Raw genomic sequence first — 54,854 nt, 5'->3', positions numbered from 1 at the left:
GTTTATACCCTTCCGTGAATGTATATTTATATGGGCCTTGTACCTAATGATAATCGATGATTCCATTATCTATTTCTCTAGATCTGTCAACTTTGCCCGTGGCAAACTCGAAGCTCATAATCAGCGTCGAATCCGGGAGCAAGATGCATTCGGATAGAGCCATTTTTCCAAGTTCTTGCAGTTGTAGGTGGGCAAGCAATGTTTCCTTCTTCAGCACCATTGCTGGGTGTGAATTTAACGAACTTCTCGATGCCTTGCTTGTACCCATAATTTTTGAAACTTTCGTTGTAGTTACTTTTTCTCGCCTCGAGTTTTTAAAACTCTTGTTGATCAAATTCTTTGAAATCCACACCAGAGTGATCACCAGTTGATTTGATAAATTCAGGCTTATACTAAAGTTAGAAATCCTAGACGACACTAGGAAGTCTGACTAGAGCTTGAGTATTTTACATTTTAAGACGAGGTTATAAAATACAAATACGACGATTAACAAAATGGCAAATACAAAATAAATTGCCTACAAAATTGGACGGAGCAAAATGGTTGGCTTTCACAGGGACTAGCATTTGAAGTGGTTCATGACTTTTTCGGGAAAAAAAATGTCGTCGAAAATCTTAAACTTACGTACGAAATGCAATTGAGTTCAGCACCTTTCAATCGAGACCATCAAATTCTAATATTTCGAAAGAGTGATCAGCCAAACGATGAATATTAAAATTTGCATATAGCGTAAGAGTAAGAATGTTTCCTTGCTTTGATGTGTGATGAGATACGCGAGTGGCCTTCCAAATAGCCAAGTATAACAACTTAACGGAGCTGCGGGTACGAAGCGAAGTTGGGATCGCTAACCCCGCCCTAATGCCATATCTTACAATGCACGGTGCTGAGAACCAGCGGCTACAACGCTTCGGATATGGTGCGGTAGACTGGTTGGCAAGCAACGGGATGGTGGGGCCGTCGCCGCCGCAGGGAAGAAGAGGATACGCCGAGTGAAAAAAGGAGAAAAGTTTGGGATGGTCGATCGCTTCGCACAGTGTCTTTGAATCGGGGGTGCGTTGCCGACAAGTCGGTTCAAAGATAGTGTGCAAAGCACAGGTCGACGACATAGGAGCTGAAACTCCGATGATTCACCCCTAGCATGGGTTGCTACTATACGACCTTATCAAGCGGTAACCATTCGAAAATGACGTGGAGTCTACTTTTCCCACCATCATCCCTCTAAGATGAGAGAAAATATTTTTATTTCCTTCATCTCAGGGAATACACTCGAGTTTTACGTATTGGAGTTCGGACGAAGCGGTTTAAGGACTTTACTCGGGTCTATCGGACAAATATATTAAAGGTCCTAAATATTTCTTATAGGATAAAGACTTTGCCGTTAAAGAAAAAGTTCAAAAACAAAGAGTGTCAATTGAGCACATTAGCACCAATTTTATGATTGCGGATCCGTTAACTAAAGGGTTGCCACCAAAGATATTTAGTGAACATGTTGAAAGAATGGGCATTATTGAAAAATCATTATTGACATTATGTTAAAGTTTTATACTCTTTATGTACTTGACACTCCAATATCATTTATGTATTGTTTTTGTTACACTTATGCATTCCGTCTCATTATGTTGGTATGTACATGAATGAATTACGTGAATATTAACATTATTGTTGGACCATTATTGATCATGTTAAGTACAGGATTGATACTGTGATACATGGAAGGGACTATGTCGAACTAATGACATACAACCGCCACAATCCTTATAAGTTCTTACTTAATGATGATTTGAGATATGGTTAATTTGAAAAAGGATTTAGCATATACTTGTGCATTATGTTTTATTGTTAAACTTTGAAGTTAAATAATATCACATGAGCCAAGTGAGACAATGTTAGATTTTGTTGTGGCCCACATGATTAATGGCCCATATGTGGTTTAGGTTTAATAATTATTAGACACTAAACTCCTATTCCTATTGGTCAATAGAGAGGTGTATTTTAATTACTGTGCACCATGACGGATGGTGTGACTATAAAGGTCATGATTATAAGTCGGTCCTCTCTAAATCCTAGAAAAAATAAACGATAGTTTTCTCTCCATCAAGAACGTCAGAAAGCCAAAATGGGTCAAGAGAGAAACCTATTTCTTTGAAAGATTTCTCATCTACAATTGATTTATTCACAAGAAATCATCACGGATCTCGTCGATTACGATATTGTGAAAATCGTCTCGTTCTAAGTTCCTTGGGTATCATGTTTTATGCAAATATTAAGGTTTGATTTGCATAGGATTAATTGGTGTTACAGGGAACTCAATCGTGTAATTTGAAAAGGGAACTCGCAGGAGAGAACTCAAACGGAAGATGATGGAAGGGGACTCGAGGGAAAGAGAAAAAGGGGATGTTCGAGGAAGGAGGATGCCCCGAGCCCAGAAAAGAACACAAGCATTGGGAGGAGAGAGTGAAACGGTATACAGTCCCAAAGTACAGAGAAACCCAAAAACCCGAACCGAGTCCAACCATGTTTCAGGTTTGGGTATCTGCAATACCCGAACGATTGACAGCCCTAATAGGTAGGCAAATTACATACATTTGTGAGGATTAATTGACTTGAAGAAATTATTATTATTATTTTTTTATAACCGAAGTGTCCGGGTAAGCTTGCACACACCTCGACTATTCCTCAGGAAAGACTAGCACAGCAACTCACTGCCATATCTTCCCACTAAAATGACAAGTGCTTAGCCGGGGAATCGAATCTCGGACCAAGACGCTTAACCACACAATCTCAAGTGCGCCCTAACCAACCGAGCCACCCATGGGTGGGTTGAAGAAATTATTATTGATGTACAATATTCTCAAAAATATAGCAATGCAAATTGCACATGTTCCAAAAGTTCAAGGACTAAGATATTATTTTTGATGTGCAATATATCAATATAGTCCTTCCGTTGAATTAAGTTTAGGGACTAAGTTGAACATCCAAAAATTCAAGGACCATATTGGTCAAATTAAAAATTCAAGAAATACATTACATATTGAGTTAAAATCCATGGATCAAGTTGAATATGTTCCAAAAGTTCAAGTACCATATTGGTCAAATTAAAAGTTCGGGGACCACATTGAATATTGGGTTAAAATTCACGGATTATATTGGTCAAATTAAAAATTCATGGACTACATTGCACATTGAGTCAAAGTTTGAGGACTATTTGTGTCATTATCCGACTGAAAAATAGAACCTAAGCAGAGCAACACTTGAGACGTCTCGAGAGAAGTGGACGAACCTTAAAGAAATTATGGAAAATCATGAGAAACAATAGATTCCATCGAAGCCAAGCGAATTCCTAATCTCTAGTAGATTATTAATTTCTCTAATTAGTCTATATCCATGCATGATCGAATTGGGGGTAAAGGATGGGTTTTCGACTTAAAGTGCAGCTTTTTATGCAGATGACCCTAATCTAACATGATCGTGGGGTAAACGTAGGGAAATAATCGAGTCTTGCCCCAAAATGTAATCTCGCAAACAAAGGTTTAATCTTGAACATTCAAGATATTAACCATGGGTCAAGTTTAACCTGTTCGGATAAAAAGTTATACCTTCAATAGGAGGACGCCGGAGGATTGGACAAAGAGGGTGTGCCGCGGACAAGAACATCGGAGAGTTGGTGGGCGGGACTGAGGTTCGTGCATAGTTTCCTTCGGTGATGGAGATACCGATAGTGGCGCTGCACCGAGAACTGCCGACGAAGAGGAGCGAGGAATGGAAAAGGAGGCATCGGTACGAGATGGGGTATCGGTGATGGGGAGCTCCGTCTGGTCGCCGAAGACCGGTCACGCGACGAAGGAACACCAGAGGGAGGACGTTGCTGAGAATCCGCAATGGATGAGGAGCCGCGACGGTGAAATTCGGCAGCGATCTTGTCTCGGTAGGGTCTGGTCACGCCTCGGTAGGCTGGCGCAATGCCGCGAAGGATCAGCGGCAGGATGAGGATGAGTTGCTTATGCTCATAGTCCGCTGGGAGCTACGGGTGAGGACGAGAGGGAGAGATGGGAGAGACGTCCGCGTGAGAGAGTGCTTCTAGTTTGTATACTCTTTTTCCATTGCCTTCATTATATTCTTGTTGCGAAAATTACCAAAAAGCCCTAAAACCTATCGTAATATGTAATTGAACCAATTCAACCGTGAAATTTTTTTTTTTTCAATAAAGTCCAAAACATTTTCATATTTTCCCCAGTTGAGTTTGTCCGACTAATTTTGATCGAAAAATTGTGACGTGTGGACAAGGTTTTTATAATATTTTAGTAATATTTGAATTATCCTATAATTCTTCTAATTTTCATTTCATTTTCTTTACTTTTTTTCATTTTTTTCCCTGGCTTAGGATCGACCAGATGTGAGGGCCCCTCACCTGTGGCCATCAACCCTCGCTGGACCTAAGTACAGAGAAAGAAAAAAAATATATAAACATATAAAAAATTCAAAATATTAAAAATATTATTAAAAAAATTTCACGTTAGCACTGATAGTGTTACATCGGATAGTTGGTATCCATATCGATGATTTTTGGCCAAAAATGATTGGATGGATTAAATTAGCACATAGGCGAAATGTTTAACAATTTAGAAGTTTTTTTTTGTAATTCTCCCTATTCTTCTTCATTCCCTGTTGTGACCGAATTCTCAAGATCTCTATTGCTCTCTGAGTTTTGTCGAAAGTCCAGTTTCCTAATTCAGAACTCTGATCCGACCAACAAAAAAGTAGAACTTGGGTCCGGCCCCCACAAAAAAAAAAAAAAAAAGAAAACAGACTCGGGGCAGTCGGCGGATGCAAGGGAAGCAATGGACTCGGCGGAGATTAAATGGGCTTGATCTTGAAGGTTCCAATAAGTTTAGGGCCTGGCCTCTCTCTTAAGTTCAAGTTAATTTGGCTTATTGGATCAATTTCGATTTAACTTATGAAATTTACGTACATGGACATGTTATTACTAAATGAAAATTTTTCCTAATGCTTAGATGTAATGTGAATGCCGAATTATGCTACATTGATATCTTGGTTTAGGGGTCCAAATCAATCCGTAATTTCTTATGCGTTGGAAGACCAGATTAAAAATCGAAAAATTCGGGTGCCAAAGCTGAAAAAATTAATAGATCAAAGCAATGGGTAGAAAATGCACTAGATCGGATTGAGACTCCATATCAATTGGTGAACGAGGCTTATCGTGTTTAATAAAAAAAAAAATTTCATAATGGACAAATGTATTTACCACTTTAGAAACACGCAATTTCCTCGTGTCTTATAATTGATCCGAAACTGAATTGCTATTGAACCAAACTTGCAATCGAAGAGTGCGGAGGAGAGGTAAAAAGGAGATGAAAAAGAAAAGGAAGAGGAAGGCTGCCCTTGTGAAACTGACTCCTCAAGAACATGGCTTTAGTACAACACTCCTTTTTTTCCCTTCTTCTTTTGACTTTATTTTATAAAAGCTGAGCTTGAACACATCACATGGATACACACATGAGATTAAAGGCTTTGCAATTGGGCCTACAAGAGGCTAATGCAAATCTCAGGAGGCTTTCTTTCCCTTTGATGATTCTACTATATTGGGCCCACAACTGTTGTTGGGGCCACCTACTTGTCCCCGACACTTGTCGTTTGCGCATTCGTTGTCCTCGGCCCAATCCTCTCTCACTAGATTCTGTTGATAATATCTGAAGGCCACATACAGCATGAACACTGAAACCCAAAAAAGAAAGGAAAACAAAGGGATATAAACAATCAAAATAACAATAAGGAAATTTTGCAGAAAATTTAAAAGAAAAAGTTTATAATTTCCTTCTTCCTTTCAAGGCATTGTGTTTACCTGCCCAAATTCTTGCGACAACCGAACATAAGTTCCACACGAGAGTGAAGATGCCTGCCGCCACGGCTTTCTTGTGAGAACATGAGTTCCAAGCATCTCGGAAACGTCGTATCCAAAATTTACCTTGGCACCGAGAAAAAAAAAAAAGGGACCATCACATATTACTAGATTTATGATAAATTCATGAACTTCAAAGTAAAGTTTCGTCGACCAATTTGCCAGTATATCGACTCGATTCGGCTCGATTAAGTAACTCGCATGAAATCAGATAATATGGCAAGGAAAATTGCAGTTGGCAGGAGAGAGCAATAATTGCTGGGCCTAACCAATCCCAATGAGATCTGCTGACCACATGACCTGTTAAATGTGCCCCTCATAGAATGACCCAAAGAGAAAGGGCTCAAGATGGTCCAGCGAGAACTACGAAAAAAAGAACTGTACAGTCCTTTTTTTTTTTTTGGTAAAGACTGTACCTGTCCTGTTCATTCTTTATGGTTCCAAGATTTTTCTTAAAGAAAGCATCATATTAGGTTAGAGGTAAATTATAATGATATGGTTTTTATGGTGATGTGTTCGGATCCTAAGAAGACCCATTTGACATTTTCTATTTGAAGGACCCACCAGAACCCATTTCCCACAAGCAAAGCATCATCAAAGAAAAGAGTCGTTGGATAACAGAGACAACATGGGACCAAACCTTTCAATTCTTTCCACCAAAAGGTCCAAAAGATGGAGGGCCCATGTCCCATCAACGGCCACTAGCATGGATCACACCCCGTCACTCCTTGTCCCAATCCATTAATTGATGTTTTGAGGACAATCCATTAATTGATGTTTTAAGTTAAGGCGAGTGCTTGAGAGATCCTATCCTATATCGATAAACTACCTTTTCGATAGGGAAATTCCCAATTCCGAATGACGCATTCCTCGATGTTTTAGGGCCGTGTTGATGGAAAATTTTTTTAAACCGTACTGAAGCGTGAACTGGGTTTGGGCAAAGAGCTGGGGAGGAGGCCGAACCGGCCGGTTGATTTTTAAGCAGCAGATCAAGAGGACAGAAGGGTTAACTAATACAACCTACTGTATTAGCCTCTAGTATCTTGTTTACTCAGAAAACATAAAAGGAGGGAAGGACAAGAAAGAAAAACTTGCCGTTCTGAGAATGCATGCATGTACAAGAAGTACTGACATTTTCATGTTAATGACTGCACAATGTGATGACGCTCCAATGATGGGAAAGAAGAGGCACTTGAATTCAAGGCAGAGGGTTTTTACCGTATGCAGTGATCTGGCTGGAATATGAAGAGCAGACTTTTGGTACGGTGAATACTCCAAAAAAGCCTGTTTTTGCCCAGTGTGTGTGTGTGTGTGAGCACACCCAAACGTCAGTCGACAGGAGAAAATGAAAAGAAGACGGTGGACAGAATATCAGTATTTAACAGTTGCTTGCTGTTTGTCTGCAGTTGCACTGCACAGTAATAATGAAAAATAAAAGAGAGAAAAGACAAATTCCACCACCCAAAATGACGGTATGCTTAATTGAGAAAGAGTTTTTAGAGGGTGTTGTTTACTAAGTAAAAAGGTGATATTTTTTCTACTTTCTGGTTAAAATCTGAAATGGAGTCTAAGTTTCAAAAGATTATGAAAAAATACATGTGAATCTATATATCACCACTCGTATATTGTAAAAATTTCGCGTGTTTTAGGTTAAGAAAAATCGAAATGAGGGCGTGATATGATTTAACTTTTTTTTTTTTTTTGTCAAATATGATTTAACTTAAATAAGTAAAAGTACATAATAATTAACTGTTCCGAAAAATGAAAAATTGTTTGTGGACTTACCAAATTTTGCCATCTTCCAGATCGTGATGGAGCTCCCACACCTGGCCAAAACAAAGAGCAGCACTGCCAACTGCCATTGTCGAACACCATCCATCAAATTCACAACGATTTTCCCTTTTTCTCTCTCTCCCCTTCACTAAATTTTTCTGAAAAAAAAAAAGTAATTTGCATAAATTTAATCGAATTTAACCTTCATTGTGGTTCCTGGATCTCCAGAAAAAAGAGCCTTGAGCTTCAACAGGAACTCATTCAAGTAAGGGAGCACCAATTTCAATAACCAGATTGCCTCTGCCTCTCCCAAAACACAGCTGCTACCATCTGTTTCTACATAGCCTCTGAAATAAATTGCATAAATCCAACATAACTCGATTGATCAATGACTAAGTCATAACATGATGTTAAGGAGGGACCTGAAAAGTTACCTGCAAATAATGGATCTGTACAGGAAAATCGCAGCAAGATAGAACAAACCCAGATAAGAAACTACAGTGATGAAGCTGCAGAAGGGAAAAACCAAAAGAGAATTTTCAGCTTCATCCTCCTGTTCTGAGAAATGGGTGTCGGTGAAATCATCAATTTGGTGGCATTCTTGTACCTGAAACTTATGTCCTTTGTGTAGGAGGATGAGATCGTAACAAACGTTCCCAATCCGAAGATGAATGCTGATTTTGATACATCTCTCCACATAACCAGATCCACTGACAAGTAAATGAAAGAAATTTAGCCATCCGAAGAAAAGAAAAGCTTCAAAGAACCATAATAACTCAAGAGGCAGAGAGTGGAATTGACCTAAACTCTGCAACTTGTTCTGTCTCTCTGGAAAACTCTGGTATTTATCTGAAACTGCAGGGAGAGGAAAAGAAAGAAAAAAAGAAAGAACCTGGTTAAAAATAGAGAAAATGCAAGAAAATGGGGGCAAAACACAAGATCCCAGACATGAAAATTCTCAGACATTTCTATGCAGAAGGAAAACCAAAACGAGGGACTCACATGAATTGGTCTTGGTGGCGAAATTCCGGTGAAGTGAGGAACGTCTTGTGATGGGAGGAGGCTGTTTATGGACATTGGTGGAGGAGGAGGAGGAGGTGAATGTCTTGCTTAGAGTTGGATTCGCAATGTTTCTGAGTAGTCTCGTTTGCTTCACCGCAGGAGGAGGAGGAGGCTGTTTCTTCACAATAGAAATGGATTTGGGTTTTTCAATGACTTGGTCAGGCTTCGTCTCTTCCTCCTTCACAACAACTTCGCTGGCCTTTTGCTCTGTTACTACGATTTCTTTGATCTCCAAGGTCTTGTTCTCAGGCTCAGTCTCTGTATCTTCGTCGAACTCTGCTTCTCCTTCATCTTCCTCTGGTTCTTCAGGGAATTCCTCTTCTTCTTCTTCGACCAAATCGTTGGTTGCAGTATCATTGCCATTGTTATCATCTTCACGAGGTTCTTCTTTCGGAGCAGGCTTGACCAGACTCACATTGCTCGAAATGACCTCCTTGCGGATTTCATCCGGTTTGCTCTCGCCAACTGGGTCTTCCTCGTATCCATCAGCAGACCCATCAATGGCTTCCTTCTCCTCGGCTTCCTTCTCCTCCTCCTCCTCCTCCTCCTCCTCCTGGCACTCCTCCTGGCACGATCCATCAAGAAGACTGGGTGGCTCCGAGTTCCCCGTACTCAACCGAACTGCATTCTCTTCATTTTTACCATCATCGCCATCCCTTTGTGGTTGATCCAAAATCTTCACACAATCAGATTTAACTTTCCTCAATTCAACTGAACTCTTCTCGACCGACCCCCTAACAGCTCCGGATCTTGATCTTCTCACCTGAACTGGGCTTCTCTGAATCGCTTGATCAGCACCGGACGCAGCATCCCTTTTGCCCCTCTTCGCCACAGCCGGGCTCTTCTTGATGGGCCCATCAGCCGAAACACTCACTTCCTTCACCATCTCATCACCGCTCTTGCTCAATTCCGCTTTTCCCCTCGCGCTCGATATCGGAAGGCTCGGACCATCGCCGGCCTCGGGTTTCCACGTCTTCCTCTTCCCACCGACAGGCCCAGTCCGCTTGGTTCTGCTGGCATTGTTGTTGTTGTTTTCGATGGGCTCCTCCGTCTTGTCGTCGCCATTGAAGACCTTGACACCGCCCCTGACGTCGTCGCTCCTCATCCTGCTCTCCCACACCGACCCCGCAACTACCCCTGTTTTGACGCCTGCTCTTCGTCGGCTCCCGTCCACTTTCTCCATCTTATAATGTCACCCTCTCCAGTTTCTGGGTAGCCAATGAGTACAACACTTGCTGGGACCTGGTGGTTAGCTGGATAAGAAGCGTAAAGCTAAAGAAAGGGAGAGAGAGATGGTGCTGGTGGTGGGGGTAGAAAAAAAAGATGACACAGCCATGATTCCCATGGCAAAGGGATAGAAGAAGTTGTACCAAAGAGAGAGAGAGAGAGAGAGAGAGAGAGGGAGAGAGAGAGATTTTGTTGCAAGCAAGTGTAATATTTTTCCAAATCCTTCTAATAATTGGACTATCCTACGGAAATTCATATTAACCCGTCGTCCGCATGCATCGAAAGATTACTCTGAATGGAACGTCGCTTTGCAATACTTCCAACTTCTTTCGATTGCTGCATTTTCAGCTTCTTCTTCTTCTTTCTTTTCTTTTCTTTTTTTTTCCATTCTTCCCCGCTTTCGACCACGGTGAAGACCGCAAAGATCTGCCTCGTGAATTCGATTTATCAAGTGGCGTGACAGACGCTCGTTCGAGCTACGACCATACAATCAACTCATGTAATGTGCCCATCTTTAGTTTGTCATTAAGGCTTATCGATTTAGTTCGCCGGTTTTGGTTAATCTGTGTTTTTGTACGTTCTTAACGTTACACTTTTCGCTCTTTGTGCCTCTGGATTTGGAGGGGGGCGCGGGGCCAAATGATGGGAGGCGCTGAGGATGTGATACGAACCTTCGCTTTTTGTTGGGTAAAGTCTAAAGATCGAGATTAAAATTAGATTAATTACGCTTTAACCTTTTTTTTTTTTTAAGTTGGGGCAGCAAAGGGATTATATTCCTGAAGAGGCGCTGTGAACGAGGAGGGGCAACCAAAAAAGTCATTTTGAGGTCACATGCAAGCAGGAGAGGATGCTGTTAACTGCTTTTGTCCTGAGGCTGAGGCGGACTAGTGTGCACCTAGAGACAGAGAGTAAGAAATTTCTTCTCCTTTAAACAAAAAAAAAAAAAAAAAAAAGGAAAGCGCCGCTTGAATTGCTTTCAGAGCAGAAATACGTTTGATTGGACAACTTCAATTTTTTCTACTTCTGGAGAAATAGTTCTGGAGCTACTTGAAGAAATACAAAAAGAAAAAAATTTACTTCTATTCGGAAATAGAAAAATCAACTTCTGATCGGAAGTTGATTTCCAAAGCAGAAGTGTCGCCATGCGCGCCCCCGTTTGATTACAATAATGGGATAGCATGGCAATGTAATAATTACGAGAGCTGCAATAACTATTACATGTTCGGGTGTTATGAATTTACATGTAATAGAAGGAGATATTATCAGAATTCTCAAAATACCTGTAAATCCAAAAAATTATAGGGGATACATGAATTATCGCTTTAATAGTCAATAATGATTTATGAGCTTAATAGATAGAGAGAGAGAGAGAGAGAGAGAGAGAGAGAGAGAGAGAGAGAGAGAGAGAGAGAGAGAGAGAGAGAGGTTTCGGCCAATAGCTTATAACATTCAATTAAATGAAAATGTTCTTTTTCTGGGCCAATTAAATCTCCCCTTTAAACAAAAGGGAAATTCTTAATGGAGACAAGAATCCATTAGAATAATCTTTGGTCACTTATGTATATTAAATAAAGGAAGAACATAAACAAATTGGAAAAATCCATTTGCTTGATTGTTTAGTGATAGATCCGACCCTATAGACCCTTAAAATTGTTAATATATATGTAGTAGGATAAACAAGTTATTATTTCACCAAGCATCATTTGAGCTAGACTATGGGTACACCACATTGATGTTTGGTCAATGAAGAAACAGATTTATTGACCTCAAGGTCTTAAACAAAAAAAAAAATCACATCCAATAATCATTTCGAGATAAACAAAAAAAAAAGGACGAAGAAATTAGAGTAACCTATATAATGAAAAAGATTAGTGAATAAATTCTAGAGTCATGAGGCTACATGGGTAACCCGCTGAAAGTTGGTTAGGCTTAGTGAAGCAGAAGCAACATTGTGGCTACTATCTTGGATGTGTAAATCCACGAGGCTCGGTTTGCGGTTTTTCTTTCCTTAAGCTCGTTATTTTCCACTCTCTAAATTGCTAGGTTCACATGTGATAAATTTCCGGGTGGACCGGCTCCCACCCTACAATTGAGAACCGGACTAGAAGGACCAGTTTCCGGTTTATGTAACCGGGAATCAACCAGATGGTCCTGGACCTACCCAGAAACCGGCCGTACACCGGGAGTGGGAAATGTTTCGTCACGGAAATTGTATAGGAAATGAGAAGTGAACGTGCATGCAACAGTCTCCCAAAATTAGAGGGCAATTCACAACTCCTGTGATCGAGGAGGTAGTGCTGGTGAACTTGTGGTTGCTCTGCTAGTCCTTGTGGGGAAGATATGAACCACAAACAACAACCACAACAACACGCACATGAGAATTAATATGTATATCGGAGCAGAGAGCGAGCTGCGAGAGAGAGAGGCATGAGACTCGAGTGAAGAAACTAGAAAGGGTCAAATGGCAATTGGAGTTTCGAACTCGATCTTCTTGCATGACCAAGAGGAGAGTGGAATGAATTAGGATACTCTAATTAGTGAACTGAATTAGGGAAAACTGGTAGTTAATACTTCTATCTGTATAATATAAGAATTAATATGTATATCGGTCCAATCTGAGTGGGTGGGTCCCCCGCCTGAAACTTGGAATCGGAAGGATATTAACTGGTTTCAAGTTTTGGGAATTGAAAGGATATCAACCAGTTTCAATTTTGGGGAATCGGGAATTCCCCAGAGTCGGTCGGTTCAGTCCGATTTGTGCGTAGAAGCGTTATTTTAATTGGAATTGGTTCCACAAAAGTTAGTTTGCACTCTCTTGAAAAATCGGTTCAGTCCCTCCCTCTTGGTTGCTTATTTGGATCCAATGGCGTGCTAAGTTAATAGGTCATGCGACCAAGCGCCAGAGTGAGGGTATAGAATATCGAGTTGCACTTCTAACCTCGAAGAATCCATTGAATATGCCAACAAAATCTTTGTCAATGTAGCTTACTCCAAAATTTACCCTCTCCACATTATCAAAGCTGGAAATTAGAATAGTAGCTAGTCTTTATTCAAGGACTAAACTGTAAAATTTCTTACTTTATCAAGAGCAGATGACAATCTTTCTACCTTGCTCTTCCGAATTTTGGCGGGATCGAACCGAATGTACAATCAATGGTGCAATGCGTTCCTTGTCGGGGAAGAAACAAAATGAAATCTGAATCGAATGCACAAGTTTGGATTTGGTATTGTACTCAAATTTGTTAATCACGGATGTATCGGTTTGGAATTTTTTTATAGTCAAAAAATAATTTGGAATAAATTTATCACATGTGTACTAATTTAGATTTTTTTTTAATCAAAAAAATAGTTTGGGGTAAATTTGTAGCGTACAAATTTGAGATTTTTCGTGATATTAACTGCTATTAATAGCACAACATATTACCGAAATGAAGATCTTTAAATGGCTGATATTACGCTCAATCATAACCATTAGAACAATAACAACAATAGCGACTGTAGTTCTAATTATGATAACAATGATCTGCTATACGTTGTCATGATCATGTTTAAGAGGCAAATCATCTCCAACTTTCCGTGGTCTGAAGAAAGTAATATTTGATTTGATTTGATCACATGGTGGTGGGGAAGAGGGCCGATGGAATCAAAACATCGCCAAGAAATTGTTCACGTACAAAGTTATAAAAGCCTTTTGGAGACTGAGAGAGCATGTGAGGCCAAATCGTACGTTGGTAGAGAGAGCTCCGGCTGGATCGGACGGCGACGAAGCACTTGTCCCTTTTTTTTTTAACGCTTCACCGACACAAGCCGATGATGTAACAACGTAATTTCTCGATCCAAATCTCAAAAGAGGACTAAAAAAGTTGCAAAAAAAAAAAAAAATGTAGCGGATATTTGCGAATAATGATAGGTTTTCTTACAAATTATGCTAACGAGTGTCCTCAAATCACTTAAAACGAGCAATTAATCAATATAAAAACTTTCAATCTTTTTGAAGAACATGACAATTAATACATTGAATTTCGCTAACAACTTGTTAAGCAATCAATTCAAGCTACATAATTAGTGTTATGCGCAAGCAATCAGTACATCGAGATCCAAATATTAGTGTGGTTAGTATGATTTTTGTCGAGCGTGGTTCTTGTATATTTACATCTACACGATTTTCTTTACGGTGAATTGCTTAATTTTGAAGAAATCCATGTGGTAAATCCTACCATTAATAAGAGACGGTCCGGAATTGGCACTCTGACGCAGAACTCCACTGAAAGTCCGAAACGCAGCAAGGGAAAAGAAACCCTAAATTGGGAAAATTCATGTTGTGGGGGGGAGATTCTCGGAATTCGCGCGGGGAACATTGGGATCGTTCTCGTGGGGGCAGTAATCAGGTGCGCCGCCTGTCCACGGCATCGGCGGTGTGATCTCCTGAGCAGACTGGACCCCACGCTCTGTGATTCCGGTTGGAAGGCACGTGATGGGATGCGACGGAGAGATTTATTTGTTTATTTATTTTATTTCCAGAGCAGTGCATGGCATTCAACGCTGTTGAATTGAAGGCAAAGAACATTTACAGATCTCACGTTCGTCGATGATTTTTTTAGGTTTGGTTGGTCACCTGCTTTCTTTTTTTCATTTATTTTTGTTTTTTTACCACCACCACATTTAATAGACGCGTTAATACAAAGAACCTTGGAAGTTGGAAACTGCTGTCCGATCTTCGAGCATTTTCAGTAAACGCGACTCCGCGATTTTAACCAAATAAAAAAATAAAAATTGGGGGAAATCGCGTTGACCCTTCTGGAGTCCAATTACGTGCTTGTTTTCACGACTGAAGAGATTTGTCTTATAAGATTTTCCTCAGATTAATTGGAAATGAACTAGAAATGATTCGATTCGCCAACAAAGCGCTCTCTTACAATGTATTCCTACTAACTCCCAAGACTTATCGGCCGCGAAGCGCTGTTCACCTCGACCAACATCTACGCCATGATTTTTTTGGTACATAAAGCAAATCGAAGCAGGTTGGGGTCATCAGACCAGTCCAATGCCAGTCAGCCGATGCCGTTGCTCTGCTTCTCACCAGAAAAAACGACTCTCTATACCGACTCTATGCCGATTGGGCACTAGGCAAGCAAGTAGCAAACTATTCACTCCCTGGAAGAAAAAGAATGTCTGTCCAGTGAAATGATCTGCAGCAATTCGACAGGCAAAGTTAACTTCCACCTCTGAAAGCGAATTTCATCCGTGAGCTCAAACGACATGAACGATTGTCACGTTAGCTGCCGTAGTATTCTAGGCTAGTAATTCTTATACCTACTATTTGAACAAGAACTGGTATAATGGGATTTTTAGAAGCCCCCGGGATTCTTTCCGGTGCTATGCCAAACTAGAGTGCAAGTTCGAAAATCAAGAGGGATAAATACTAAATGGAACAAGAGTGATAACAGAAAATACAATGATGTTCTCCAGAAAGAACAAGTTCATCAAATAATACCTGCGCTACAACACGAGTTGATTTTGTACACAAGGAAATTATTATGTTTGAGGTCATCCAAATCAGGTAATTCACCACTTCTACAAAATGTTGAAAAAAAGGACGCAGAGGCAGGTGTTAGAAAATTCCTACCCTGAAATCAGGTCCCTAGAAATTAATTATAACTAGCTTCTCATCTGGATCTTTTACAGTTGCCAATCAGATGATTTATTCCGCACCGGCTAACTGACCTTTCTACTTCAAACGAACAGGTGTGCTTATAATGGAAATATTTCTGCGGAGAGAGAAATGTGAAGATTCATGTTAAATAAAAGAAGGCGTGTATCAAGGCATGCTGTTCAATTAGATGGAGAAAACTTACCAAGCAGCAAGTTGCGTCACTGTACAGCTGGACCTAATTGCGCTGCTGGTCAATATGTACACTCTAGTCACTACCTGCTAAACTATCTGATTTGCCATTGTCGTCTTTGTAAGCAGAAGGTTGAGCTGAACATCTCCTTTCTTGACCTACATGGAAGCATGATCATAGAACATTACTCGTCAAAAGCGATGTCTGTAGTTGATGATCAGCCTTCTTATGAGAATCGCTTAGCTTCGACTTGTCAGTTTCGGCTGCTTTTTTCATCTCAAGTTCATTCTGCTTGCAGTTCTCCTCATGGGCTTTGTTAAACATTCTCACAAAGTTGAGAAGAGTCGAGACAACTGCAATAGTATAAGAGGAAAATTAGCTTCACATAATTGCTGTGAAAAGACACCGTGCATCAACAACCCCTACACTAAGTGCCATCAAATACTTTTATCCTGTGGCTGCGGCCCCTTGCCTTAACTATGACCTAAGTATCTTCTCGTAGCGGCATTTCAATTTCTCACAACCCATCAATTGTGGCTTTAAAGCTGAGGGTGTATTGAACTAATTGACCATTACCCACTATATGCATATACTTCAAGAAAGTACGGTCAAAATACCCTATTCACCAGCATAAAAGACGCTCAATTTGCTTTGTCAATCTTTTAAGATGTCTGTTCATTGTTTAGTCATTCACTTTTTGAATAACTACTTGTGATCAGGATAACCAAATACTGCTAATTCGACTGTCAAATATCATACAGAACTTCGTCCCGAAAAAAACCAGAATTTCAATATTGTGTAGCAACAGTACCTTGCTCAAAGGGGCAGCGAGATGGATCTTCTCCAAAGTAGAGAATCAATGAATCCGCATTTCTACCCTGCAATAATTCTTAGTTATTATCATTACATACTGATACAGAGAAAAGTACAAGCTCAGTTCAATTGTTCGTGCAAATTATGAGACATACCACCCCAGAGTAGAGTAAAGCTAAAGACCTCACTTCAGCTTCAGCAGAGCGAAGGAACTCCTTCAAGGTCTGCAGAAATAAGCTAAAACATCAGTTTCCGCAAGTTATTGTTTCTAGGATCCAACACATGCCACATTTTCACAAGCGCCATTATGACATCTAAACCAAACAAAAAGTTAGGATACATATTCAGTCATACTGTCCCTCAACACAATACAAAATAAACAATTTTCCTATTTTCCCCCTTCATTTGATAGTGGAAATGGCAGTTATTACCTTGTTAAGCTAACAATATTCTTTGAAAATTCCGTTCACAGATCCCGCTAACTAACCACTGTTACCCTCCTCTAGACTTCACTAAATCTATTTAAATCCTAAACATTTGAACTCATTGAGAATTTGGGTGAAGCTGCAGGGAGCCCCCCAATGTTCTCATGACCTGGCCCCTCAATTACCACCACCAATAGTAATTATCATACTAAAAGGCATTCAACAGTCACTCATTGACAGGCAGATTTGAGGATAGAATCATTGGAGATAGTATTGATGGGCTTGACAAACCTTGCAAAAAGTTTCTGAAACAGGACCATCATTTTCAGACACAGACAATTCCTGCATAACCTTTTCCAACCCTTTGCTTATTGCTTGCATTTCCTCTGCCAAGAATTTCAGCTGTATCTGAAAAGAAATGACATATTTGTCAGGATGGCTAAGTAGGGTCTGCTTGGAGACTGTTGATTTTTAATGCTGAACACTGGAAACTTTCACAAATACAAATGTTGACATGTAGAGTCATCTTCTCATTTTTTCATCATTTTCTAAAGCTCGAACATTTTTTTTTTCCTTCAGTTTTAAAATGTTGGAACGAGAGTAAGAAGTACTTCTTTTGGGACAGGGCAAGCGGATCTAAATTACCTACGTCATGAATGTTACAGAAAGTACCTTGGATGCTGGTTCTAAATGCGCCAGGTCCTTTGAGAAATCTAGAACTTCTGGTAGTTTATCATCTAGTACCTAAAGCTCATCAAGCGAAAAAAAGAAAAAGCACGTCAGAGAAACTTCCTCTTCGACCAAAAAAAAAAATTTGTCAGAGAAACACACTGGAGTTGCTGAGAATAAAAATGGATGTATACATCGTCATTTGGATGAAATGAAGAAGTAAAATACAAACCAGAATAAACAAACACACGGCACATAAACCATGTCACCAAGGCAAAGGCCCAAGAAGGATTAATAAATAGAGTGATAATGACCTTCACAAATTCCTTTCCACGAAAACAGTCATATTCATACATCTGTCATTAAACTGTATCCAGCAGTTCTTAAAAGTTCATATCAACATCAAACTTTAGTTTTTGACAACTCGTGCTAATTATCGTCTGCAGATCATTTAATCCACATGCCACAGTGCTGTGGTAGTTCACAAGTAACCGGAGGAGGAGAACACCTTGTGTCAGTTTATTTCATTCTGATGAATAAAAGGAATAACATAAACTAAACTGACAGAAGGTCTATGTAAGATCAGATATTAACAAGGCACTAGCTCAAGAGCATATTTTATAAATCCATAAAAGAAAATGACTATACAGACCAACTTCAGGATAAAAATCAGGAAAGAGAACCATATTTCATCATCAAATTTCTAAAGCCATATTCAAATTTCAGGGGACCTCTAGCCTCATTTTCCTTCATCTTATGTTGTCCTTCTCAAGCCACAATTTATTTGTCACTACTCTGCACAAATCCAAACTCTTAACATTCATATATTGAGCAGTTTTCAGTCATCGGAATATGAGTTTTAAGCCTGGCATGACCTCACTTATATGTAATGAAGATGATTAAGTTACTAAAGACTTCATGAGGAGAATAAGTGCCTATTCAATATATGCCTGATGATTAAGTTTCAGATAAATAGTGCAAAACTTTTGTCGTCAGCCTCTGGCCAGAGCTAGCAATCATCACCTTACAGAGATAATGCATGAGAGTCATCTTATTGTTCCGAGCACGCATGTCAGTTAGCTTGAGCAAGCTATCCAACTGAAAGCCAATAGCAGAACCTGGACCCAAAAAAGAAGTAATATAAGATTTTTTTCCCCCATTACAAACAGGTGAAGTTACTACCACAAAATAAGGCTTACAACATAAAGTCATCATCACCAAGCATAAGATACTTCAAATGGGTCAGTCGGCATCCATGTATTAAAAAAAATAGAAGAACGTGGTCGTAGCTCGAATCCAAAACCACAAAATCCAACCCTAAAATAAAATAAAATAAAAGAGAGAGAGAGAGCAACAGTATGAAACACCGGTGTTATATACACAGCCATTAATGAAATAATATAGACTAGAAGAATTATCTAATCTAACGCATAACATTGGAAGATTGTCCACTCCCAGTTCATTCCTTTAGCCACCGGTTTGTTTCAGCTTTTTAAAGCAAAATCACTACTGCATTTGCTGCCAGGAAAAACAAATATTTCAAGGTAATATATATTTTAATTTGAATTTTGAAAGGCGTCTGTATAATTTTAAAGGATCTTAACTGTTTTAATTTCTATCTAAAGATCCAGGAGGTTTAATATTACATGAAATGCAGAAGCAAAAAATTGAAGCAAAAGTAGTTCCAATAGGGTTTGAATTATTGCTTACAATAGGTACAACAAATTTTGAGAAATTAACCTAAGTATAGAGAATACACCATAATCCATGAACTAGGGGCCCAAAATAAACATTGAAACTCACCCCTGGCGGTCCCCTGGTTCAAGGCATTCCCAAGTGAGAGTATCGTCTGCATAATCCTCTTCAGTTTTGCAGAATTCTTGATCTGATAAGGACGATAAAGAATAAAGTCACATAAGTTTTGGGTTAGGTTAGCCTGCAGCTGGTTGCAAAATTGATGCTACAATCTGCTGATATGGACTCTCCCTCCCTCCCTTTCTATATGCATGCACAAACATGTGTTCGATCAAAAACTCACAACCAGGTGCCATTATCACATTTGTTACTTTGGGCATCTCCAACCCAAAACCTCAGCTCAATATTCAAAAGACCTTACCAGCTGATTCAGCACTCTCTTGTGTGACTAAAGAACACCATAAATCCCTTCCCCTCTCGAAACCCTGGCAATTTCATGTCCTCCTCCTTTCGTTCGCCACTGAACCTTCTACATTCTCTATCTCTACCTTTCTCTCTCATCAACCTATAGCTACAATGACCTGGAGGTCTTTCAATTCATAGGCAATGTAATAATGCAGCTTGTAGCAGCTTAATTCAGCTCAAAGTTCTCTCAGCTCTAGTGTCAATATGCTAGTCATAAAGGACAAAACATGTTACCTCTTCAGCAGAAGAGTTCACTATATTCAAGTTGTTTCTGAGGTCAGCAACCTGAGGGAAAAAAGGAAATCAACGCCGAGAATAATGCCGATCAATTTGCAAGAAGATCAAGAAGACAAACTATTCTCACCTGGGTTGAAAACTGTATCTTAAATGAAAAAACTCTTAGTTTGGATTCAACTCGGGGAACTTGCATCAATTCTAAAAAGAACTGCAATAGATCAGAGTATATTTCATCAGATGGCACGTCAAAGGCATCATATATAATTAAGAATCTGCGATACTTCTCCAAGGTGGTCACCACCGAGGGTTTTAAAGAGACTCCATCAACTTAGTAAGATTGGAAACTCTACTTAATCAACTGTTACTCTCTGTTGTATTATTTAATACACAGTATAATCACAAGGGGAAAAGTACACAACTAGACCATGCAAAGTAGAAAAAAAGGTTGGGCATAGACTGCAACTCCAGAAACTGCATCACATCTATCAGAGGAAGATATAATCACAATTCTGATTTACAAAATAACTCTAATACTTCTGCACCTCTCCCTCTTCTTTCACAAGCTCATAATTGGGAAAAATTATAAAACCAAGCGGATGGCACGTCTGATCCAGACAGGCCTATAATTACCATAACATCTTTTAACTTTTATATCATGGGCAACTTATTAAAAGGAAAAAATGGGCACGTCTTGCTCATATAAATCTCTGTCTAGTGGCACCAAAGCTCAAAACACAACAAATAATATGAGTTTATGGTTGTTTAAGCTTTACTACATGTGACTTCTATCACTACTAATTGACAGAAATGTAACATTTCAATATCATTAGGCATCCAAGTACAAAAGACTGTCCATCTAGTCGAAAGCATGCACAGTCTAAGCATCCAGACAGTGGAGAACATTACTGTCAAGTAGAAATATGTGCTCAGCCCCAAAAAAAAAAAAAAAGTAGTCATTAAAATATATATGAAATGAAAGAATAGGCTTACACAAACCTGTTCGCATCTTCCTAATTTTTCTTTCTCTCCTTTGTAGCCCTGATATTGGAGCACTCAAGAAATCAATCTTCAAACGAAAGGCAACAGCAGTCTCTTGAGCTATAGATATATAACTGCAGGACTTAATCAGTTGACAAGAAGAATACTCTACCTTAAGTAATTCCATCTCCTCTTTTGTTGGGCAAAACTTTATGAGGTTTTCCACCTGGTCAACATCCAATGCAGAATCTTCTAGAGCAAGTACTGAGTTCTGTCATATAAATCCAGATATATTAAGGTGCTCTAAGAAATATTAAACACAATGTTACCTTCGAACAAGGGGCCCAGAAAAAAGAAAAGTTACGTAGTCTAGCATGCTTGCTCAAATAATACCGACCAAACAAATAATGATGAAAACCACAATCTAGCAGTACAAACATCCAGGATGAGAAAGAAAAACAACTAGATGCAAAGTTTTCAATTGTTACTGATGGTCATTGTAGAAACATTAAGGGCTGGGAAACAATGTTTGCTGTCATAACAGCTGTATCACGTACAGGCATTACAGATATTTGCTGATTTCAAACATGTACGTCTGAATTGCTCCACATCTTTGTAGCATGAACCTAAACCGTTTATCAAGCACATACAAAAATACGATGCATAGAACATGCTTAACCAAACAGCTTTTCATATTAAGCAGGTGAAGATTTACGTAAAAATGTACGAGAACCATCCAGGAAGTGTCCTGATGGCAGAAATAACTAGCGAACCAGCTTAATCTGTGTTTAAAAGTATTAAAGAGGGTCAACAAAGTAGAAGATGAACTTTTTCTTTTTCACGTGACAAATGGGATCACTTGTTTAACACAAGCACATGTAACCAGGTCTCGACTGATGACTATATTTCTTATAGTTGATCTTTGTAGAATTAGTGACATTGTTCACTTTTTAGTGAGGATGACCTGTTAAAGTTGATCCTTGACTCAAATATAAGACCTAATAGGACTAGGATTACTCTGCTGATTAATAAGTAACTAAGATTTACTGACATTTCAATAATATCCACTGCAACTCGAAGTATCATCCTAGGTTTCTTATTTCAAATCGGTGTACCATATGGTGGATACTAATCGAGCAGGAGAGTCGATTCTCTTGGACTTTAAAGTATCGTTTTCTTTGAATCATGTGATGCAAATTGCGGAGAAAAAGAAAGAATCAACATCTAGGTACCAGCCCTGTCTCTCAAGTATGATTCTTATAAATAAATAAATAAACACTGCTTGCAATGCTTCAGAAACTTTACGTGATGCCTAAAGAAATGTAATCCACTCGACTTGTCCTTTGCTGCAAGTTCCCTCCAAACATTCAATTAAAATAAGGTTCATTCATTGTCCTAAATCATGTTATGCAATATGATTGGCACAAATTGTCAACCGTAGGAAAATCGAAGATGCACCACTGATGTTTGTGAGCTCCAAGGACTTATCGATCAAGGAGACATGAAATAAGCTGCATGATGTATGAGCAGCTGTGGCCATCCTGTCATTCACGTGCTTTAAAATCCACCAAAATAGTAGACGAAAAGATTCTAGAAAAGCATCGAGATGAAAATACCAAAGAGAATACAAAACAAAGATCAGCTAGCAACCAAAGAGAACACAGAGGTCAAGCAGACCATACATTACAAGCCATAAATGCAGTAATTTTTCTAGTTGAGACTAAGCGTTGTCAGTCATAAAATCAACTTATCCAACCACGGAGGTGTCATTGAAATCCCACTTAATAAGGACGGAAATGAAAACAAGAAAAGATTATTGAGAATGCACTGAAGTGCAATTAAATTAGAGAGACCACGTTACATGCGTATGCAGCTCTTATCAACTTATCCTATATAAAGCAAGCAATAGGAGAACAAGACGACAGGTTACAGTGCTTAGTTAAAAAGCATACATCAGCATTTAATGCAAAACATAGTAGCATCAAGCTTACCATTAATTCATGCAATGGTACTTTGACCTTTGAAAGCATAATCTCACAGTTGTATGCTCGCCTGTGGTCAATCTGCAAACACCAATCTGCTAAATGCAAATATAATGACAATAAAACATCGTGGAACAAAAGAAAGAAAAGAAATGTTTAAACCACATGACCTAATTTGACAGCCCATACTCCAGCTCCAAATTACATTGTCATTTATTAAACCTGGAGTTCAAAAGTTCCTACATTATCTTTGAAAATTTGTGTCATAGCTTCACTCTTTATATACAGCAGAGACACAATAAGATACCTCGACTTAATGATTTTAGTCCGACAAACCATGTACATGAAAAACAAGCTCAACTATGGAAGAGGAAAACCGTAAGTTAACTTACTGGCTTCGCTCTGACAATATGCAAATTAAGCAACAGTATATGTCAAGAATAATAACACTATTGAAGAAAAGCATCGAGAGGAGAGGCAAAAATTCTCAAAACGACTCATTTACATGGATTTTTTTTTTTTTTTGTTGGACATTTACATGGATTTACTATAAGACGTTTACTGCAAAGTACAAAGATTTCCTACCCCAAAGGTCTTGCATTAAAAATTTTTTTGCCATGAATTACAACAGATTTCGCTTATAAGTGATCATGCAAATGAGCCATGGATAGAACGAAATCAAATTGGCTATTTCTTCGACTAAAAACACAAGACTGGATAAGGTGCATAAACACAAAATCTAAACAGCCATTCTATGTACATTTACATGGATTTACTATAAGAAGTTTACTGCAAAGTACAAAGATTTCCTACCCCAAAGGTCTTGCATTAAAAAATCTTTTGCCATGAATTACAACAGATTTCGCTTATAAGTGATCATGCAAATGAGCCATGGATAGAACGAAATCAAATTGGCTATTTCTTCGACTAAAAACACAAGACTGGGTAAGGTGCATAAACACAAAATCTAAACAGCCATTCCATGTACTAGGAGATGGCTTTTTATTTGCTGTAATAAGGGTGCTTGCAGTACTTTTTAGTAGTTCAATTATAAGTCTAAGAGGGTAAAGAAAATGAATACCAACATAGGTCATTTTGTTTCTAGCAGAAATACCCAAATGAATAGTAAGTCCTGAAACCATTAAAGCAGACATGTTCTGGTCTACATTTGAGTATCCAACAGGTAGGCTTATAACAAATGACATGTAATCCAGTCCATGCAGTCGGAAATATGCATTATCGCTAAATGTGACTTCCAATAGATTTGCCAATTTTTCACTGTGTCCAAGGTGGTAAATGCAAGATTGACCAATAACCAGTCATTGAATTTCGCTCCCTTGGATCATACATGCTAATAAGTGGCTCAAATATACCACGATTGAGTTTGCCAACTTACAAAAGCCATCAAACCTGAACACAACCCTAACATATGGAGCAAAGAACATAAAATTATCCGAACATATAATTACCAGTTGCACTTTATCTGCCTTGTGTGCATCTGAGCCACGTGCACTTTTTTTCCTGCTGTGATCTGAAACAGGCACAGATGCTGAGAAAAGAGTTTCCAGCTCAGACATGTCAATTTCCGGAGCCCTACAAATTGTTGCAAGACAAAAATTATTTGCTACCACATTAACAGATTACCTTAGAAATATAATATCAAAACAGCATACTTGGTAGCTTCTCCAGATTTTTGAGTTTCAGCCCAGATGCTTCCTTGCACAGCTCTCGATAACTTCAACCAATGTAAAGGTTTTAGTTTTTTCATGTTGCTACTCTTTGAATTTATAGTACGTAAGCCTCGTCCCTTTTCAGTGCTCAAAGCACTCAATGGTGGTCCTGGAGGAGGAGGTCCTCCACCAGTCTTCGGTACACCTTTACCAAAAGGAACAGGAGGAGGGGGTGCAGAAGGAACAGGTGGAGAGTTCATCATTGTAGCTTCAGACTGTTTGGCCATGACAGGGGCAGGAGGGGGTGTTGGTGGTGCGGCAGGGGGAACTTTAGGACCCAGAGCTTGCCCAGAATGAAGAGGAGGTGGCGGGGGCAGTGGAAGTCTCACATTCGCCGGTTGATTCTCCTTCAAAGGAGGTATCGGTGGTGGCGGCGGCGGCGTTGGTGGTGGAGGCGGTGTTGATGTCTTTGAAGATGGCTCCTGAGCAGAAGAAGGAACTGGAGGAGGAGGAGGAGGAGGAGGTGGTGGTGGAGGAGGAGGAGGAGGAGGAGGAGGAGGAGGAGGAGGAGAAAGTAGGTCTGCTACAGAGCTGTCTGAAAAATGCTTGTTCATATCATGTAAATCAGAAGTGACGTCTTCACTGACTAAAGCTGTTGGTCTCAAACCTGATAGTGGTGGAGGAGGTGGAGGTGGAGGAGGGGGAGGAGAATGTGGTACTGGGTGAGCTGAAGTAGACTCCTCCTTTCCCTGTATGTGAGAATTTATCTCATCCCCAAGTGAATCTTCTGCTTTTGAAGACAAGGGATAATGAGATGTCAGAGGAGAAGAGCTGGAAGCAGAAAAACCAGGTCGAAGAGGAGGAGGCGGAGGAGGTGTTGGAGGTGAAACTAAGACACTTTTAGGTCCTAGATGCTCAATGGAAAGGTTCTGAGATGTGGTTTTGACCGCTTGGTCAGAGGATACTGTCGCTGGGCTTTCTGCATTACTCTTAGATGAGGCAAGATCGCCAATTTGACTTTCAAATGCGAGACCAAGAGGTGCAGTCTCTTCTTTTGGCATCATCAGATTTGAAGCTTGCACAGAATCAATGTAATCTGCAGAACGCTTGGTAGTCTGAGTAGCCTCCACTCTTCTCTCTGGAGAAGGCTTTTGGGAAACTGATTGACCCTCTAACATCTTTTCAACACTTTCTTCTCTGATACTTTCAGGACTCTTTTTAGCTGACGAGGGGAAACTTTCAGGAGCATGTAGAGAATCAGCATTCGATTTTCCTTGAATTATATTTGAAACTTTAATTTTCTGGATGACATTAATAGCAGCATCTGTTTTGGGAGACAACCACTCTACCTGGCTAAAAATTTCCTGAACTTTAGCAAATGCTTCTATTGGAAGGCCCTCCTCCTCAAAGCATGAAATATCTACGGGAACAACGGAAGCAGTGGAATCCATCTCAGAAAAGAGGATCTTCATCAACAAGATAGATAGTATATTAAGTTCAGCATAACATGGATGCTAAGGAAAAATATGTCTCTGAAAAGACTGCACTAAAACAAAAGTGGGATCAGGCATACCTCTGCTCTGAATTCCTTTGGAAATAGATCTTTAGCTGCCCATAAGGTATCAATTTCATCACGATTAAGCATCAAAATGTTTGACCTGATGAAAGCCGTATTGAACATGACTCGGCATATCATCTTTTCCCGTTCCAAGTCTTCGAATAAATGTATGCACTCAAGGACAACATCTCCTTGAATATGGCAGTTTATGTCAATCTTAACTAACTCGCATTCTGCCTGCAGAATATTGGAACAAAGGTTTCAGAAAACCTTTATCAACCTTCTCAAAGGAGGGAGAGACAACATTAACGAGGAAAGTGAACTTTTGGAAGAGTAAAATGATAAATATCACTGCTAGCATAAACCAAAAACCAAGACCAATTTGCAGTTTAAAATCAGGTCAAATCACCGGATTGAAGAAAAACCACAATCATTCATGCTCCATTTGACTTGTTCATTTCAGACCACAGTACTACCTTGGAAGTCAATCGTTCTTCAGCTTCAAAATGTTGATCAGACTAACTTTACCTTGTACCAGAAAGCAAACTTATATTTGAGATACCAATAAATTTTGATGCTCCACTAAGTTTTCTAACATCTTCAATAACTTTTTTTATTTATCAACTTCTGCCTTGTGAATAGCGCTGCGAAGAAAGGGAGAAAGCTAATTTACAAGCATGACACCATCAGGAAAAAAAAAAGTGCTGTTTAAATCGATGGGGGAAAATGCTAGTGAAAAATTGAATATATAAGGCATTGTAGCACCACTTCAATGTGCTTATAAATAACTGAGACTTCAGACGGTGTCCAACTTTTCTCTCCTACTTTAGATGATCAATCTCCAAAAGTAACATCCTTACAGGCTTCATCGCATGGTATCTTTGCAAATCAGCATCAATTGATATATTTAAAAAATCTAGTTTAAAATATATAAAATATGATATATTCACTCACAATATCATGACTAACAACTGATGAGCTGCTATGCGTTCAACTATCTACTAAGGTATGACACCGCAATCAATTCACCAGCGTTAAATCTAAAAAATTTCCAGGTCTTTGAAGGACAGCTTTGTGGAAAATAAGAAATTAATAACACATGCTGTCGAGAAAAATCCTCGACATCTTTCCAGAGGTCAAATGGGGACATGACATGCAATTTATAGACTCTTCAACTTGACACATAATTTGCAAAAGCCTATGAAGCTTTCCTTTATGCATCTTCAACAACCAGTAATGAAAACAAAAAGATTATTGACATAGGTAAGAGCAACGGGATAAGTTACTTATTTCAGGAACCACAAATTTATTACCAAGCTGTTTAACTCCGCCTAGGAAGATTAAAGAAAAACAAGGTGAAATCGCAATGGACTTGATAAAAGTAAGACAACGCATCACCTGCTTGTAAACCCGAACTGCTTTGCTTCTCTTTGAAGTGGAGAATAATGCTTTGGGAGTGCGATCATATTCGAGAAAGGGGTCTTGCCCATAAATCCTGAATATAGGGCGGCATCCACCCTCCCCATCAAAATTTGGAATGGATCTGATGATAATGCAGTCTAAAGTGAGCGCTCTGTTCAAAGGAGGCCATTCAGTGGCCACATTCCTCCTCGAGACATACTGTAGATATCTCTGTTGAGAAGGGATGGGATTAAGTGGCGACAACAAGTCCAAAAGCTCACGTGGAGCCTGCTTGTAAACCATGTCCAATGTCTTTTGCTCGCCACTGTATAGCTTCCTATAAATTAGAAGACCAGCGAGCATGAAGGCCAAAACTGGCCAACCACCAAGTTCACAGTGCATTAACAACAAATTATGCTGCCCAAGAGAAAGCCAACTCTCGCATGATCTCAGAAAATGATGAATCATCTCCATTGTCAGCACAGGGCAGCCCTCGTACTGCCTGGGGTAGTCCATGATGGTCATATCATACTCAGAGAGAATGTTAGCCAGTTTGCTTTGCTCCTCTCCTTCACGAAAGTTGAACACCAGAATAGAAGACTCATGGAAGTGATCTTGAAACTGACTAACTATTCCTTGCATATGAACCTTGTAGTCCTCTTCAGTCCACACATCAGTAGCAAAGCAGCAATCAAATACTGAAAAAGTCACAATGAGCATTTATCAATTGCATTTCCAAGTCATCTGGGCTAACAAGCAGCCGATTCCATTTTCCACACATAGAATTATGCAGATAAAATGATTCACATAATCAAGGCGATCCAGTTTCGTCTACAGTACACTCCGCAACTCATCCTAAGTGAAACAGAGATCGCCGCAGTATCTCCCTTTTTTTTAACACAAGTAGTCTGAGCAGGGAAAAAGAAACTCAGTATTGAGGTTTCATTTCTTAAAGGGATAACAAAGATAAATAACGTAGATATAGCTAGTACATGCTTTTCCATTAGAGGTATTCAACAACTCATCCCAATAATTGTCACATCACGCGGTCATTACAAACGACTAAACAGTTCCCCACCCCAATAAACTTTAAAGAATTCTAAAACACCATTCTTCTGTCTGTTCTAATTACTATACCCATCCTCATGACATGTTATTTGTTATGCACCAAGTCCACCGCTACATGCCCTACTCTTGCCACCATGAACTTCTCTTAACCGGCTATTCTCCAGAACTTCTATATTACATCAATTTTACCAAATTATCAGTTAATTCAAAGAGCTAAACCAACCAATTGGAATAAAACCATTATCCAAGCATATCAAAATTAGCTTGGGAAAAGCAAGCATTCGCATATTTAGCATTCTTTCGTCCCTCCACCAGGCCGACAAACAAACAATATCCCATCAATTCAAGTTTTCACAGCAAAACCAAACGCCAGCTCATGCCAAATCCAAGCTACAAAGAACATGAATTCAAGCTCCTCCCCCTACCGTAAACCCGTTCGCAGATCTCGAGAAGCCCATCGGGCGGCTTCCGGTAGAACATTTTGAGGAAGGACGCCATCTCGGCAACGGCCCCAAAACGCGCGCGATCGCAAAACCCTAGAGAGCAAAAAAGGACATGCGGTTTCAGCAGACACGCACACGCACACAACAAAAGAAACGCAACGGAAATCGACGAAGGAACGAAATTGGAATCCGCGCGGGGGAGGGTGCGGGGAGTGGGGACCACCTCGAAGTGATTGTCGGCGTTTGGTGGCGGAGCTGACACTTGGCTTGTCATGTAAGGAAGAGCTCCAACGGTTTGCGCGAATGTACTGCTTGTCTGTAGCGACCGAGCGACCGAGCTAGAGAGAGAGAAATGGACGAAGGATGATGATGATGATGATGGTGATGACACGGTGAAGATTTGGATATGTTGCTTCTTCTTCTTCTTCTTCTCCTCCTTCAACGACCGAATTGGCTTTTGGGTTTCCTCCTCTCGTTTTCTCTTCTTTCCCCATCGGGGAGCTGAGACGCAATGAAAGCAGCTGGGGATCGGCGGGGTCGCCACGTCAGCTGACGTGGGGATCATTACGCACCGACTTGTTGCTGCATTTTCTCGTGCTTCCGCGATAACGATATTTCTTCTCCGATTTCTCGGGTCGTAACGGTTGATTTCATCACGGCACCCAAATCGAGCCTTATTGAGCAGGGCAAGCCTACCGTGGAAATGATGTCGTTGCTGCCCCTTTTTTATATTTATAAAAAAAAAAAAAAGGATGTCATTCATATCATAATAATAATAATAGTTCGAGAGAATTATCAAATTTCAAATAATTTATGAACAAAATAAAAATTAGAAAACATATAACAAAGCACAATTTATAGCTAGAAATACACTATCATCCCTCTAGAACAAATTTATCATTGTAAAACTTCTAAGGCGATCAGTAGAATATGAACACACGTCGAGATCCCCCACTTCATTTGCAACGGTTTGAGATGCACGTCTAAGTTCGACGTTCTCATCACCATCGCCATGCAAATGCACCAACATGAATATGTTGAAAGAACACAGATCTAATATATGTAGAAAACTCCTAGATCAATATCTAGATCTAGTTTCGAAGAGTAAAATCTCCAAATATTGGCCTAAATGTAAATTGGAAGAGAAGAACGGCTTAATTTCGGAGAGGTTGTAGAGCCACGTCACAAACATCTTCCTCGGCAAGTCGATTAAGCCGATAATCCTCGTCTTGACCCATTTGTATGACATAACATCCAATCAAATAAAATTTAAAGCTCTGTTTGTTTTGGAAAAAATGAATAATTTGAAAAATATTTTCCAGAAAATGATCGTTTGTGTCCCTTGAAATAATTAGCTAATGAAATGTATTATTATTAGGGTTAATACCACGAAGGACCTCAAACGATACATTTGTGACAAATTTACTCTAAACCGATTTTTGACCATCCAAAACTTCAAACCGGTACAGTTGTGACAAATTTACCTCAAAAAAATTTTTGACCATCAAAAATCCCAAATTGGTACACGTGTGACAAATTACTCTTGTTAGTTTTCATTAAATTAGGTTGATACCATGAAAAATCTTAAACTGGTACACTTGTAACAAACGGAGAGTAAAAATCCAAACCGATACACCCGTCAATTGCCATATGTCGTCTAGCTCAACAATTTGATGGTAAAATTTAACCAAAACTAACGAAGGATAATTTTGTCACATGTGTATCGGTTTGGGATTTTTTATAAGAAAAAAATTAATTTGAGGTAATTTTATCTCATGTGTACCAATTTGGGGTTTTTCATAGTATTAATCCTTTTTTCATTATCTAAAACTATTTATGCATAAATATTTTTATGGACGATAAAAATTTCTTAGCTTATTCATTTTTTTGTAAGCGATATAAGTAATTATTTTTTAATTATTATTTTTTCACAAAATAAATGCAGCATAAATTTGATATAATTAATTAACGTCATGAATTTAAATAGGTCACATGACAAAAATCGGGTCCGAAACGCATGAATAGACATGGGTAGGTTAACGTGTTCTTCTTTACAAACGACACGATTCGACGTGCTATTTTTATTTTTATTTTGGTCAAAGACATGTTAGTTTTTTTTTATTTTTTGGTGGAAAAAGACATGTTAGTTGAACATGTCTGAAACGAATTAATAGACATGGTTAGGTTAACGTGTCCCTTTTTACAAATGACACCATTAGACATGTTAGCATATTCAACGGTTATATGTAAATGCATTTTTGTTTTTATTTTTTTTAAAATAAGACGTCAATAAACATGTAAAAGCTACCCACCGATCGATGGCCGAGTTGGTTTGAGTTCGGTTCCTTTCACGAGAGGTCCCGGGTTCAAAACTCCTCGGCGCCGGTGTCTTAAGTGGGGGGTCATGGTGGTGGACTCCTGCGCTAGCCCCTCCCGAGGACTAGTCGTGCTCCACCGCCGTGTTAAGCGAAGCTCGCCGACCGCGCGGAATCTCGGTTATCAAAAAAAAAAAAACATGTAAAAGCTAACTCAACGATCGACAATACACTCTAGCTGCAAAGTGAAGTGCAATTACTTGTATAATTTAGAAGATCTTAAACATGGTAACCCAAGTCATAGTGGATCAATGTACTATACGTCTTGTCATGTACACAGATTAATGTTTATTGGGAAACAGATTAACTTGTTTGTGTCATACCAACACTTGATACGTTTGGTAATTATATTAGTTGTCTTTTTAAGCTTGTCATGTTCATGTCTTACCATGCTTAACTCGACACGACTATCCGTTGACACTTAATTTTGGCGATCTCATATTATTATTATTATTATTATTATTATTATTATCCGTTGAATAAGAATACGTCTAATTTATTTTTGTCTTATTGTAAAATAAAAAAAAAATAAAAAAATTTTATAAAATGATTTAAAAAAAAAAAAAAAAGAAAAAAATCAGGTTGGGCCGGTTCGACTCAAGCCCGCGGGCCTTCTCTTTTATCCCGCTCGGGCTCGCTCGGGAGTCGGCCCATTTTTCCTCATGCCTCTATCCCCTCAAGGCCGGCCCACTTTCTTTTCCTCCTCCTTTGCATGGGCTTGCCTTACATTCCTTGATTTTTCTTTTTCTCGGCCCAACTCCCTTCCCTCTATTTTTACTTCTCACGTGGGCTTGGGCGGACAGCCCATCTTCCCTTCTTGTTTCTCCTCAGCCCTCATCTCCCATTTGTTTTTATCAACCCACTTGGCCCCTAACCCACTCACGTCATTCCCTCACAATCACCATACACTCACCTACACACACTCACGTCACTTTCATTTTCACCGCACATGTCACGTGGTCTTTCACGAACCCACATCTCCATCAACCGGATTTTACGCTCGTCCACACAAGCAAACTTGGGGAAGGAGGCAAAACTTGTATAAAAGAGGACTGAGAGGGCAAGTTGTGGGTTGGTCGGTTCACGACCAAAATGGAGAGGAAATAGAGAAAAAGGAAGAGAGAGTTGGAGAAGTGGGTTCCGCTCAGAAAAGAAAACAAAGAGAGAAAGTGAGGAAGAGGAAATAAAATGATGAAGTAAAGGGTGAGAGTAGACCGGTTGGACAGGCAGGCTTGAGTGCGGTCGGTTCCAGGAAGAAGAGGGGGGATTCTTTTTATAAAAAAACAAAAGAAGGGACCTTGAGGTCCGGGGGAGCGCCGAGAAAATGTTCTAAGAAATCCTATGAAGTTCACTTCTCCTCATATCAGGTTTTCCCTTTTTGTGGTGTTTTGCCTCAGATATGATTGGCGTACTTTTGTCCATTTATGCCTCTTGTCCTCCCGTGATGAATATCTTGATTGCTTTCTTTTAAACTTGGATGTTCCTATACCTACGATGAGCCCACATCTTCACTCATTAATGTATCCCGCTTCGCCGTAACGTGTCTGCGACCGAATCTTGTTGTCTTCCTCATACTTGTGCACGCTTTCGTCTGTACTATTGGTTGAGAGGTTGGTCTAGCCGCAGCTCGATTTCTCTTGCGTTGGTAGTAACTAGAGTAGTTTCAAGTCGCCTATGGTGGATGGTCGGCCATCGCGGGTCGGCCGCGTCAGCTCTTGAGAGGACTCTAGATCGTAAAGGGTAGTTCGGATGAGACGCTCCTCGCCGTTGGCCTGTTGTTATTTGGAGAATCATTGCGAGTCTCGTTCTTGAAGGCCGAGTGAAATTCCGGCGCATGAGGAGGCTTGAACCATAAGAAGTGATTTGACGGGAGTTTGGGTTGGCGTTCGGGAGGCCATTGGTGAAGGTCTCCAACCCGCGAAGGGTTCCAGCGAGGTTGGGCTGGTTCGGGCGTCACATCGCAGAGGGCGTCGGGGTGTTTGCTCCATGAAGAAGAAGACTCGTAATGCCGAGGGCGAGACCGAATGAGTTGGCAAGTCAGGCGAACGGGAGTTCGAACCCGTGGCGCGCGAGATGGTGACTCGGGTCAGAGGCGATGACGCGGCGGTTTGATCTTGGCGTCACGGTCTCGGAGTTCGGTGAACGTAACCGGCGTCCGGGAGGTCCCGCGATCGCGACGGCGAAGCGAGTGAAGACCCGTGGCGGTGCTGGGTTTTGATCACGGCGTAGGCGAAGTCGGTGTTGCAGAGAAGCGCCGCGTGAAGAAGACAATGAACAGTAATAATAGGGGGGCTGACTCACGTTTTTGTTGGTCATTTGTGGGCTGATCGGACGGGCCGAGAAAAGAGAGAAGAAGAAGAGGAGATTGGGCTGAGCGGTTGGTCAGAAGGAATAAAGGAAAAGCTCCTGGACTTGGGCAGTTCGAGAGGGCTGGTGTGAAAAAAAAAAAGGGAAGTAGCTGGGCCTGGTTTGTTTTGTTGGAAGCTGTCGGGCCTGTGTTAGCCTGGGCGTGAAGAAGCCGGGCCGAAAAAAAAATTGGGAGCCCGGTTCGGTTAAGCTAAAGAAGAATGGGCCTAAGATTTCATTTGTGTCCTTCGGGCCTGGGTGCGGGTCTCTCCCGCGGACCGGGCCGGGCCCGACGACTTGATCCAGGTCCGGGTCCGAGAACCCGACCCGGACCCGGTCCGGGTCCTTTTTTTTTTTTTTTAAATATTAATAAAATATTAATAAAAATAAATAAATAAAAAATCAAAAAATTAGAAAAATTTCAGAAAATTAGAAAAATGGTTTCTTTGACCTTTTTACCCCTAATGTGAATTTTCACACCTCGGATTAGCGTTGATTGAAGACCGATGTTCAATCCGGTCTGATAACCGTTGTAATTTGACCTTCGTGTCGAAGTTGTTTGTTTAAATATCGTCATCATATATTAGGTCTACATGTGCTTATCCCGATCTTTATTTGGTGTATTTACCTAATTGAGTGTTTACATACACTGTCTTTTGAAAAATTGCCTATTAATCGCTTTTCCTATATTGTTAGGTTAAGGATAAATAGGTAATTGCATGAAATGACAGAAATACATTATGCATGATCATTTAGGACTGGTTAGATACCCGACGAGCTTAAAATGATATGCGAAATGTGTGGTCACCTTAGGGAATGTCAACTGGTTAGGTACCGAAAGGGCGCTAATTATCTAGTTAGCGTAAACAAGTCCCCGAACCTAGAAGCTCAGGTTGCGTAGGAATCGAGATAACCCTCCCGTGTCTCGATTGGTTTCTAGCCGACCCCAATAGGCTAGTGGCGACTCTTAATAGCATTTCAATTTGCTAATCGATAAAAGAAATCCAATGTCACGCGAGGTAGGACTTGGGAGAGTCCACGCCATTGACCTATGGTAATACCTCTAAACCCCGCCGGACCCCCCGCGAGAGGCCGAAGGCGAGGTCGCGACAGCTTGGCGACTCCACTGGGGAAAAATAGGTTAAAAACCTATGTAGACTTAGGTCGTAATAACCAGTTGATTATTTCCTAACTTGATCACCATTTTGCTGTGTTGGTAGAAAAATCAAGTTAATCTGCTAATTTTGTTATTAGAAGTTCTTGCGGGTTGGGAGTCATAAGGGGCGGAGTGATTGTTGACATATCAGTTTTGCGGGGAGTCGTAGGAATGTATGTTTTCTCGATGTATATAGAAGCGGTTTTTGATATACCCCGCTATGCATGTTTTTCATACACTACACTTTTTGCACACTCATCCAGTGGTCAAACCCGGATCGCGACCTCGGGAAACCCTTAGGAGGTATCAGAAATAGATTGGGCCATGTGCAAGTCCGCAAATGGCACGATCATTTCTGATCTCGCTCATCATCTCGAAATATGTGCCCCGACCCGATTATGCTGTCGGCGTTTTTGGGGGCGGTACATCATTTCGTTGTGGTGGGAGCCTTTAGCCATTAATCTACCCTACCCTTTATGTGTCAAACATCATTGTTAGCATGCGTGTGTTTATGTCATTAGCAAATAACATTCACCAACCACTGTGAGTATAATCTCTACTCTGTCCTAATTTTTCCCATGTCTCTTTCGGTTATGTTTTTGTTACGTTCATTGGTAGATCGAAATACTCATATATGTTCACTCGAGCCCATACAGTGCTGTAATGGCAAGCATGGAGACGGTTGCAATCAAGCTTGACAACCTGTTAGCTAGCCGGAGGACGCGATCGTACCCGAGATGGCACCAACTCGGCCAGATGAAGGTCATGACCGAGAAGCCGATTCTTTGTGGAATCGGCACTACTGGGATCAAGAGTTTCTGCGAAACGCGCATGTCGCGGGAGAAATAGTGGATACCTTGGGGTAACCGAGTGGCGGATATGATTTTCTGGTTAAGTATTCACCCCCACCTTGGTTCTTTGAGGAGCCCGTCCCCGAGACACGACCTTATTGGTGCGAGTGGGGGGATGAGTTCGACACATTGGAGTCCACCGAAGAAGCGGTCGCTCTGATTGAAGCGGAAACGACTGTCGACATCGAAGAGGTCACTCCCGATGATGCGGTCGTCCCCGAAATAGTGCCAGATTTGAATGAGACGTTCATTAGTATGGCAGAGCCTGTTGTGACAGACTTGACTATTGAAAAGGATCCGGGCAATTACCAGCTTAAGGACGAAGGCCACAATGACCTCACTTATGAAGAGTTTACTCGGATAGAACCGGATAACGGTCCTTTTGGACTTAGACATTCAAGAGTTCGCAACCAACCCGACGGTCCCACCGTTCGTTTGCTTCGACGCAGGCGTCGTATTGCGATTAGTCCATACTCATTTCCCCTTCGGAGTGGTCGCCACATACAAGAAGGTCGGGACAATCAAGGAGGTTGTGTGGATAAGGCTGCTCACTTAGCGGTAGGAGGGGGTTCTAGTAGCCATCCCATCGGGAATTCTTCCAAGCTGTTTTTTCCTCTTTTGCCCCGAATGCTAGAGGACACAAGCCTCTCCAACTTAGAAGGGATAGCGCAAATGTTCCAAGAGCCTTTTGCTGACATCGACATCACACCTACCGACATCGACGACTTCTTTGAACCGCGGACTCTTAAGGATAAGCCGCTCGACTCTCAGAATATCATTCTCGGGGAACCTTACGTATGTGCTATCACATCCGAGGAAATAGAATCGTCGCCTAGTTCCCCCAACTCTCCAGAGTAGGATCATGGGCTTGTCTCTTTTTTGTGATGTACATATGTTTTCCTGCTCCCGTCGGGGATTACGTTGATGATGTACTAACCATTTTTTGCAAACCCCCGTGTCTCGAGTCGTTGGCTTGGGGGAAGTACATGTTGTAATGCGGCTCCCAGTTAAATAAAACGAGCACATGTTTATTAAGGACGTGTGAAAGTATACTGCCGATCCCATGACGATGCGATTATGAGCCTAAGTATAAGCCTGAGGACCGGACTTTCACACGCTTCCTAGTTTTGGCTTTTTCAAAAAATCCGGATGACCCGATGATATGAGGGTATTTCCCGGGGCTTACCCATTTGAAAAATGTTTTTGTAAATCTGTTTTCAAAAACACACTTTTCTGTTTTTTGTTTATATGTCATTGAAATGAATTAACCTTTTCGCATCATGTCTTAGGCATAGCATTCTTCATATTCATGATAAGAGCACATGTGACTCGGACTCGCCGAGCGACGATTCTTCAGATTCAAGCAGCGATAGTGATGATCTAAAAGGGATTGAGATCGAATGGAGTCGCCACGAGGAGTCAAAGCCGTTGACAGCTAACCGATCGTCACAGTGAATTTGGGTACCGATGACAATATCCAAGAGACTAAAATCGGGCGGGGGTTACGAGAAGCGTAAGTCGCCAGATTGGTCGGTCTTCTTCAAGAGTTTCGGGATGTATTTGCCTGGTCGTACACCGACATGCCAGGATTGGATCCGGATATCGTGCAACATGCACTACCGACTAACCCGGATATACCGCCGAAGAAACAACGGTTGAGAAGGATAAAGCCCGAGTTGTCTAAAAAGATTGAGGAGGAAGTAATGAAGCTCCCGAAAGTCGATTTCATTGAAGTCGCTCATTACCCGGATTGGATAGCGAATATCATCCCTGTTATGAAGAAAGACGGGAGAGTCAGCCTGTGCGTTGACTACCATGATCCGAATAAGGCCAGCCCCAAAGATGACTTCCCGCTCCCGCATATTGACGTGCTAGTTGACAGTGCAGCTGGGTTCGAGCTTTTCTCTTTCATGGATGGTTTTTCCGGTTATAACCAGATTCGGATGAAAGAAGAAGACAGAAGCAAAACTTCATTTATAACCCCATGGGGAACTTTTTGCTATAGAGTCATGCCTTTCGGCCCGAAAAATGCGGGTGCCACGTATCAAAGGGCCATGGTGGCCTTGTTCCATGATATGATGCACAATGAAATTGAAGTATACGTTGATGACATGATCGTGAAGTCAAGATTAGGCGAAGACCATGTTGCGATTCTCCGCAAGCTATTTGAGCACCTACGTAAATACCGATTACGTCTCAATCCCGCAAAGTGCGTATTTGGGGCAAAATCCGGAAAATTACTGGGCTTCATGGTTAGTAGTAGGGGCATTGAGATTGATCCGTCCAAGGTAAAGGCCATATACGAGCTGCGACCCCCGTCTTCAGTGAAGGAAGTTCGCGATTCTTTGGGGAGATTGAACTATATGGCAAGATTCATATCTCGGTTGTCAGAGACCGCCAAGCCATTTTTCAAACTTCTCAAGAAGAATGCGAAGATTGTGTGAGATATCGAATGTCAGACCGCTTTCTTGAAGATTTAGCATTATCTAACCCATTCCCCTGTTCTCGTTCCACCTGTTCCCGGCGTGCCTCTAATCCTTTATCCGACCATCCACAAGGAGTCCTTGGGAGCCGTATTAGTACGAAAAAGACCATCGGATGGAAAGGAATGCGCGATATACTATCTCAGCAAGAAATTCTCCGACTCTGAAGCTAATTACTTGGAGGTCGAGAAGACTTGCGTAGCTTTAGTTTGGGTATTACACGGGCCGCGGCAGTATACCCTTCACCATCGGATCATGTTAACCACCGAATGTGATCCCATCAAGTATCTGCTGGAAAAACCGGCGTTGGTTGGAAAATTAGCAAAGTGGTAGATTCTCATTTCTGAGTTCGATGTGCGCACCATGACACGAAAGTCGGTGAAAGGTCGAGCAATAGCAGACATGTTAGTAGAGAACGCTGCAGGACCGCAGGCCGGAGATGAGATAGACCCTCTTGATGATCGTGTGTTATTGGTTACTGCGAAAAAGTGGGTCATGTACTTCGACGGAGCCGTTAACTTATCCGGATCTGGCACAAGGGCGGTCCTTATCTCTCCGGATGGCCAGCACTATCCAAGAGCCGCCAAGTAATTGTTTCCGTGCACCAATAACATCGCTGAATACGAGGCCCGCATTCTCGGGCTGCGGGCCGCCGTGGAGATGGAAATCCGAAGACCGCAAGTTTATGGCGACTCTGCCCTCATTATCCTTCAAACAGAGGGCAAGTGGAAGACTCGTAACCCGAAGTTGATCCCATATCATGAATTTCCGGAAGATATAATCGAAGAGTTCGATGAGATAGCGTTCGAGTATCTTCCCGCAGCCCGTAACCGGTTCGCAGACGCGTTGGCCACCCTATCCTCAATGTTCCAAGTGACTTGCGGTTCGGACATCGAGCCATTGAGAATCGAAATCTTGAAGCATTCCGCTTACTCCATGCTAATAGAAGAAGAGACAAATGGAGAGCCATGGTATCAAGACATTAAGGTTTACCTGCAGACCAAAGAGTTCCCCGAAGGGAGTGAAGCAACTGACAGGAAGTATTTGATGAAACTATCTTCAAAGTTTTTCCTTAGCGGCGATACGTTGTACAAGAGGTCACATGACTCCATTCTCCCGAGGTGCGTTGATGCCAAGGAAGTCAATCGCTTGATGACCGAAATCCATGAGGGCGAATGTGGCCCCCACATGAATGGCCAACTACCGAGTAAGAAGATCATGAGATTGGGATATTATTGGCTCACCTTGGAAGCCGATTGTATTCAACATGTTCGTTCCTCGCCATCGATGTCGCTCTATGGAGATAGAATCGCTGCTCCTCCCAATAAGTTGCACCGGATGTCCGAGGCGTGGCCTTTCTCAATGTGGGGCATCGACGTCATAGGGCCAATTAATCCCAAAGCTTCAAACGGACATCGTTTTATACTTGTGGCAATTGACTACTTCTCGAAGTGGATTGAAGCGAGTTCGTATGCCAATGTCACAACCAAGAATGTAACCAGGTTTTTGCGTCGATATATGTTTGCTCGATATGGAGCGCCGGAGGCTATAATCATCGACAACGGCTCAAACCTCAACAACAAGGTGGTTGATGAGGTTCTTGGTGAGTTCCGTGTTCGACATTTGAATTCTTGGCCTTATCGCCCGCAGATGAATGGTGTGGTAGAAGCGGCGAACAAGAACATCAAGAAGATTCTGTCCAAGACAGCAGATAACTATCGGGATTGGCATGAGAGGCTCCCCTATGCACCGATGGCATACCGGACGTCGATCCGCACTTCAACCGGGGCAACTCCTTTCTCATTGGTATATGGTATGGAAGCGGTGCTACCGGTGGAAATAGAGATTCCATCACTTAGGATTCTCTCACAATTGAAACTATCAGAAGCGTAATGGATTCAATAGTCGTTCAATCGTAAAGTTCGTCCCCGGCTTTTCGAGATCGGTGACTTGGTGCTGAAGAAGAGATTGGTATTTATACCGCACCCGGGAGGCAAGTTCACACCAAACTATGAAGAGCCATATCTGATCAAGAAAGTCCTCCCCGGTGGCGCATTGATTTTAGTCGAGATGAACGGCTAGGTCCGGTCGAGCCCCGTAAATGCCGATATGGTGAAGAAGTATTTCCCATGAATAAAATCAGAGGCTTTGATGGCCTTTTCCCGTGCGGAACCGAGTCACTCTAATTGTAAAACATCATATATATCATGCATACATGTATATCATATTTGTGTTGCAGATTTATGTGTGATACTCAACGAACCCGAGCCAAATGACTGGATTAACTTAATCTGGAGCGCCTTAGGTAAAGGAAACCGGCAAGTGATCGACGCCCGAGGCTGCATGGAAAGCCGTGCCTCGCCTCGGTGGGATCGCTTAAATAAAAGCAAAACCCCCACACGACACCAACAGCACCGTAGCCTGGTGGTTGGGGAATGAAGGCGGTCCGGACGCGACCGGGGTTCGAACCTCGGAGATGGCATCCCAGTGAGCCCCATTGTAAAAATGGGGGGGCTCCCTTGTAAATAAAAAAAAAAGAAAAAAAAACTGGGGCACCGAGGAACCGTGTCGCTATCCATCTTGAGAAGTGTCTTTGCCACATCGATTACTACACCGATGCACCAAACTCTTTTGATAACTTCCAGGAATGGGACAGTTCGTAAAATCCCAAGATGCTCAGTTAGCACAGATCCTTAGAAGAGTGAACACAAAAGGTCAACTGGTCTTTGCAGCCCAGGTAAGTATCCCTCTCCCAGAACTTCTGTAGAATGCATGACAGCTCAAATATTTCGTCCCTAGCTAGGTCATAATAAATGTTCAATTTGTAAATCATTAAAAAAAAAAATCTCATCCTTAGTACAGTTGGAGTTCATGCTTCAGCTCATTCAAAAAAAAAATTAATTTAAAATTTATGTCCACCGAACCGATGCATCCATTCATGCATACATGCATCTTGCATTGAAATTCCCCGTAGGTTCATCCGATGAGATGATTTTTACCAAATGAAGCGGAGGTATTGAGTTTGCCAAGTGAGAGTGCTTAGGATGAAAGGCAATCCCCACCTAAACACACCCCCGATACACTCCGAGACCGAGTGAAGTGAGAACAAAATTCGTGTCTTGGGACAGAGGATCCATTCGCAATGTATACATGGGTCGAAGTGATGAAAGGCAATTCCTTCTTTTCCCCATACACAATATATCCCTTGCTAGCCACTTTGAGCTTGAGAAAGGAGAAATTCAAAATACCCCTGTCAAGAACCACCCCACATCGGAGCAAATGCAGGAGATCGTAGTTGAAAATCAAACAGAGAAAAAGGTAAGAAAGATTTAATTGTCTTCACTTGCGTAAACTTTTGTGTGGTAACTTCAGGTGAATCTTTATGGAGGCTCGAAGCGTCCCAAAATGAAGAAGAGCATTTCTTTCTCTACCCAAACACCAATATCTTTTGCTAGCCAAGTTGAGCCCGAAATCATTCATTTCTAAACCAGATTGGTGATCATCTCCCCAAATTGGGGCAAGACATGTGATTTACCGGAAAAATTGGTGTCAATGTGAAATGTCTCGAGAGTCTAGAGAGCTCATGAAAATAGCAAAGAAGAGAAGAAAAAAAAAAGGAAAATACAAAAAAAGTGGGCTAAAAAAGCAAAGTGCCTAGTAAAAGCAAGGTCAAAGCCTAGAGAGGAAAAAGCCAAATGCGTAAAAGCATTAAGCTTACCTCGAACAGAAAAAAATGCAGAAAATAGAGAAAAACTCTTTTCTTGCCAAGCAAAAACAAACAACTCATTGGACTCTCGAGGCGGGTTGTAATCCCCGCAGTCAGATGCTTTCCCCGGATGGAGCGAGATTGGTAAAAACACCAAGATGGTCACTAGCTCATAAACCCCATAAAAAAAAATCAGAGCCTATAAGCCTTCCCAAATCGACATTACAACCCATCCGAAGACTCTTCCGATTGGGATGTTTCGAGTTGACATGAAGACTTTACAAAGAAGCTACCGCCCGAAGGAGTGGAGCCAATAATTTCTTATCTTATCTTCTAGATTCTTGACTTGTAAACCCGGTGAAAGTAGTAGTTTCAAATATTTCCCCGGTGTGGCCTCAAAGCAAGAGAAACCCCTTGTGTAAGCCCATGACCAAGTCAACATTACGGTCCTTGAAAGACCTTTCAGATTGATCAATAATGTATGCATTGCGATTATGTCCGAAACCTTAGACACGAAAAGAGTGCGAGGTCTCGAGAGTATTTATCCCGTAACTCTCAAATGAGTGATTGGGATCAACATAATATCCCCAAACAAAAATGTGTGAGAAGCCCTTTCGGACTAAGGATTTTAGCTTGGCATGCTCAATAAACCCTTTTTATGAAGCAAAATTGTTGTCTTTCCTGAATCAAGGTTTTCACCACAAAAATAAATAAATAAATAAATAAATAATAAAAAATAATAAAATTTCGGGAATGACAGTTCTCCCATCAATCAATTTTCTCATGGAGTCTAATGGTCGGCGTTATTGTCTAACCGAGTGAGAAGCTTGCGGTATCGCATTATGCCAAGTAGCTTCCCCAATGAGTAGACTTAGCTCTATCTGCCCATGCATTTAATGTCATATGTGCAGCATTCTAAAATTGTTTCGAAAGTTCTAGGTCGCATAGGGACCCCGCTTGAGCGATTCGGTTATTGGTGACAAGTTCCAAGCTATGAAGCGAACATATCATAGATGTTCATTGGTGGAGTTCCGATCGACATGCAAGCGCTAAGGTCGAGAGCTTATCTCGTGCAATCCAGAGAATGTACTCCAGAGGCCGAAGTGTAAGTTCAGCCCCGAGTAGCACTCTCTCCCCGTTGGTATATTATTTGTTATAGCTAACCTTTTTTTGGACAGGTAGGGTGAACTTTAGCTTCCCGATGCCTATTCTATAAGCAGGTTTCCTCATTTTGGTGAGCATGATATAATGCTAAGCCCACTTTGAGACTTTTCAATAGCCTTTTCATGGGTCAAAGACCCTGAACCGTGACTTTCCAATAGCCTTTTCACGGGTCCAAGACCCAGAATTGAAACTTTTTCAATAGCCTTTTCACGGGTCAAAGACCACGAACCGTGACTTTTCAATGGCCTTTTCACGAGTCAAAGACCCTGAACCGTGACTCTTTCAAAATAGCCTTTTCACGGGTCAAGGACCCCGAACTATGACTTTCCAATAGCCTTTTCACGGGTCCAAGACCCCGAATTGAGACTTTTTCAATAGCCTTTTCACGGGTCAAAGACCCCGAACCGTGACTTTTTCAAAATAGCCTTTTCACGGGTCAAAGACCCCGAACCGTGACTTTTTCAAAATAACCTTTTCACGGGTCAAAGACCCTGAACCGTGACTTTTCAATGGTCTTTTCACGAGTTAAAGACCCCGAACCGTGACTTTTCAATGGCCTTTTCACGGGTCAAAGACCCCGAACCGTGACTTTTCAATGGCCTTTTCACGGGTCAAAGACCATGAACTGTGACTTTTCCAATAGCCTTTTCACGGGTCAAAGACCCCGAACCGTGACTTTTTAATCGCCTTTTCACGGGTCAGAATACCGTGAACCGTGTCGTTCCCTTTGGGGCGAAGCCCGTATCGTTTATACGGTCATCCTAGAGGTGTGTTTGTTTGAGCTAACCTTGCCCGAACAGGTACGGAGAGGCAAGAGCCTCGGAGCCGCTTCCCCGAGCAAGTCCCCTCAAGTCCGGTGAGCCTTAAAGCCCAGAGCAAACGCATTGTCAAGTGAAGGCCAAGCCCGTATCGTTTATACGGTCGTGCCATTTTCATCCGAGGCCAAGCCGGTATTGTTTATACGGTCGTTCCGCAGTTTTGTTTGTTTCAAGTAACCTTGCATGCGCAGGTGCCGAGAGGATTGGAGCCCCGGAGCATATTCTCCGAGTGAGTCTCCCCATTTTTGGTCTCGATAGTTGCTTTGGCGGTTCTTCCCAAGCACCGTAAGGTTAGTTTATCGACAAAATTAGGTGTCATTTTGTCTTGGAATGGAACCTCTTCGAGCTCCCTTTCCAAGAGGGGCAAATGTTGACACCTAATTTTGGCGATCCCATATTATTATTATTATTATTATTATCCGTTGAGTAAGAATACGTCTGATTCATTTTTGTCTTATTGTAAAATAAAAAAAAAAAAATTTTATAAAATGATTTTTAAAAAAAAAAGAAAAAGAAAAAAATCAGGTCGGGCCGGTTCGACTCAAGCCCGCGGGCCTTCTCTTTTTTCCCGCTTGGGCTCGCTCGGGAGTCGGCCCATTTTTCCTCATGCCTCTATCCCCTCAAGGCCGGCCCACTTTCTTTTCCTCCTCCTTTGCATGGGCTTGCCTTACATTCCTTGATTTTTCTTTTTCTCGGCCCAACTCCCTTCCCTCTATTTTTACTTCTCACGTGGGCTTGGGCGGACATCCCATCTTCCCTTCTTGTTTCTCCTCAGCCCTCATCTCCCATTTGTTTTTATCAACCCACTTGGCCCCCGACCCACTCACGTCATTCCCTCACAATCACCATACACTCACCTGCACACACTCACGTCACTTTCATTTTCACCGCACACCTCACGTGGTCTTTCACGAACCCATGTCTCCATCAACCGGATTTTACGCTCGTCTACACAAGCAAACTTGGGGAAGGACGCAAAACTTGCATAAAAGAGGACCGAGAGGGCAGGCTGTGGGTTGGTGAGTTCACGACCAAAATGGAGAGGAAATAGAGAAAAAGGAAGAGAGAGTTGGAGAAGTGGGTTCCGCTCAGAAAAGAAAACAAAGAGAGAAAGTGAGGAAGAGGAAATAAAATGATGAAGTAAAGGGTGAGAGTAGACCGGTTGGACAGGCAGGCTTGAGTGCGATCGATTCCAGGAAGAAGAGGGGGGATTCTTTTTATAAAAAAACAAAAGAAGAGACCTTGAGGTCCAGGGGGGCGCCGAGAAAAGGTTCTAAGAAATCCCGTGAAGTTCACTTCTCCTCATATCAGGTTTTCCCTTTTTGTGGTGTTTTGCCTCAGATATGATTGGCGTACTTTTGTCCATTTATGCCTCTTGTCCTCACGTGATGAATATCTTGATTGCTTTCTTTTAAACTTGGATGTTCCTATACCTACGATGAGCCCACGTCTTCACTCGTTAATGTATCCCGCTTCGCCGTAACGTGTCTGCGACCGAATCTTGTTGTCTTCCTCATACTTGTGCACGCTTTCGTCTGTACTATTGGTTGAGAGGTTGGTCTAGCCGCAGCTCGATTTCTCTTGTGTTGGTAGTAACTAGAGCAGTTTCGAGTCGCCTATGGTGGATGGTCGGCCATTGCGGGTCGCCCGCGTCGGTTCTTGAGAGGACTCTGGATCGTAAAGGGTAGTTCGGATGAGACGCTCTTCGCCGCCGGCCTGTTGTTATCCGGAGAATCATTGCGGGTCTCGTTCTTGAAGGCCGAGTGAAATTCCGGCGCATGAGGAGGCTTGAACCATAAGAAGTGATTTGACGGGAGTTTGGGTTGGCGTTCGGGAGGCCATTGGTGAAGGTCTACAACCCGCGAAGGGTTCCAATGAGGTTGGACCGGTTCGGGCGTCACATCGCAGAGGGCGTCGGGGTGTTTGCTCCATGAAGAAGAAGATTCGTAATGCCGAGGGCGAGACCGAATGAGTTGGCAAGTCGGGTGAACGGGAGTTCGAACCAGCGGCGGCACAGATGGCGACTCGAGTCAGAGGCGATGACGCGGCGGTCCGATCTCGGCGTCACGGTCTCGGAGCGCGGTGAACAGAACCGGCGTCCAGGAGGTCCGGCAATCGCGACTTGGTAGCGGAACGATGGGCGAGTCCTGGCGGTGCGACGGCGAAGCGAGCGAAGACCGTAGCGGTGCTTGGGTTTTGGTCACGGCGTAGGCGAAGTCGGTGTTGCAGAGAAGCGCCACGTGAAGAAGACAATGAACAGTAATAATAGGGGGCCTGACTCACGTTTTTATTGGCTGTTTGTGGGCTGATCGGACGGGCCGAGAAAAGAGAGAAGAAGAAGAGGAGATTGGGTTGAGCGGTTGAAATGAAGGAATAAAGGGAAAGCTCCTGGACTTGGGCTGTTCGAGTGGGCTGGCGTGAAAAAAAAAGGGGAAGCAGTTGGGCCTGGTTTGTTTTGTTGGAAGTCATCGGGCCTGTGCTTGCCTGGACGTGGAGAAGTCGGGGCCGAAAAAAAAAATTGGGAGCCCAGTTCGGTTAAGCTAAAGAAGAATGGGCCTGAGATTTCATTTGTGTCCTCCGGGCCTGGGTCTGGGTCTCTCCCGTGGATCGGACCGGGCCCGACGACCTGATCCAGGTCCGGGTCCGAGAACCCGACTCGGACCCGGTCCCGTCCCTTTTTTTTTTTTTTTTTTAAAATAATAATAAATAAAAAATAATAATGAAATATTAATAAAAAAATTAATAAAAAATAAAAAAATTAGAAAAATTTCAGAAAATTAGAAAAATGGTTTCTTTGACCTTTTTACCCCTAATGTGAATTTTCACACCTCAGATTGGCGTTGATTGAAGACCGATGTCCAATCCGGGTCGATAATCATTGTAATTCGACCTTCGCGTCGAAGTTGTTTGTTTAAATATTGTCATTATAGATTAGGTCTGCATGTGCTTATCATGATCTTTATTTGGTGTATTTACCTAATTGAGTGTTTACATACACTGTCTTTTGAAAAATTGCCTATTAATCGCTTTTCCTATATTGTTAGGTTAAAGATAAATAGGTAATTGCATGAAATGATAGAAATACATTATGCATGATCATTTAGGATTGGTTAGATACCCGACGAGCTTAAAATGATATGCAGAATGTGTGGTCACCTTAGGAAATGTCAACCGGTTAGGTATCGAAAGGGCGCTAATTATCTAGTTAGCGTAAACAAGTCCCCGAACCTAGAAGCTCGGGTTGCGTAGGAATCGAGATAACCCTCCCGTGTCTCGATTGGTTTCTAGTCGACCCCAATAGGCTAGTGGCGACTCTTAATAGCATTTCAATTTGCTAATCAGTGAAAGAAATCCAATGTCACGCGAGGTAGGACTTGGGAGAGTCCACGCCATTGACCTATGGTAATACCTCTAAACCCCGCCTGGACCCCCGCGAGAGGCCAAAGGCGAGGTCGCGACACTATCATTACACAAAGTGGATAGGTCCATACATCTTGAGGGTCAAAAGTACAATAAACCATTTTCTATAACAATTATGGTTCATAGCAGTGATGTATGGTATAATTGACCAATAAAAATGAGATACATATACACGTGGATGAGATTGGCAACACAAGAGCAATAGTTATTAGTCGGCTGTCTCATGTTATCATAGCCACGTTGTGCATACACACATAAAACATTGCTATTAAAAGCAAAAATTTAATTTAGAGATATATTTACTAGAAGTCCTAAAACTTATCACGAAAGTGCAAGTAAGTCATAAACTTTCAAAAAGTGCAATTAAGTCATAAAATTTGTCAAATTAGTTTAATCAAGTCCTTTTGTTAACACCGTCAATTTGTCTACTAAAAAATACTGATGTGGCATTATTAAATTAATTTATATCTCCTACATGGCATTCTTTTTATCATTTTTTTTTTCCAAATCTTATTTAAATTAAACTAAAAACTAGGAAAAGGCATATTTTATTCTAAAAAGTTAGAACTTGAAAAGAAAAACCAAAACAGAGGAAGAGTGGCAAGGCCCCGAAGGGGCCGACGGCCCTCTTTCGGCTCGGGTGAGGCTCGCCCCGATCTTGGCAACGCTAGCCCTTGCCGGGTGCCGACAAACCCTCGCCGAGGGTTGGCGAGGCCAACAGCGTCGCCTAGCTCTGGGTTTCCTCAACCTAGATCCGGGCGATCCTTGCCCGGCCTAGCGAGGGTCACCGGCCCTAAACCCGGGCCGGTGAGGTCTTGCCCGGCCTAGCGAGGGTCATCAACCCTCTCCCGGGGCCGATGAGGTCTCACTCGGGGCTAGCGACAACCGGCCATCCTCGCTCATGGTCGATGACCTCCGTTAGCCCCTCCGGCAATGGCCGGCGGTTGCCTAGCCTTATCGGCGAGGCCCCGCCTACTACAGTTCTTTTTTTTTTTTTTTTTAGTTTTAGCTTTTTAAAATTAAATGTTAGCCTTCTCTTATTTTTTAACCGATTTTAAATAAAATGAAAGAAGGAAATTAAAAAAATACCAAGTAGCGAAGAGGAACTAATTTAAAAATGTTATGTTAACATTTTTCGTTAGAAAAATTGATGATGTTAACGAAATGACTTGATTGAACCAATTTAACAAATTTTAGGACTTATTTGCACTTTAGTGATGAATTTTAAGACTTTTAGTGCACATTTTCCTTTAATTTAAATGCTCTCATTAGTACTTTTAAGTCTACTTGGCTCTCATTTAAATCCCCAAGTTGTGGTAATTGATTGAATAATGTGTCAAGGGATTTCTTACTCGGGAATTGTAATTCACTTATTCAAATCTCATCAATCATGCGCATGAACCTCTTTGAATTAGTGTCATATGCACATGTCAAAAGTCTAAACTTAATCAGTTAATGAAACTTCTAGAATGAATTGTGCTCCAAAGTTACCAAAAATGAACCATTATAAAAAGGGGAACCAAGTAATTTGCTGAGCAATTACCGAGATCGCCAATTTCTGGCAAGCAAAACTAAGTATCCTAAATAAATGGGCATGTGAACAAAAAAAGGCTAATACTTTTCTTTTTCATTATGCGAAAAATAATTTTCAAAAAAATATTTTTTGGATTTCTCGGCGTTTGTTTCACAGAAAATAAATGAGTCAAGGAAAATATTTCCTACCCATAAAAAAAAAACATTCAAAAGTGATGAAAATGATTTCCTAAAAGAAGAAAATATTTTCCCTCATCTTTTCACCCTCCACTCCTTCACATTACTTTTTTTTTAATTATTTTACTAAACAATTTTGAGTTTTTTAAAATTCTAGTATTTTTTATTTTTTCCTCTTATTTTTTTCTTTTCTCTTTCTCGACTCAATCGCCACTAGTAATTGGCTTAAGAAGAAGAGAAAATAAAAATTAAAGTAAAGGAAAAAAAGTAAAAAGAAAATTGAATTTTTTAGATGAAAATAAAAAAATTTATTAAAAGGATTGCGTGGAGAAAAGTCAAATTCGATTTTCTGTACTAAACAGCAGAAAATATTTTTAGTTCATTTTCGGGTTTCAGCTGAACATAAAAAAAATATATTATCATTTTCTAGGAAAAGGACTTCTCGAAAAATATTTTTCCGGAAACAACTCATTTCCCACGAAACGAATAGAGCCTAAATCATGTTCTTTTCACTATTTTATGTGTAGGTTGACTCTTAGCAATAAACTATTGTAGTTGAGCTTCATAGAAAATTTAGTGTATGGATTAGGGTTGAGCATGGTTCAGGTGGGCGATTCCCACCCCTAGAATTGGGAGCTGCCCGCTAAGAGCCGATTCTAAAAAATTGAAGCTAGGAATCGGCCGATTATTTCATGGATCCACCCAAGAGCTAGATCGCTAGTCCGGTTCCATATTGGGTCTATGAAACTTGTCCCACCAATCAAATGGAGATGACCGAGAGTGAGAGAGGGAGGTGATGAATGGCAAGAGGTGCGGCTGAGAGTTGAGAAACGGAGATGGAGAGATCGAGGTGATAGTGAGAGTTTGAGACGAGATAAACAAGTTTTAAATTAGAGATTAATATTTTTCATTTTAAAAAAAAATTATAAAACAATTATATATGTATTATATATTGGTAGTCCGATCTAATCCGGGTGGGGGGTGAGCGGTTCCCACTTGAAATTTGAAATCCGACTGGTGCCCATTGGTTTCAATTTTTTGGAACCAAGAATCGGACCGATTCCCTTAGGAACCATCGGTTCGGGGCCGATTTTGTCCAGGTGAGTCCAAGCTCTTTTGTACATCCCCAGTATTTATCCATACAAAGCATGGGTTTTATATCTCAAAGTTTGTTGAGTTCATGTTTACTAAAATTGCCAGTATTTTTTTTTAAGAGTAGACTTCTATAAATAAAGGGAAATTTCAAATAAAAACTCAAAGTGGAACCATTTTCTCAAATAAGGATTCGAAATGGATTGTATCTCAAATAAGGATTAGAAGTGGTAAATCAATCTTAAATAAGGACCTCAGCTCACCAGCCGGCCAAATGGTCGTCAGCAGACATCTAAAGTTGCGAGTTCATTGGTCGTTTATATAATTTCCTTTTACACTCGTCAAACATCTTACACGTCCTATTGTATTGAACATGAATTTGTCATGACTGATTTCCCTCCAATTTGACACGATTGTTTGTCAATTTTAAGCTTTTATTGATCTTTAACTAAGTAAAATTAACTCTAATATTGTGTTTTACTAAATTTTGTATTGAATTGAATCAAGGTAGTTATATCCTCTATGTTATAGTACCGATTCATGATAACAATCATCTATAATTTCTTTATTGCATAATACATGGTGTTTAGTATAATCAACTTCACTGCTAGTCTTAGTCGATTGCATTATGTATCATTTCACACAATGTTGGCCCATTTCGGCGTGAATTCGAATGCGGACGATTAAGTCAACTTTTCCCGATGGTATGTGTATTTTATTTACTATAACATAGCGTGTGGTGCCCAAACTTAAGTTTATAAAAATAGACATATTTTTATTATCGCGATGAATTTTACTACTTGTTGACTCAAATACTATTACGATACAGGAGATACTTGTGAATATGCTTATATCGTGAAATACTCTTCTCTTAAAATTTTCTTGAAAAAGAAAGGACTTCTTTCGACCACACAACCACTGCATATAGTCTTTACCATTAAAACTCGCCGGTCCACGAATCTCACAAAGCTCTCAACGGTGAAATCAATGTACTTGATCTTTACTCTTGCGAGTACACGAAATGTTGCTTTACTTCAAGATCAAAAAAAGTCATAAGTCTATTACAATTGTGTCAATTCTGTTATAAATATTTTTTTTTCAGTTTAGTCCTAAATCTTTTATGTTTGTGTCAATTTAGTACCTCCGATCAATTTTAACTAGAAATCGTTGATGAGGCGCTGCCGGAACTAACATAGCCACTTTTTAATAATATATTCTCAAATTATTTATTTATTACTTATCTTATGGTTCCATTTTTTTTTCCTTTTCTTTCTCTTTTTTTTCTTTTTCTTTCTCCAACTGGCTATCGAGCTCGGCGACCGGCCAGAGGTGAGGCTTGGGGAGGGTGAGCCTCGCCCACCGTCATTGGGTGAGCTTCACCAGCCCTCGCCTCTAGTCGTCTGCGAGGCTCTGCGGGCGGCTAGTGAGAGAAGAAGAAAAAACGAAAGAGAAAGAAAATAAAAATTCAAAAAAATATTAAAGTATTATTAAAAATTTATTCATGTCGACATTAGTTGCGCTATGTTAGTGGCCTAAATTGGCTGAAAGGACTAAATTGACATAAATATAAAATGTTTAGAACTTGATTGAGAAAAAAATATTTAAGACTGAATTGGCACAATTAAAATATGTTTAAGACTTTTTGATAATTTTTTCCCTTATTTCACGTGAGTAAAAATAAAGTCATTAGCTTGTGTTGCTTAAGATCTTCTCCAGCAAGTACAACACTAGGGTGAAGAAAACTCTAAATTCAAGAGGTACCCACCTACGGGAGGGAAAAGAAAGTCATCATCTACAGGCGAAATTAGGATTGAACAAACCAAAAAAGCAACAAAAAAAGTCATTTACTGGCAAAAGACGAGAGAGAAATGATTAATTAAGGGCTTATATGATAACCATTATGGTTATTTGATTATGTTCCTCAAAACAAAAAAAGATGAGAATCCTGTTTGGTAACATAATTGATTCTAATTTTCATTCTATTCCCAAAAACAATTTTGAAGTAAAAATAAGAACAAAAAAAAGTTAATTATGAAAAAAAGAATCACTTTTGAGAATCACAAAAGAGAATGAAGTCCTACATTCTCGCTTTTCCTTTTCGGTTCTCTCAATTTTTTCTCGACCTAAAATAGAACGAGGTCTCATTTTCAAAGAAAAATATATAAAATAATAAAATATTACATAAAAAATAAAAAATATAAAAATTTTGGAAAAATTCTAAAAAATAAGAAAAAATCAAAAAAATCCTTAAAAATAGAAGAAGCTTAGATTATGCTAGTTTGGCCTCATTTTCATAAATTTGGGCCTAAATTCCCTAGATTTCATAGATATTTTTTTGGTAAGTTTTCGTAGATTTTATTTGTTTGTTGAAAAATCATAAACACCTTTGCAATTAAACTCGAACCACATTTTTCTAAGCCTTTAGGGCTTCATTAGGGTTTTATTATGTGATTTATCAATTTTATGATTTTTTGATTGTACGCTTGATTTCATTGGTTGTGATCTATCTAGGTTTATGTACTTAGTCTAGTTTTAAATTTTTTTGGAAAAAGACAAAAATAACCATCGTGAACACTTAGCAAGCTCTCGTTTTTAAGTTTTCGATGAATTAAGACCGATGCTTGATTTCCTAGAACAAAAAATGCACACAATGCAGGGCGGGGCATTGCATTTTCTTTTTAGAAATGAAGGTGTTACTTGTGTCGGTTGTTTTCTCGCTCAAAAGAGTTCGATGAAACCCCACAATAAATGGCGAAAATGACTCGTGATGATTATTGATATTTATTTTTACATTTCAATATACAATATGTTATATAAGAGAATCAATATGAATTAATCTTCGATTAATTTGAAATGTTGGATGAAATTTCACAAAGTAACTACATAATTATTTGACTTAAATGACAAAAATTGGGAAGAGCAATTGTTCCAGGGAACATAAATTTTGTACAGATTATCAAACGCGTTTTGTTCCAAGAATAGAAATTTTGGAGAGTTATCAAATGCGTTCTGATTCTCTAAAAATCATTAAGGGAACAGAATAAAAAAAAGTCATTTTAATCAAAATCACTTTTTCGAATCGAATGATTACCATGCGAGGCCTTAAGCGTCCCGAGGCTGGAATGAAATAGGTTCTTCAAACCCCACGCTCGATTCTTGATGGGAACTTTTAAGAAATTTTCCTTACTTCTCTTGGAAAAATCTCAAAGCTTTATTTAGCAAAAAATATTTTGATTAAGTTTGATGCGTTTGATGTTCTAAAGTCATTTTCACTATTGGATACTAGTCTCGTTGGACAAGTCGGGCTACGCTAGACCTGTTTTCAAGTCCACTGTCATGTAAGCAATCCCACCAAATGCGAAAACCCAGAGAGAAATAGTAGAAATTATTGGGTCGACGGGCTTGGTCGGACCTAGTAAAAAGATGTTGGCACAACCTTCCCAAGTGTCTATCGGGCTTAGTCAGGCCGCGCCCATGATACCATCAGGCTCATAAACCGGTCTAATAACAAATAAACTAGGAAATAGGGACACTCTTCGAGGGTCTTCGTATTGTGTTGGACGCATGTTGGACGGGCGATAGATACGTGGTCAACTTGTGTCAGAAATCTAACACATGGTTAGCGCTCTGGACACACCAGCGACATGCCATTCAGACACTTAAAGGATCAGTGTTAAACATTATCAATAAATTGGGGGTCAAATATAAATCTATCAAAGATATATCTTTAAGTCATATACCCAGCCACCCTAAAATTAATATATCCAGCCATTCTAGAAAAACATAATCGTGAATCCCTAACAAAATAAGAAGAATAAGAAACAACTCATTGCTGATATTTTTATTTATACATGATATTTTATCATGTATTAGTCCGTTCCAGGGAAAACCGCTTTGATTTCCAATTCCACGAACCAAGAACCAGCCCGAGATTGGTTCGATTGCGGTTCCAACGTAGGCAATTATGTCAACTTTGCCTTCTTAACATATAGATACTTTAGTATACATATTTCTTTCTACGATGAACATGGTGTGCCTAATTGAGTCAATTTTGCTTAAGTTTGTAGAAATAAGTATTGTGAGTAATTTTACTACTTAATAATTTCAATATTTCTAAGATACAACAGATATTTATGATTATGCGTATATTATGAAATACTCATCTCTCAAAAATTTCTTGAAAAGGAAAAGATTTCTTTGGACCACACAACTAATGTACATAGTCTTTACTATTATACATAATAATATATCACAACATAAACGGTTACCGGTCCACCGGTCTCACAAGGCTCTCAACGGTGAAATTCTTGTTTCTTGATTCGTGAATGTTTCGGCCTCGACCCAAAAAAAAAAAAAAAAACGTTTCGATCTCTATTCTCCCCCACATGAAAAGATGCATGCACTGGTACCTTACTTGACGTGAGCGTACAAAGCTCGTGTTGCTTAAGATCCTCTCCAGACGATATAGCAATGGGGGTGAGGCAATTAGTATTTCACATGTGGCTTC

The 54,854-nt window shown here is 40.7% G+C and overlaps 2 protein-coding genes and 1 long non-coding RNA gene across 5 annotated transcripts; 1 reads left to right on the top strand and 2 right to left on the bottom strand.

Moving 5' to 3' along the window:
• Positions 1–5,457: 5,457 nt before the first annotated feature.
• LOC115736185 (reticulon-like protein B21) lies at positions 5,458–10,053 on the bottom strand. Of its 2 annotated transcripts, XM_030667741.2 has the most exons (10): positions 9,980–10,052; positions 8,693–9,949; positions 8,492–8,545; positions 8,298–8,400; positions 8,125–8,199; positions 7,893–8,037; positions 7,703–7,772; positions 7,136–7,201; positions 5,861–5,983; positions 5,458–5,733 (listed from the first exon to the last, which is right to left on the bottom strand). In XM_030667741.2, exons 2-10 carry the CDS (start codon positions 9,933–9,935, stop codon positions 5,564–5,566), a joined length of 2,049 nt encoding a protein of 682 aa, XP_030523601.1. In that variant the 5' UTR covers positions 9,936–9,949; positions 9,980–10,052; the 3' UTR covers positions 5,458–5,563. The 2 variants fall into 2 exon arrangements, with proteins under 2 accessions (XP_030523601.1, XP_048133547.1); XM_048277590.1 differs by lacking the exons at positions 5,458–5,733; positions 5,861–5,983; positions 7,136–7,201 and adding an exon at positions 7,282–7,604 and having other exon boundaries at positions 7,637–7,772; positions 9,980–10,053.
• A 1,312-nt stretch (positions 10,054–11,365) lies between these two features.
• LOC125314706 lies at positions 11,366–19,310 on the top strand. Its single transcript, XR_007198134.1, has 2 exons — positions 11,366–11,404; positions 19,069–19,310. It is a non-coding gene; the product is annotated as an uncharacterized LOC125314706 (long non-coding RNA).
• Positions 15,843–29,648, bottom strand: LOC115736184 (formin-like protein 13). Of its 2 annotated transcripts, XM_030667740.2 has the most exons (18): positions 29,450–29,648; positions 29,209–29,319; positions 27,713–28,413; positions 26,330–26,551; positions 24,760–26,222; positions 24,556–24,679; positions 23,096–23,167; positions 21,277–21,375; positions 21,123–21,164; positions 20,254–20,334; positions 20,124–20,174; positions 19,533–19,614; positions 18,753–18,847; positions 17,733–17,804; positions 17,352–17,468; positions 16,791–16,859; positions 16,634–16,700; positions 15,843–16,175 (listed from the first exon to the last, which is right to left on the bottom strand). In XM_030667740.2, the coding sequence occupies exons 2-18, from the start codon at positions 29,279–29,281 to the stop codon at positions 15,997–15,999; spliced, it is 3,609 nt and encodes a 1,202-aa protein (XP_030523600.2). In that variant the 5' UTR covers positions 29,282–29,319; positions 29,450–29,648; the 3' UTR covers positions 15,843–15,996. The 2 variants fall into 2 exon arrangements, with proteins under 2 accessions (XP_030523600.2, XP_048133531.1); XM_048277574.1 differs by lacking the exons at positions 15,843–16,175; positions 16,634–16,700; positions 16,791–16,859; positions 17,352–17,468; positions 17,733–17,804 and adding an exon at positions 17,884–18,607 and having other exon boundaries at positions 18,645–18,847.
• Between the last annotated feature and the right edge of the window lie 25,206 nt (positions 29,649–54,854).

The sequence above is a fragment of the Rhodamnia argentea genome, chromosome 4, assembly GCF_020921035.1.
Source record: "Rhodamnia argentea isolate NSW1041297 chromosome 4, ASM2092103v1, whole genome shotgun sequence".
In the NCBI taxonomy this organism is placed as follows: Eukaryota; Viridiplantae; Streptophyta; class Magnoliopsida; order Myrtales; family Myrtaceae; genus Rhodamnia; species Rhodamnia argentea.
This window is presented reverse-complemented; position numbering and strand designations above follow the sequence as displayed.

What these genes read in the sequence shown, in the direction of transcription:
- LOC115736184 (XM_030667740.2), bottom strand. Translation starts at nt 29,281, where the DNA reads ATGGCGTCCTTCCTCAAAATGTTCTACCGGAAGCCGCCCGATGGGCTT. An exon ending in AATTAGGAAGATGCGAACAG is followed by an intron (nt 20,335 to 21,122) that starts GTTTGTGTAAGC and finishes GATCTATTGCAG; the next exon opens with TTCTTTTTAGAATTGATGCA. An exon ending in TCGCTGCCCCTTTGAGCAAG is followed by an intron (nt 16,176 to 16,633) that starts GTACTGTTGCTA and finishes ATACTATTGCAG; the next exon opens with TTGTCTCGACTCTTCTCAAC.
- LOC115736185 (XM_030667741.2), bottom strand. Translation starts at nt 9,935, where the DNA reads ATGGAGAAAGTGGACGGGAGCCGACGAAGAGCAGGCGTCAAAACAGGG. An exon ending in CTGGAAGATGGCAAAATTTG is followed by an intron (nt 7,202 to 7,702) that starts GTAAGTCCACAA and finishes GGGCAAAAACAG; the next exon opens with GCTTTTTTGGAGTATTCACC. An exon ending in CAGCCAGATCACTGCATACG is followed by an intron (nt 5,984 to 7,135) that starts GTAAAAACCCTC and finishes CTCGGTGCCAAG; the next exon opens with GTAAATTTTGGATACGACGT.